This window comes from Acomys minous (assembly GCF_964271855.1).
Source record: "Acomys minous genome assembly, chromosome: 16".
Classification (NCBI taxonomy): domain Eukaryota; kingdom Metazoa; phylum Chordata; class Mammalia; order Rodentia; family Muridae; genus Acomys; species Acomys minous.
The window spans coordinates 8,106,286-8,177,707 of NC_140498.1; the positions used below are offsets into that span (position 1 = coordinate 8,106,286).

General features: G+C 48.3%; 1 protein-coding gene across 1 annotated transcript; it reads left to right on the forward strand.

The window, feature by feature from the left end:
• Positions 1-7,917: 7,917 nt before the first annotated feature.
• LOC311585551 (heparan sulfate glucosamine 3-O-sulfotransferase 3B1) lies at positions 7,918-42,732 on the forward strand. Its single transcript, XM_084760919.1, has 2 exons — positions 7,918-9,718; positions 38,815-42,732. Exons 1-2 carry the CDS (start codon positions 9,165-9,167, stop codon positions 39,431-39,433), a joined length of 1,173 nt encoding a protein of 390 aa, XP_084617045.1. The 5' UTR covers positions 7,918-9,164; the 3' UTR covers positions 39,434-42,732.
• Positions 42,733-71,422: the final 28,690 nt, after the last annotated feature.

Genomic DNA, 71,422 nt, shown 5'->3' on the forward strand with positions numbered 1-71,422 from the left:
AACATTAAAGCCAATTACTGTTTAAACTACAGGTGATTTCATGGGGATGCCAGTCTGACAATCCCAGGTGCCATAGCCTTCAGGCTCAGCACTGCATCCCTCAATTTCACAATAAATAAGGTGAACAGGAGTTGCAAAGTTGCCCTACAAGGAAGTGACCCTCTCCATGTCTCTGGAGAGAGAAGGTAAACAGTGCTCTCTGGGGCTGGTACAAGCTGAATTGGTTATGAGGCTGGAAAGGCAATTACCAGCAAATCACTAGTGCGTGTTGCCTCTGTGTGAGGGAGGATATGTGGGTTTGAGGTACATGTGGAGGGTATGTTGTGTGGGGAGGCTATGGTGCTGGTGGGGTATGGGGTAAGTGTGGGGGGGTATGGTATGTGTTAGGGTATAGTGTGTGCCTGCGTGTGCAACTATGTGCATGTGAAGGCCAGAAGACCTGTTGTTGTTGGTCAGGGACCATCCAGCTTCTCTTGAGACATGGGCTCTCATTGGCTGGGATCTTGGTGATTAGGCTAGGCTAGGCTGCCTAGCCAGCAAGCTCCAGGATCTGCCTGTCTCTGCCTCCTTAGAGCTGAGACTACACGTGTCCCTCCACACTCAGGCGTTTTATTTTATGCTGGCTTTGAGGATCCACCTATGGTCTTCAGGCTTAGATGCAAGCAGTTTACTGATTGTGCCATCTCCTTAGCCCTCAGGGAAAGCATTGTTACTGTTAATATCTTTGTTTTGTTTTGTTTGTTTTTGTTTTTTGAGACAGGGTTTCTCTGTATAGTGTTGGCTGTCCTGAACTCACTTTGTAGAGCAGGCTGGCCTCGAACTCACAGTGATCGGCCTGCCTCTGCCTCCCAAGTGCTGGGATTAAAGGCATGCACCACCACTCCCGGCCTGTTAATATCTTCAAGAAAAAAAAAATTGAGGAAACCAAATAAAGAGGTGGTTCTGAGCTTTGTGAGCTGATCTCGATTCCAGTAGGTTTTTATACATGTCACTTTTTTTTTTTTTTTTTTTTGAGACAAGGTTTCTCTATGGAGCCTTGGCTGTCCTGGACTTGCTTTGTAGACCAGGCTGGCCTCGAACTCACAGAGATCCAACTGTACTTGTCACATTTGTGCTGTCTGATCATGGCCACTGGAAGTTTAGAAGCTAGACCTTGTGAAATGAAGCCATTCAAACAGAGCCACCTTTCATGGCTTCTAAGAGTTGTCATTGATGCCAGGCACCTGTGTGTCTGACAGGTCTCCCTAAAGCCTCAGGTTAAGGGATTGCCAACACAATAAAGAAAGCACTGGGCAGCTGAAGTCTGAGGACAGCCAAGTTGCTACAGTGCGTTTAGTGACGTGGGGGAGATGGCAGCATTTGTAAGGACAGGAACTCATGGGTTTGTTCTTTCAGCTTGGCTGGTGACTGCTGGGAACAGTGAATGAGGGGCAGGTTACAGAGGTGAAGTCCAGCAGGAGAACGAGTGGGGAAATGGAGAAGCAATGAGCCACATTAACAGTGGGGACAAAGGGACAGCAGACCTGTGTGGGAAGCTCTGGGCCCAGCAGCATCTCAGCTATAAAAGGAACAAGAGGAGCTTAGAATCTGCATTTTATTATATTTTTAACCTTTATTAGTCATTTTCTGTGGATGGTGTTGTGTCTGCATGTATGTTTGTACCTGCATCCAGTGTCCATGGAGGGCAGAAGAGGGCTTTGGGTTTCTCCGGGACTAGAGAACCCAACTATGGTTGGCCGTGAGCTGCCATGTGGGTGCTGGGAATCAAAAACTGGGTTCCCTAGAAGATCAATAAGTGCTGTTAACCTCTGAGCATCTTTCTTGCCCCGGAATCTGCATTTACTAAAGTCAAGCTGGATGTAGGGGAAGCTCCAGGGCAGAACCTAGAATGCTCAAGGCCCTGAGTTTGATGCCCAACAATAACAACAACAACAGCAACAACAACAACAACAACAACAACAACAACACACACACACACACACAGTGGCTTCTCAGAAATACCAAACAACAAATTTCTTGCCACAGGGCGATTCTGGAATAAATAGATCTCAAGACTCAGAAAGGACCTCCGGTTTGAGGTCCATTGGATTGTTAGTCTGTGCTAAGAGCCAGCAGGTTAGTACAGTCAATAACTTCCTGCTGCCTTCAGCAACATTAGCTTGGAATGTTGGATTCACAAACACAGACCTTGGGGAGACATGTTCTAAGTACCTCTGTGCCCCAGATACCTCTGAAGATTTTTCTCTTCGATTAAAACACCACGGCTCCTTTGTAGCCAATAAGCAAATAGAATCTGGTTCAAAGACTTGGAGCTGCCACCTGCTACTTCAAAAGCTCCTTCAATTCCCTGAGCAATTTACTGAGGCATCTGGACTCCTGAATATCTCTCTCTCTCTCTCTCTCTCTCTCTCTCTCTCTCTCTCTCTCTCTCTCTCTGTGTGTGTGTGTGTGTGTGTGTGTGTGTGTGTATGTGTGTGTGAGAGAGAGAGAGAGAGAGAGAGAGAGAGAGAGAGAGAGAGAGAGAGAGAAGGATCTGCCACTGAAGGCAGGTTCTTAGTGAGCACCCTCCTAGATAAAAGCCTTTGTGACTATGATGGCGGAAACAGGAAGAGAGCTAATTTTTATGGTTGAAAAATACTGGTTGGCTCAGAATTTTAATGGCATAGAGAAAAAAAATTCTGGGTTTTAGCTTAATGTTTTAAATGCTGGAGTGTCTGAAAAAGCCTTATTGGTGGACGACATTGCCGCTGAGCCTGTAGGCTATATAAAGAAAGCATCCTTGGGTACTAAAATTATTAGGAAACAAAAACCAATACCATATTGAGAAACTCATACCCTTGAGGTCCTCTGGGTCACTATGTAGCTCAGGCTAGCCTTGAACTCATGATCCTTCTGCGTCATCTTCTTGAATGTTGGAATTCAACAGGCTGTTGTGGGATAGTCTTCTGCACTGTGTTTGTTTATTTGTTTGTTTGTTTTGGGGGGAGGTTTGAGACAAGGTCTCTCTGTGTAGCCTTGGCTGTCCTGGACCCACTTTGTAGACCAGGCTGGCCTCAAACTCACAGCAATCTGCTTGCCTCTGCCTCCCGAGTGCTACTAAAGATGTGCACCACCATACCTGGCTTTCTTCTGCACTGTGTATTCAGATGCTGACTTCTCTGCCCCAGATCTGGTTGTATTCTGGTTGTAGGCATGGCCATTTCTGTGAAGACTCTCCTGTGGCATGGGGCTGGCCAGACCTGGAGCTCAGGAGGAAAGCACAGGTTTTGCATGCAGGAAGCTTCGTATTCAAACCCTCCTCCAGAAAAATAAATCAGAATGTGCCACAGACACGCATATAGAATATTATATGGCCTCAGAAAGAAAAGACACAACTTCTCATATATGCTACAGCATGGATGGACCTTGAGGATTATTATTAAGTGAGATCCATGATCCACTAAAGGGCAAAGCTGAATGGGTGCCCTTGTGAGAAGGTAGGCTGCCCAGTCACATGCGGAGACACGACGGTGGCCTACAGCTGGTGATGGAGTGGAAACTCAGTGCACAATGGGACACGGCTTTAGTTTCTTCCAGATGAAAAGAATTCTGAAGGTTGCACACAATATGAATGTACCAAATCCTTAGTTGAGCAGGAAAAAACAGCACCAATGTTGTTGCACTCAGAGCTATAGATGGAGCTTGGTGAAACAGCACTTTCTAGCATGCACAAAATACACTTTGTGTTAGCTACACTCAATACTAAAAGCAAAAGAGTAGCACAGCAAAGCCCAAGGGTTCTAAGTCTAACTTGGGGGTGGAACAACATGCCCAGCCTGGCTATATGTAAGTTTTGATGTGTTGGTGAGACACCCAAGTTGAACTGTTATCACTCAGTTCTGTGGCTCCATCCAGACCTTGAGAATCAGGTCTGGGTTCCAGGTACACGTTGGGGTTCCCCAGAACATGGAAAGCCATTGGGTCAGGCAGAAACATTAAACATTTGGGAGTTGGGGCGGGGGAGGCAGGGTGGACAGTCAGAATACTGGTCTTGTAGAGCAGGAACCTGTTCTGTGGGTTCTTAATAATGATGGATTCTTGTCATTATCCACTTGTCAAACCTCACAGCCCGTTTAACACTATGGCAAAAGCCTAATGCAAACCGCGCGGGTCTTTAGTTAATATCCTATCAATATTGGCCACCAACCATAACAATAGTGTAGCACTGATGTCACCTGTACATGCACACTAATAGGGCATGGTCACTCTTGTCAAGGTAGAGTTGCTGTTTAGTACTCCCAGCTTTTAAAAATGAAGCACAGAGCTGGAAAGCTGCTTTAACTATTAAAACCACCTGTCGCTTTGTGTCTCTCCCCAACATGGTGTTTCATAACTACCTCTAACTACAGGTCCAGGAGATCTCATGCCTTCTTCTTCTGACCTCTGTGGGCACCAAGTGTCCACATGGTGCATGTACATACATGCAGGCAAAAACATTTGAACACATAAAAAGAAATGGAAAATACAGTTAAAAAAAAAAGATGGCAGTGTATACTTAGCAACCATGGCTGTGTTTGGAAAGAGAGATTCAAAGTTTGGTTCTGAAAGAGACATAATCTATATTTCTTATACATTTGACTTTTTAAAGAAGTTATATAACTATCCATAACAAAGAAACACAGCTCAACAAAAGGGAACTAACAGGTGAGAGATCAGAAACTGTATATAGTTGTTGCTATGAAAAACTAATATGAGCCGGGCATGGTGGCACACTCCTTTAATCCCGGCATTCGAAAGGCAGAGGCAGGTGGATCCATGTGAGTTCCAGGCCAGCCCGGTCTACAACGTGAGTCAGGACAGCCAAGGCTACATAGAGAGACCCTGTCTTGAGGGCGGGGGCGGGAAGAAGAAGAGGAGGAGGAGGAGGAGGAGGAGGAGGAGGAGGAGGAGGAGGAGGAGGAGGAGGAGGAATATGAATAGATAGGTTGGGTGGACTTCCTGACAGAAACCGACTTCCAAAGCCGGTAAGTGTCCACCCAAAAGGGCTCCGGGCACCCCTGGGCTTTCCCTTTTCCCATTCCCTGCCAGGTTCTTTAGGGTGCGCAGTGTGCGGTGGTTGCAAGGTGCAGAAAAGCCACCCGCCTGATCTGGGCGTCACACTTCTTTTCCTTATGAAATGAGGACACACTTCTCCCTTGTGAGGCTGGCGGCTGTGTCCCCCAAAGACCCCACCCTTTTTTACTGAGAATCCGGGCTCAGCTCCCCGCTGGGTCTGAGTTTGCTTCACCCACAGGGCCTTGGCAGTCCGAAGCTTTTCTAGCCTGTTGGTGAGCCACCTCCACCACCCCAGCCCCTGCCATCTCCAGGAATTTCCCACCCTGCTCTCCGGGCCTATGCTTCGCCTCTAGGCTGCGGTGCCCTTAGCTTTCTGAGGAAACAAAGAAGACCCCTGAGCCTGTGACATCCAGGAGGTGGAATCTAAGCCAAGGGAGAAGCACCTCTTTAGGGTGCTGCAGAAATCCGATTACCAAAGCCATCAGTCCAGCAGCAGCGCAGCCCGGAGCGCTCCCTGGCGGGCGGGCAGTGTACCCGCGAGCCGCACCCACCACCACTTCCTCCAGCCAGGCAAAGGCTTGCAGCTGCTCAGTTCCAGGGGCGGCAGAGCTGGCAGCAGACAAGGCTGAGGGTTCCGGTAGCAGGAACTGGGGCTCTGGGCCACCGGTTCAGGCAACCCAGGAAATGCCTGCTCTGCAGTCCCTCCCGCGGTGACTGGAGGAGGGGGGGGGGGAGCTCGAAGCCACCAGAAAGGAGGCAGGTCAGGCAGTCCGGAATCTAGGATGCAGGCTCAGAAATGAGTTCTGAGGGAATCTTGGCTCAAGCCAGTCCCTTTTGACAATTTGAGGTCATAACAAGTTGCTAGCAACAGGATCCGGGGAAAGAGGGCAAAGACCACCATTGCCTTGCCGACTAGACCCGCCCTCCTGGCCCTGGGTGCTTGCTCCTACCTACTAGGTAATCATATATGAACCAGCTTGAAACGTAAACCTCACAGGTGTGATGAAGTTGAATTCTCCTCTTAACATATTTTCCAAAGGGCGAACATTGTGGATAAGTTTATCGGGGGAGGACCATCTTTACTTTTGGTTTTGGTGGTGGAACTTGGTGGATAATCAGTAGCGACAGGCAGATAAGGGTTGGGAGTCCTGTTGGGTTTCAGTCGGCTTGGCTGTCAGCTCTGCCAAGCAGCGAATCTCAGGCCTCTCATTTGCTGTGTAAGGCCATGAAGGAGACGGCATCTGCTGAGGTCTGAACAGAGGAGAGCCGGGAGCCAAAGGAATGACTCCCAAACGCTTCGGGACAGCTCCTGAGGAGCCTGGAGACCAAAGATCTGCACGCAACTTTCTCAGAACTCCAGTTCTGACCTCGAGAGCCCACTGACCTTGGACAGCCCAGGTCCTGGCTTGGTGCAGAGAGAATTCCCCATTGTTCTAAGTGGGACCTAGTGGGCCAGGCTGCGACTTGGCCCTGGGGCGCTCAGTCCAGTGCCACACTCTTGGCAATTTCCGACGCCCACGTCTTCGCTTCCACTCACTGCCTTCCCGCCCCCGCCCCCCGGAAAAAAGAGACTCCAAATATATCCGGTGGCCTCGGTTTGTAATCGCTCACTTGCTCACTTAATGGCCTTTGCTAACCCACAGGACAGGGACCATTTTTATTCACACTCAGTCAGGCCTGAAGGAAGCCACGTGGGAACTACAATTCAGCACTCACAAATCAGCAACTTCCTTCCCGTCTAAATAACGAGAACTTGAAAACGCGCCTTTCGGAGACGCTGACGTTTCCCTCTCCATCGACCTGAAAACAAAAAGTCGGGCTAGTGTTCAGAAATGTGTTTGTTTCCTATATTATAAGTTTAAAAGAAAATGAAACTGGCTGATTAACTTTAAAAATGAGGGCGCTTAAATCACTCCGAAGAACGTACATCTCAGCGACGCGGAGATGGGGGCTGGGAATTCTAACTGTTGCAATAAACGAGCAGGGAAAAAAAGTGTCCTCCCACTAAATGATTTCTCTCTTAACAATTTTGTAGAAAATTGGTTTTGGCTCAAGCTAGACGCGTAGGGATGTCCAAAGAACATAGCAGGAGCGCATAGGTACCAGGGTAGCCGCTTTGTCACGTATCCTCCTTGGTCAGTGTTATAGCTAGGATGCACTTTCAAATCTGAGGTGCGCAACTCAAATTCACTTTCTCAGCTTGGTCCCAGCGTCCCGAAGCTGGACCGTGGAGGGGAGGCAAGAGCTCCAGACACTTTGGGGGCGTTTATTCCGGAATGGAAAGTGTGCTCTCTGGTTACTGCACACTGGTCCCAGAGAGCTGAGTAGGGAGAGAAAGGATAAGGTCGGTTCCGCTTCGCCCGCCTGTTCTCATCGGGAAGTGCAGGGCTCCTGTGGCCGCAGAATGAGTCACCTCTTGGGTCTCTTTGGCCCGCGCGGGGGAAGGAAGGAATGAAAATTCCGTCCCGGAACCGCACTCAGTCTGGCGTTGGAAGCCTAAGGGTCTTGTGGAGAATGGGTTCCAGGCACGGAGAGGCTCCCAAGGCACCCGGATGAACCTCAGCATCCCGATCTTCCTAACTCCGAACGCCAGCGCAGAAATTTGGCCCCGCGCAGCACTAGCGCCCGCGCTTCCTGCAGCACCAACGCTTACAGTTTCTGAGAATACCCTCTTCCAGGCCACCCCCTGGACAGATATGCGAAGCAAGGAAACGCCTCGAGAGGATTTTTTACTATTGAATAAGTGCTATTCACTTACTATCCCTAGATTTGCCCCATATCGACAATCAACTTAAAAAAAAAAGTTACTGGAGAAAACCACCTAAGAATTAGTGTCGTAGGTCAGAAAACCAAACAATCTACTAAGCAGTGGCAGATGCTGACTTTATTGTTTATTCTAGAGAAAGGGAAATTGGAACATTTATCAAATTAATGTTGCCAAGGAACAGATACCCATATAAAACCTCCTACGTGTGACTGAAAGTTTCAGCTAGCGTCTTAAAATCAAACAACCTCCCTTCCCTCTGCTCACTTTCCCAGCCTTTTCAAGACAGTTTGGAAAGCGCAAGAGAGAATTTACGTCCGCCTAAGTTAACAGGCAGTTAAAGGGAGATAGAGACACCCAGGGAAAGGTAGGTAGTGACATCCACCGAGATTTCCCTCCGCTTAAACTTCTTAAACCAGGGTCTGCTGTGCCCCTTCCCTGAGCCCCGAGTGTGGAACTGGGAACGCGGTGGGGCCTGGAAACAAGTTCCGGTTGGCTTTCTCTCTTCCATCCAAACCTCGGCTCCGCAACTCTTACACTCAGGAGCCGGATGGCGGAACACTTGGATGGGCACTCTCGTCTTGGCACACAATCGGCTACAGCCAAGGCTGGCTCTAAGAGCGAGTGCGGAAAAGCGCGCGTGTATAGGAGAGCGCCACTCAACCGGGTGGGACTTCTTCCAGCGTCGGGTCACTCCAGCATCTTCACCATCTGCTCCTGTCACCAGCCGGTGGACCCGCCTCCCTGAACCCGCCCCTTAAGTTCTGAAGCCAATAGTAACTCCAGACTGCTCTACCCCCCTTCCCGAGCTTTTTCCACACCCCCACGTTCCGAGAGACGATTGGCTATTTCGACTTGGGCGAAGCTCCGGCATTTGCATGCTGCTCGCGGTTCCTGGTAGGTAGCACAGCCCGTCACTCGGAAGGCCGGAACCGCCCACTCTACCTCAGTGCTGGGCTCTCTTCCTGCGCAGTTCTCCTCCGCAGCCTCTGCGGGCAAGCGCCGGGGCTGCTCTCAATCTCCTGGCTGCGAGGAGGCAGCCCCGGCGAGCTGCCGTGCGCCCCGTCCAGAATAGCCTGGGTGTGGGGTACAGCGTCCTCCGTAGGGCGTCTGCTCACAGTTCCCGCCGCCCGGACTTTGCGTTCCAGTACCGGCTTCTCGTGGGCATCATGTCAAGAGCCGTCGCCGCTGCAGCTGCCGCCGTCACCCGGGGAAGCGCCGCAGCCTCGGCAGCCGCGAGCACACGGGGGCAATAAACCGAATCCCTCGGGCACAGAGTGGCAGGGGACCCTCCTGGTGCTCTCTGCTTTGGCAGCACTCGCGCCATGTGCTGAGCCATGCCCCTGGCCGCGCCCGCGGGCCGCGCATGGGGCAGTGCCTGAGCGGCGGCCGGTCCTGCCTCAATGTCCCGGGCCGGCTCCTGCCGCAGCCCCCGCCGCCCCCGCCGCCGGTGAGGAGGAAGCTCGCGCTGCTCTTCGCCATGCTCTGCATCTGGCTCTACATGTTCCTGTACTCGTGCGCTGGTTCTTGTACCGCCGCTCCCGGCCTCCTGCTCCTGGGCTCGGGGTCGCGCGCCGCTCATACTCAGCCAGCCCTGGTCACAGCTCCGAATGAAACATCCCCTAAGATGCCTTTCCGAGGATCTCCGGCCAATTCACTGGCTGCAAGCAAGGATAAGACGGTAGGCGCCGGGAGCCAGGAGGAGCAGAGTCCAGAGGCTCCGGACTCCCCTAGTCCCATCTCTAGCTTCTTCAGCGGCTCCGGGAGCAAGCAGCTGCCACAGGCCATCATCATCGGCGTGAAGAAGGGCGGCACGCGGGCGCTGCTGGAGTTCCTGCGCGTGCACCCCGACGTGCGCGCCGTGGGCGCCGAGCCCCACTTCTTCGACCGCAGCTACCACAAGGGCCTCGCCTGGTACCGGTGAGTTTCCTCTCTAAGGGCCGCTGCGCTGGCCGCGATCCCGACCGTGAGCCCCTACGGGGCGTTGCGCGTCAGGTGGGGAGGATAAAAGGGGTACAAATTCGGGCAACCTAGGGCGAGCGGGGACCAAAGGCTGACCACACATTGCGGGTGGAGAGTTGCGGAGAATTCGGGTGCGTCCGGCTAGGCTGAGACAGCAACCTACTGAAACTTGTAGCAAGGCGCCGGTGGCACCGTGGTCCGCTGCGCCCTAGAATCATTTAGGGCGACCTCGCCACAAAGACACCCCGCAGCTACTGGGAAAGGGCCGGAGTGGCGGGCAACCTTTGGGCCGTGCCGGGATCCTACTGAAATAACTCGGCGTGGTTAGGATTTTGTTGTCTCCCTCGCAGTCCGGGACGCGGGGAAGAGTGCTGTGGGAGTGCAGTGCGCCTCGGGTAGCAGCCTCCTTCATGCACCAACTGCTGGAGTCGCTTCTGCTGCCCACAAGAGGAGAGGGGCGCGGGCTAAGGCGCTGCGCCAAGGCCGCCTAGAGTCTGTTAACTTTTTGTTACAATTCTTCTTGTTACCCGAACCCGAAAGGGGTCTGACCCGCTTGGCTGGCGAGCCGCTGGAGCTTGGGAGGGTGACCCGGTAGCTGAGCGGCTTTGCAGGCTGCAGCGCGCCGGGCGTGGAGTTGTGCTGGTCCCTGTCGGGCAAAGGCACGTACTGCAGCCCGCAGCCGCCTTCGAAGGCTTCTGGGCGCCTTGGGCTCTGTGGGCTCATTGCTACCGCCCAGGCCGCTGTGTGGGGAGGGCCACGGCAAGGACGTGTGTTTCCGCAGATTCGGTACATGTCCGGCCTCAGAGAATAGCCCTAGACCATTGACTGAGAAATGAGGGTTGCTTCGAGGTCGTGGCTTCCGGCTGTGAGTCCAGTTCCAAAGGGACCGAGGCTCCCGGGTCACATTCGCGACCTCTGCCCATTGCGTCCCGGGCTGCTGGTCCGGAAACCCGGGTCCATAGCCCCTTAGGTCACCACCCAGCCTTCGCGACTCCCTTGAGTTTTTTTCCCCCCAGACTAAATTACTTTCAAAGAGGGTCAACGACTTCTAAAAACAAGGAGAGACACCGAATCCCGCTTTCTGCCTCCACCATACTTTCCAGGAGACAGATGGCGTGGCAAATACAACGATCAGGCCCTGAGGATTAAAAGCAGCTCCTTTTTCAGCCCCGCTCACCCCTTCCCCTTTGTTATTTATTTATTTGTTTATCTATTGTGTGGAGTTGTCCAAGTCTGGAGGTTTAAGCCAGCAGTGATGGCTGTCCTTCTCAAGGTTCCCGGGACTCCGAGGCTTAAGGATGGGGACTTGCGGGGGCAACGCTCGGATTCATGTTCGATGGTCTCCGTGCTCTCCTCTGGGCGCTGGAAATAACGTGGATTCTGGGTGGGCCCGGAAGGGCGAATACTTCGGTGCATCCAGGTGCAGTTTACCATGGGGGCCTCGCTAACTGTAGGCTACTGCCATTGGTGCGTTGATGCTGTTGCCTCAACCCCACTACCCTCCCCATTACCTACCGGCTCCAGGACGGGGTGGCAGGCTAATAATCATTAGTACTAAATCTAGAGGAGCGAAGCCCAGGGCAGCCGGGGTCTTTTCGGTCAGACACATCTGAGGCCAGGTTGGTAGGAACTGGCAGACGAGTCACTGAGCCCTTGAGGGTTTTAGAGGCACCTGGGACAGGCGGTGGAAATCCCCACTGGAAGATTCACGCGGAGGCGGAGGCGGAGGCAGAGGTGGCTGCCTCCACCTGCCACCTCCCTTGGGGCTCTGGAGGCCCTCACTGCACTCAGCTCGGAGGCGGAGAGCGCAGCCCAAGAGCGTGGCGGGGACCCGGGGACCCGGCGACCCGAAGCCAAGCCGCCTAGACGCGCAGGCCACCCGGGCTCCACTAGGCCGCGGGAAAGCAGGGTCTTTCTGACGCCACACGGAGGCACAGGCCCCGAGGCGGTGACCTGGTGATTTAACTGCGGTGGCGCAAGTGCCCCGACCGCTTCTGCCTTTCGGGACTGTCCAACTAGCGACCGGAGTGCCAGCGAGTTACTGGATATTTTCTTAAAGAAAGAATAAATTAAAATGATGTTTACTTAAAACTTGTAAATTATTTTAGATTGTTGTGGGTTTCTGGACCAATGCAAGGACTTCACGATTAAATTGAAAGCATCCCTGAAACTCTAAACCCAGCAAGCACAGAAGACGCTGACCCAGACAGAGTGCTACCCCTAGTCCATAAAGCTCAGGGGGCTGAGCTCCAAACCGGACCTGCAAGGTCCCTCCTGCTCCGTCCCGAGATAGGCCCAGCCACTGGAGACCAGCATAAATAATGATTAACCAGGGAGTTGCAAGGCAGAATCATGTTTAAAGCAGGTCCTCAAAGCCGGAGTGTGAGCTAGGGAGACAAAATGGGAGGGGTGTGGAACGGGTGGTTGAGTCTGGGGTCAGTAGGCATTGGGTCGTAGAGTGAGGGTCTTGGCTGTGTCTGAGCAAGTCGTTAATGAGTTTAATGGGTTAACACACAGCCTTGCTAGGGGGCCTAAACCGGTGGCCCAGGGCCTGGTAGATTGTCCCCAGATGCCAGGGAATTTGTAGTCCTTACAGCTCCCTACCAAGACACCATCAGCCAATGGGTGGCCCAGACTCCTGGGAGGCCAGAGCCTGCCTTGGTGGCAACTTGGAGCTGACACTGCCGCTGCTGCTGCTGCCACCACCACCGCAGGCATCACTAGTCTTTTATAGTTTCTAAAATCAAAGCCAATGCATGCTCCTTCAGTTTACTTGAGTCCCACTTTGTACAGAGTTCTATTTCATACCCTAGTTTTTTTCCGTCACCTTCCAAACATGGTGAGTCAAGTCCAAGGGGCTCATGGGGCTGGCCATCTGCTGGCCTTCACCCTCTGGTAGGGGCATAGTATCCGAGAGAGGTTTGTTCCTAGGGGAGTAGGAACTTAGGTGGAGCAAGCCTCCAACCGGTTTGGTACCTGGATTTAAAACGGGTGGTGAAGCATTAATGATGCCGTTTTTAAAAAGCATTCCTTCTTGATCCAGCTTAATTTAAAACATATATATACATATACATGTACATATTTCCAAGAATGTGATGACCCGAGTTTGGGAATTAAGTTAGTCAGACATTGGTATGACTATCATTTGCTGCACCGTGTTTACAGTGGTGGGAAGTTCTTTCACAGGATGACTTCCTCTTTCAATTTCGGTTATACAAAATTAGCAGGCACTTCAGGGAGGCAGCACCCCCGCCCCCACCTTGTGCTGTGCTGTGTGTGTGTGTGGGGGGGGGTTGTGATGTAACAGTGTTGTAGTTTGACTGTACTAAATGGTTGTGCTAGGCGCTGTTTCAAACGTTCCTGATTCGCTGTTTAATCCTCATCACCATTCTGTGAAGTGGATACTTTGGCAGATGAGGAAACAGGGCCTGCCTGCCGGCACAGAGAGGTTAATCAACTTGCTCAAAGTCTCGCAGCTAGAGAGTGACAGAGGTCTCCTTCCAGTGGGACGACGTCATTCTGTGCCAGGCTCTCCCTGACTTGTGGGACCAAGACATGCTGTTAGGCCTGTACGATCATTCAAAGTGATGCCTGCTAATAGAGTTTGAAGGGCTCCACCCCCACCCCCCACCCCCCACCCCCCACCCCCATACAGAGTACCCACATTATCATTCATCTTAAAACCTGATGGTGCCTGGACAGCTGACTAGGAGCCACCACGCACTGGTTTCTAACTAGATAAGGATAACCACACCGTTCAGGAACTCTCATTTCTCTGCACGGGACAGCTCGAATCAAAGGAGTCATTAAAATGACAAAACTGTCCCCCACGCATAGCACAGCAGCTGATAAACAGCTAGGGTCTCCTTGGAGGAAGTGGTTTATTCAACGCCATTTGCCCCTTTCAGGCTGGGAGGCCCAGGTTAAGTGACACGTTCTCAAGCTCCTTGGAATTAATTTGTTCATTTAAAACAATAGGATGATCCCAGGGAGGACACAGGGTTTACTCTGTGCTCATTAATCAGAAGGCAGATGTAGCCAGAACTCTGAGATTTTTTTCCTAGAGATCCCAAAATCCAGTAATAAATGCCTCTCGAGCCAAGCTGAAAACAGTAATTTCCTTTATATTTTTAGCTGGTCGTCCACCTCCATATGGCTAGTCTGTTTCTAAAAACTTGGTGGCCAGCCCTGTTTCTGACTTCACTGGAGGCCCAGATCTCATGGGGAACAATCTGTTTCTAAGTAATTGTGCTTCCTAGGTTCTGGGGTCGAAGCCTAGTACAAGGCTCACTTCCAGGCTGCTGGGAGAGGGTCAGGCATCCACATGGAAATGCAACAATTTGAAATTCAAACCATTATGCTAGAACGCTGTCAGGATTTACCAGCAGGACTGTGTAGCATGTGTTGAGCTCTGTTTTTAATTAGGCCCCTAAATTACACCATAAAATGGTTGATTAATCTTTTACAAGTTGGGGGGCAAATATAACATAAATTAACCTAATCATAAGTGTTTTCCCAGATGTTGAGTTAATAAAATTGTCAATATTTAATAGCGGCCTATTAGTTTTAGATAAATAAAATGCTGAAATGTATGAATTAGATTATACTTATTATCTTCCAAATGTTATATTATTATCCAGCAGGTCTGCGGAAATTAGTTTGCAGCCCTTATCTTAGGAGAAAAATTTAAAAGACAGGCTACTACAGTAAATAGAAAGTAAATGCCGGCTATGTAGATCTTAAAAAAAATCTGCTTATTTAAAAGGCAGTAGTTTAGTGTACACTAATAATGACTGGGTGTATCTTCCCAGTCCACAGTGTCCCGTTTGCTACTGCAGAGTGATTTTACACAGCTCCTGAATTTTTTTTTCTTTTTAATGTTTTGAAAAATCAGTATGTCACGAATTCTCATTCTAAATATGCGTGCTTCAGTTTGAGTCCTTCAGTTTAAAACAGATTTGGGACATCAGGTTTTCTCCTCATACAAAAAATAACTATTTGGCTCACTAAAAATTATTTACAACTGAAAGTTCACTAGGAATAAAAACATTTAAAGCAAAACAAAAACCGCTGGCAGCTCTCTCAGATCAGAGAGGGGTGAGCTTATTAACTGAAGCCCAGGACCGAGCCTGCTTACCCACTGCTCAGGGTCCGCTGGGGTGTTCTGTGTCCCCCACCCCCTTTCTGAACGTGGACTGATTGACAGAAGCATAGAGTGCCCACCCTACAGGCACAGCACAGCAGCAGCTTCTACCGCTGTGCAGAGAGTTTCAATAGGCTCTACCTCTCATGCAACAAGACTATTCAGAGAGTAAGAGAAACTTCAGGGCCGGGCTGGTAGGAGAGATGTGACACCCCTAAGTATATGGCACAGTGTCAAGGGTAGTGAGAGCATAACCTGCCCTCCTCAAGTGACAAGGAGGAAGAAATGGGACGCCACTAGTATCATGGAAGACTAATAGGCCAGGAAACTTTTTTATATTTAAGTTGTTACCTTGTTAGGTCTGTCTTATTCCTTGCTTGCAGACAATCCAACCTCAAATAAAACTGCTGTTTGTGCATGTCAGACTAGTTCTGAGAGAGGGGGGATTAGCTTCGAGGAACAATAATTATTGTTAGTAATGTGATAGTAAATTCTGTTCTAGCCAAGAGGCTAAATGTTACAACATCTCTGGTGCTCAAGAAACCCCACAGCAGGGTTTTGAGCCAGGAGAGTGACTCTCGAATATATCTCTCTGTTTAAAAAAATTTTTATGTGTGCACTTCACACACTTTGCTGTCACTTGACAAATATTAAGAAAATAGCTCAGCAGGGCGTGGTGCTGCATGCCTTTAATCCCAGCACTCAGGAGGCAAAGGCAGGCGGATCTCTGTGAGTTTGAGGTCAGTCTGGTTTACAAAGAGAGTTCCAGGACAGCCAGGACTATTACACAGAGAAACCCTTTCTCAAAAAAAGAAAAGAAAAAAAAGAAAAACCTTGCTTCTTGCTTCATTGTGACATGTAAGAAACATGCACAAATGACATCGTACTGGTCGGTCTTTGCCCCACAAAGTTATGAAGTTCTGTGGGAACATCAGGGAGAGTCCAATGTGTGTATATATATATATATATATCATTGTATAACAGAATAGGAGAAACCTGTATGTACCCATCTGGAAGAAACAGTAAAAGCTTAAGGTGATGCATATGCTAATGACCCTACCATTATACAGGAATCTAGGTATCACATTCAACCTCATGACTACATACAAATAATGTCAGTCAAAAAAAGTTGATGTGTAGCTATGGCAATACACGCGATTAAAGGCCTTTAAGAAAGAGGAGTTCACATTTCTCAGTATCTAAAGGACACGCAGTATGTTGTCAGAATGAGATATTTTCTTTGTAAGCAAGGCAGATGTGAACCATGAGCGTCCCTGTTAGTGTCAGGCCTCTGGCACTTCAGCCCAACCAGACTGCTTTGAATCACCTCGGAGGAGACCGTGACCATTCCATGAGTGCTCACCCATGACCTGGTGAGGCGTAGGGTACAGAATTTCTGGGTTCCGGAATTTGCCGTACACCACCCTGCAACCTTATATTAACCCAGCGGGGGGAAAAACTTATAAGGCGGTTCTGGGCGTTGAGACTGGGGGTAGCAGATGAAGAGTGAAAACTTTTCTGGGAGGAGCCGAGGGAAGCCGTTTCTCACGCCCTCCCTTTATATAAGGGAGGAGCCTTCCCTCCTCACCAGGCCTGGTGACTTTAGTGTGCAATAGGGCCCACGCCTGCTGGCCGCTGGCCGCTGCCACGCGTGCGCTTCTGGCGGGTCCTCACCTGTGGGGCTGAGCCGGGCGGAGCTGCCTCAGCCCGCGCTGATTGGTCGGAGGGACAGCCCGGAGACCAATGGCGTCAGACCTGCACGGAGCTCCGCCCACGGGCTTTCCCTGGGCGATTCTCTAGTTGTGGGTCCCATTTCAGCCGCTTTGTAACCTTTCTTATAGCTGGACAGCATTAGACTCACCTGCCCTGCAGGGCCAGCCTTGAGGACGTTGGTCTGCAAGCGTTCAATGGAAAGTAACTTCATTTTGGCCTGGGGAGAAGTGCTTATTGCTGCAAGTGTCGCTGAAAAAAAATATGCAAGATTTATTCCGTTCTTGCACTAAATTGCAGTCTCTCAGGAGGGCTGACACAATTAGAGACGCTGATTCCACTCCAGAGCCCTCCCAGGGCCTTCTGGAAACTGGTCCTTATTCAGTCCAGCTCTTACTCTTGCCTTGCTGTTGGGCTAGTCCCTGGAGCCCTCCCGTATGATTGTTGAGGGGCTCCAGGCGTTTAACATATGCCAGCTCAGCCAGTTAACACAGAGAGACAAAGAAGAAACATCCTGTTTCCGCCCCGGAGCTTCTCAGAAGCCCCAAGTGGGTGGATGGGAGCAGAGCAAAGCTCAATTTCAAGGCCTGTTCCAAGCACGTCACCCAGGCTTACCTTTATCTCGTGGACTTTCTGGCTACTAAGTGAGTACGATTAGAAGTGTGTGCCACCAGGCTGAATGAATAATACACTTTATAAATTATATTTACATCCCCCCTCCCCCACTGATCTAACGAAGGCGTATTTATTGAGCACTTGCCTTAAAAAGACAGACTTGATTTGCTGGAGCAGTTTTAGGCTCACAATAGAAGTAAGTGCGAAGCACAGAGATTTCCCATGTACCCTCACTCCTGCGCGTCATTCTCCCAAGATCCATTCTCCAGCAAGGGATGATTTCTTACAGCAGATGAGCCTCCACCCATCCACTGACAGATCTCCACTCAGACCCTGGTTCGAATCACACTCCTGGAATAAGGGCTCATGCTGCCACCCTGGCTCTATAAAGGGGTTTGACAGCCTGTGCGCACGCGCGTTGAGGATCGGGGACTGCCTACTGCAATCCAGATCCGGTGCTGCTTTGGCGAATAGTCCAGCTGGGTCACCCGACTCAGCCGCACGGAGCACAGTGTTATTCATCTCGGCCCCATCCCTTGTCATCGCACATAGAGCCTATTTCCCTCATGTGCAACCCGGTATAGCATGGAGCTACACGCCCTGTTCCATGTCAAGAACGCAGGTTTCATTGTCAGATGGCTACAGCCCAGTTCCTCACAGGCATTTTGAATGAGGGAGGTTTGGCATATATTCTCACCCATTTTGCTTCCTTTGCATTTTTGAGCCTTTGTAGCCATCCTGGGACAGGTGCGTTTAGTCAGTTGTCCTACCTACGTCAACGTCATCGAGAAATGCTTGGTTTTAACTTTGTAGTCCCCTAATTAAAAAAAAAAAAAAAGAAATCCCCACCTGTTGGCAACTCTTAAGGTCAGCCCTTTGCTACCGACACTTTTGTATCTGAGAAAGTCACCTGTCTTCGATGCCAGCATCCCTCTCAAATACCTGAGGCTGGACCCAACAGTGTGACTGAACCAATAATCAATAATACACCGTGGGGTGTAGCCCTGTGCCTCCCACCCTGCCACACAGAGTGATCACAAAGCACATTGGCCCATTCATTGTCCAGTGAGCTCTCTGGCTAAACTTATTAAGAGTTATAAGAATAGCCAATGTGTGTGTGCGTGTGTGATCATATATATGACATATATAATACATATGCTTAATTTCATTTAACTTAGCATTTTCTCTTGAGCCAGAATCCTGTGTGTATCCTCTCTTTATTCATATCAATTATCACCTTGTGAAGTGTTTGTCCGGATGCCAACTGGGAGCGCGTTGGCGGAGGAAGCCTCTGCCTTTTCTTGTGGTTATTTGACCTCCTGATCTTGTTCTTTGCCTCTGCTTTTGCCCCCCCCCCCATGCCTGTCTCTCCCTCCCTCCATCTTTACCCTAGGAACAGGCATTTGTTTGAATCAAATCCCAGCCATAAGCTTACCTCTTGGGGTATCTGTTCAGACCTAATGTGGCTGCACCCTCCAAGGTGTCTGATACAAAATGAGCATGGAAGAAGAAGAAGGAGGAGGAGGAGGAGGAGGAGGAGGAGAAGAAGAAGAAGAAGAAGAAGAAGAAGAAGAAGAAGAAATGGGCAGTAAAATAAAGACAGGGTCAGGAAGTGGCGTAGGCTGAGGAGTGGGAAGCAGGCTTGCTAGCGAGGGTTTCAAGTCAGGTCTTGCCAGCAGCTTCTTTAGCTGGTCTTCCTTGGCTGTTGTTCCCCTGAGCAGGCTAATTGCAGGTTTGGCTTTCCGTAGAGCAGCTTAGGGCTGCTTTCAAAGGCGAATGTTGTGAGTTGGTGGTGTTTACAGAGCTGGGTGCCCGTGTTGGAGAAGAGGAGGCTAGTCTCCACCCTGCTCAGCACAGTTCTCCTGAGGTCTGTGGGTCTGTGTGTGTTTTGTCCTGGCCCCAAAATCATTCTTCTTCCTGGATACAATGCCGAGGTCTTCACTAAATAATGTGAACAGTACTTACAAACAGCAGCAGCAGCCTGGGGCTGCAAACAAAGCCAGTAACTTAAAAAAAAAAAAGGCACATGTTCTGTTTTGGTGTCTGCAGCCACAGAGTGCTGAAAGGCGCCTGAGTCCCACAGCACCGGAAACAGAGGAGCTCTCCGGATTAGGTGTCATTAGGACAGGAGGCAGGTGGGACTTTTGAGCTGAAGACCTTGGGCTTGATTACTGCTGATGCACACTTAGGTTTCAGGGGTGTCTGCATTTCAGCCTGCCAGGATCACCTTCTTCTTATCTCCTGGCTCACCGGCTTGACTAGGCTCCTCCCACTTGATGGCATTCTAACACCTGCCAGGGTGCCCCTCCCCCACCCCAGAGGCAGGCATTTGGCGGAGGCGCGGTCCACCGGGGAGGCAGGGAGTGAGCAGCCTGCTACGCAGTGGGATCCTGTTCCCTGGTCCTTGACTAGTTTTTCATGCTTATCTCGTTTCTGGCCCTTCTAAAGTTCCATGTCTGTTTCGGGGACATTTAAGGCCCCTTTTCTTTTTTCCTTGGGGCCTTGTGGGAGCCTGGCAGTTAGTTACAGGGCAGGCTTACAGCCAGTCCTGCCTAGTGGTACTTAGGCGAGTCATTCATTTGTGATCCCCACCCCCCCACAAAGTTTTGAACATCTAGACTGGATTGAGCAGCTAGTAGGCACTGAGTAAGTAAGTAAGCAAGCTGTTTCCTGTCTGGATCCTCAGAGAGCTCACTGTATCGACTCTCTGCAGGGCAGAGAAAAGGGCCTGAGGATCATGGTAGGACATGGCAGGTTGGCTGGAGCATACAGGAAGTCAAGAGTGTGGTCCTCAGAGGGATCTAGAGGCAGGAGAGTCCTTCATTTTACCAGTCACAGGGACCACTCAGGCTAGCAGGTTCTCCTCTGTCAAGGATTGTCACCAGCTTTGCTTGAGCTGTATGTCTGAATTCTTCATATGTATTTCTGAGGGAAATGAAATAATTTGCTATGTCAAGGCAGGGTAGACAGGGAGATTAGTAAGGGTCTCCCTGTGGTAGCTAGCGCTAACTAAGCCTGCTGCTGGAGCAGGCTCGCTCAGGCATCTTGCGCCGATACTGTGTTCTTTTCACAACTTTTGGGTGCCCAGGTGCCCCAGGTCCATGACTGTCCCCTTCCTCCTGGGCAGAGAAAGGCCATGCCTTATTGTCCATCCGCTCTAGAGGGCAAGGTGTGTGCAGAAGCACATGGGCCATAGGCCGCAGTCGGCCTGGCTGCCAGCTTCTGCCGGGCCCTTCACCCCGGCATGCCCTGGGCCGGGATTCTCTGCCAACAGCTGAGCCAGGAGGCCGGTGAGGGAACGCCACATGGGCAGGGCTGACCTCCGTTCTCAGGGCTCAGCCTTCTGAGCCCTGGACAAGCCACCCTGGCTCCCAACTGCCGTCATTCCCACACGACTTAGGCCTGTCCCTGCCCCAACTACAGAGCAACTCAGTTCTTTTTAGTACCTCCCTCCCACGAAGGGCATATAAAAATGATCACAATTGTTGACCAGTTCTGCCTCAGAACTGCACCCCATAGCCAGTGTGCCGAGGTTATAGGAGACCCCAGGAGAGGTGTAGCTCCTCGGTACGGCTGCCCTACCCCTGCCTCCCTTCCCATCATCTCCTCCTCCCCTGGGCATGGCCACTCGCTCATTTTTAGTTATTTTTAGGATTATGTTTTCTTCCAGTTGCAGTAGGAAACCCCCAAAAAGACTCGAGAAGATTTTGTATTCTGAATAAAGGACGTGTCGGGGTGGCTGGGCAGCCTACAGTACATGGGCACTCCTCCTTATATAAGAGGATGAGGATGAACTGAATGCAGGTGATAGGCATTGGGGTTGTCAAAGAGGATATAAAGCTAATTAGTTTTTTCTGCTTCTAACTCTGTCATGGGGTTTTTGGTTTGGGGCGGTGGGTAAGTGCATAGAACATACATACTCAATACTGAAAGTGTAAAGTTTAAGGTGAAACTTCATAGCTTCCGTTTTGAATGCTGGTTCTAACATTTATGTTCATTATAACATCATATCCACTGTGGGTCTGGTTAATTATAGTGTGTGATTCGTTTTATTTATTCTCAAGTTTTTCTCGATAATAAGTTTATGGGGGGGGGGAAAGAATCTTTCACTTTTTGCTTGCGTTTCAACTGGGTTCTGATTTGGACTTATCAGGATTTTTGCCCCGATTTTTGGTTGTGAGCCTAGACTTTAACGGCTGAGCCATCTCGCCAGCCCTGCCCCGATTTTTAAAACCAGGTCTTCTTCTCATTCATCGATAGAATAACTTGTAGGATTCTTCCTTGCCACGGGGACCAGCAATGGGCCCAGGAAGTAGGGAGGGAGTTTGTTTCGTTATTTGGTTGCTGCAGTGTTTGGACGTGCGCGCGCGCGGTGCCCTCCACAAGCTCACAGATTTGAAATTGGTCCAGAGCAGCTGAGGCTGCTTGGGGAGATCATGAACCTTGGGGAGAGGCGGGGCCTGGCTGACGGAAGCATTCCGGAAGCATTCTTCAGCAGGCTCCACTTCCTGTCCACACTGTACTTCCTGTGGGCGCACTGTGTCTACCTCTCTCACCAGATGATGGATTGTGTCTCTCTGAACCTGGAAGCCGCACGAGCACTTTCTCTCTTGAGTCACTTCTGTTCAGAGCATTTTTATCACAGCAACAGAACTAACCAAGACAGCTGCAGTTTGGTATTTTGGGCAATTTATGGAGCACTTGCGTTTTGTTCATCTCAAGAACATCATGGGGCCGGGTATGGTGGCGCGTGCCTTTAATCCAAGCACTCGGGAGGCAGAGGCAGGTGGATGGATGTGAGTTCGAGGCCAGCCTAGTCTATAAAGCGAGTCTAGGACAGCCAAGGTTACACAGAGAAACCCTGTCTCGAAAAACCAAAACCAAACCAAACCAAACCAAAACAAACCCAACAACAACCAAAACAACAACAAAAAGATCACGGAATACCATTTGACTAGCTTTTGCTGAGATGTGAGGTGAGGGTTCCTGCCCATCACAACGGCGCTCCCGTGCCTTTTCCCCTCAGTAGAACTGTGTCGACTCATAAGTCCTTGCTCTCTGAAGTTGCTTCTGATCAGGTATTTGGTCACAACGACGGACCAATAAAACGGGGTGACTAATGAAAGCTGTCCTGCACTCCCATCCTCATGCCCCGCGGATTTCATCTGGGAAGCCCAAATCTCCAATCCTGTTGAACAGTGCTCAGCATGAGCAGAAAAGATGGGCGCTCAGAATAAAAAGCATTGCTGGAGAGCTTTCACGTGACGGAGAGGGCGCCCATCCTTGAAGCTGCGGCTGGTTGCTGCTGCTTGTTGGAGTGGAGCCTGTCATTAAAGGAAAGCCATGTAATTAGACATTCGACTTCCAAGAGGGACCTGCAACCAGAGCAGCTGCAGGCTCTCCCCACAGCATCCCTGGATGCTGAGGAGGGGGATGCTGGTGCCAGGAAATCAGGAAGCCGTCTATCTGTACTGAGGGTGTGGTCAACCCCTCTCCTTCCTTCGTATGGCCCAGGGGGTGGGTGGCTATACAGCTGCTGGCCTCTTCATTGGCTCCTCACTTCAGACCCGACCTTCTTGGTTCCTTCTTCCCTCCTGATCTCAACATCCCTTCATGTTCCCCCTCCACGAATTGAACCCAGCCCTCCCCCGACCCCCACCCCCCGGACATGCTAGCCAAGTGTTTCGTAGACATGAGCCATCGTCCTCAGGCCTCAGTGGCACGTGCCGTTAAGATGTCAGTTCCAGCCAAGGCTGTACTCCCAGCACTTGGTAGGCAGTCAGGAAGACTCCAGTTCAAGGCTGCTTAGCGCAAACTCCACCTCAAAAAGACAACACAAAAAGCTCTGGCTTCATACTTGGAACAACTTGTTTTACTGTGGCCTTTTTATCTGACCACCAAATAAGAGGCTGGGTCAGAGGACAAGACAATATAGAGGCCCAGTCAGTGGCCGGGTTTTCCCCCAGGATCTCTGGCTCAACAGACGCATGCAGTGTCTGGTTTATAGCTAGGGCTAATTTAATTTTCAGCTCAGAGGCCACCCCCGTTTGGTGGTAATCTCAGATAGTTAATGAGCTAGAAGGAGAGCCAGCCTATGGGATGGCGTCTCATCCCTTCGCCTCAGTGGCTTAGCAGGACTGATTTATTAGCCGTTTGTTCCTGGTGTGAGTGGGCCCAGGCCGTCTGGCACAGCTTCCCCGATTCTCCCCTCTTCTAAAGACCAACTGAGCTCTGGCTTCTGGCCTTAGCTTTTGGCCCTCTCGCTTCCTTTCACAGCTGGGGTGGAGTGGAAGGGAGGAGGTGAGCCCAGAGCCTAGAGAGCCTCAGGCCAGCTCATCTGCCTAGCCAGCCCGCAGTCCCTGTGAGCTCCTCTTTTCAGAAGCGTTTGTCCCCAGCCAAGCCAGCATTGAGCAATTCTGGCCCGAAACTCTGCCTCAACATTCGGGCAAGCGTTTTCCTTCTGTAGGACTGTGACGCGCTCTTGAGAAAAGGGTGGGGGCATGCACTGCAGAGTGGCAATGCTGGGCCTGGGGTAGGAAAAGCAACGAGCGTTTAGCTTTGTGGCTACTGGCTTTTGGGGGAGGCCGTTTCACTTCTGCTTCCTAATCAAATCACCCTTTCTTATCCACACATTCACAGCCACAGTCCACTTAAATGATGTTCGGAGAAATGGCTCCTTATGCCACCACACCCTGTGTGTATCACCTGAGTACACTTATACCTGAGTGGTACAGCCTGGGACCCGATGAGACCATGTGGGACTCCTGTTCTGTATGTTGATAACCAACCACCACCTCTGCATGCGCATACTATCTCCTATATGGGTGGCATCTCACGGGTATGAATGTATAACTCCACATATACACACACATATATGCTGTTTTATTATAAAATGTGGTCCTTATCATTCAAGCAACATTAATTTTATACCAGACCTTTTCAGGTTTGGTTGGCAGGCAGGGAGCACGGACACAACTTCTTTAGAAAGGAGGGTAGTGACAGTGATGATATTTGCTAATTTGATCCCGTAAGCTGGCTCCCCGGCTAGCTCCTTAACTATCTGAAAGTACCACCGCGCAGAGGGTGGCCCATAGCCTCGGGATGGGCATGACTCTAGGACCTCAGCAGTCTAGAGTCTGAGTTCCTGCCCCCCTCATTGCCCTGTTTTGGGACCCAGGGGCTTGCCCTCCCTAAGCTGTACTGCTCCCCCACTTTTAAATATAAATAACCCCCCCTTGTATCCATTCTTTCCTTGCCTCGGCTGCAGGGCTCTGTGGGAACATAGCTGACGTAGGGTAAGCCTGCTTCTCCATACCAGAGTCAGGCTACTGTGTTTGTATAGATCAGGGACTTTGAGCATCACGCAGCGTCTTTGAGGTTTGGTGGAACCAGGCAGACCTCATCTTTTAAAGCTTAGTGAAACACTGGGGCCTCAGCCTCACACAGGACGTCTGATAATGAGCTGAGCCCACAGGCCTTATGTGATGGGATCAGAAAATCCAGGCTAACCCATCTGCCTCCACTCTGGCCTGGTAGATCCTTGAGCAAGCTATTGGCCAGTGGCCAGCTGGTGGACCAGCATCAAAAGTTCAGACCCTGTGCACCCCTAAAGCTGAGGACCAACTTCCATTTATTTGCTGCAAAGAGGCTCCTCTGCTTTCTCAAACTCTGTAACTCCTAAAAGCTGAGGAACTCTGGCCCAAGGCATGGGATTCCATCGCTAACATTACTTTCGTTTTATATTTTGGCCCCGGCCCCCCAGCCTTATGATCTCCCCCCCCCCTTTTTTTTCCAGCAAGAGTCTTACTGTGTAGCACAGCTCAGGATGTTCCAGGCACATGTCACTCTGCCTGGCTGCATACTCTCCTTGCCTGCTGGAATATTTAATGAGAGCCCCATTTCTGTTCTTAACAGACAGGGGCTCCAGTGGCTGTGACTTCCCTTCTGCGATGGATGGCACCCTCAGATCATGAACAAAACCAGGCCTTTTCTTCCTCCTTAACCTGCTCTTGTCAAGTGTTCTTGTCACAGCAAGAATAGAGGCACAAGTAACCCTTGTGGCGATAGGGCCACACTGGGTACAGAGGCTGGAGCAGGGTCTCTTCTAGGTCCCAGGCTGTTTGCCACCTGGGAGTCTCAACATGACACCTCAGAATGACAAGTTGCTCTACATTTAGCAAGCCCAGGAGAGCTTTCAGTTTGATTTGTTTCCCAAACGTGCTAATGGGGCTGAGGAAAGCAGGCCCTCTGATCCTAGCTTTAGGTGGTGTTTACTTATGGGCTTAGTGTGTGTTCTCAGCCCAGGGACTTGGGAGTGGATTCCCAGAGGAGAGCTGTGAGAGCTCAGAGAATCCCGAGGTTCAGTGGCGCCTCTCTGAGGGAGGCGATCACTGGTCACACCAGGCACCCCACCCTGCCCTGCCTCACAATGCCCAAATGGTTTTGTAGCAGCTTGATAGCCTAGAATCTGGAACAGCGACAGTCTTCCATCCATTTTTGGGGGGAGGGGCTCCCCCACTGCCCACCCCACTTTATATCCACATTATTTCAATTTTACTTATTTTAATATACCTTCCTGGAAAGGTCCATAAAGTATTTGGTGTGTGTGTGTGTGTGTGTGTGTGTGTGTGTGTGTGTGTGTGTGTGTGTTATAAAATACATAAAACATGGCACTAAAAGAAGTCCAGAAGTTAAGAGTATAAAGTGAAGTCAGGAATCAGTCCGGTTTGGTGCCTCTGGTGTGACCTTTCAGCGTTCATGAGGGGGTAAGCTGCAGTTATGCAAACTCAGAGCCTTGCTGTGCAGAACAGCTCAGGATCATCTCCAACTCGAAATCCTCCTGCCTCGGGTTCCAAGCACATGGCACCTTGCCTGGCTGCTGACCATTCTTACTTGCTGTAATATTTAATGGGCCCCATTCCTGTTCTTCACAGACTGGAACTCCAGTGGCCGTGATGTCCCCTGTGTGTTGGATGCCTGTCTGGACAAAAGAAAAGATGTCTCCCCCCCCCCTTTTCTCTCTCTCTCTCTCTCTCTCTCTCTCTCTCTCTCTCTCTCTCTCTCTCTCACACACACACACACACACACACAGCTAAACCTCAAAGTTCAGCCAGCTTTTTTGTTACAGAGGGAAGAGAGGGATGAGAAGAGAGAAGGATGGAGGGGAAGAAAGACCAGGGTCACATTAAGGGTTTTGCGCCACCCATTTTTAGTGATATAATTTAAAGAGAAAGTCAAAAGAACTTCTAAGTTTCTTGGTTGTGAGGGAACGTTGCCACAGATTTACAAATGAACGATGGACTTTGTCATAGAGAGGTGGGAAGGAAGATCCACAGAACTTGTGCCACAAAGGCTTGACCCACGTCTCCATGTTCCCGAGTTCCACCCACCATGACACTGTCTGCACCTCCTGGAGCTCCCAAGTCACTGAGGCCGGAATCTTGGCAATGTGCAGCATCTCTTCATGTTTTCTTATTATTCCAGACAGCTTTCTGTACTTTTGTATTGATTTATACATTTCATGCTAGTCTTTGGCAAGCCCACGGAATTGATAATCAGCTAAAACCTCAAATCTTTATTTTGAAGATACCTCCTGGTGTCTACTCCTGAGATGGCATCTCATGCGGCTCATCTCCTGCACTGTGTGACTTCTCGTTGCCTCTGAGGCCGAAGGCAGGTTCTACCTGCCATTTGTTTGTTTGTTTACTCTTCATTTCTCTAGCAATCATCCATTTTTGTCAGAGTGCAAACAAGACACAGCCCAGGACAGTGTAGGAGGCTGATAAAGGTATGGTAAGGCTCGTATGTTTCCTGGGAGGGCAGGGACCAGCTACTATAGGCAGCAAGGGTCGCATCCAAACTGAAGGTCCCTCAGGAACAAGGAACATTACCATGCCTTGAAGAAATAGCTCTTAGCTAGGCTGAATGGTTGGACAGGAAACTACCAGAGAACTCTAACTCACTTGGAGAAGGGCCATGTTGCCAGCGAGCATTTGAAAATCATTCCTCACTGATTGTCACTGTTTTCTTTTTCTTTCTTTTTTTGTGAGTTTGAACCAGAGGGCGTGAGCCAATGCTTGATGGCTGTGTGCTCATGCCTTTCAAGTGGCATAGATTCTCCGACCTCAGAGCACACTTGTCTTTGCTTTTGATTGACATTCAAGCCCAGGACCTTTTTTAATGTCTACGGCCTCTTAATGTAATTGTGTCACTTAATGTAATGGGAGTGGTGATACATAAATGTGTCATCTTTGAGAGTTGGGGGCTGAGACCCTGTGATAATTTATCCTTCCAGGTTGCCCCCAATTCTCTTTACATGTCTGCCCCGTGACCTTCCATTCTGAGCTGTAAGCATAGCTCCTTGCTCCCTTTTTTGATACCTTGACAGATTTCAAGTGCCCGCTGATAGTTTCCTGTCTTTCCGATTCTTATTTCGAAGATAGGCATCTTTATCACAGTGCGATTAAGTACAAAGCAAAATATGGAAGACAGGAAGATGTAGTAAAATATTTTTGCTTTCAGACATATAGGCTTGGGGCTCTGGAGAGGTGGCTCAGTGGTTCAGAGCACCGAGTGTTCTTCCAGAGGACTGGGTTCAACTCTCACCACCCACAGAATGGCTCATATCTGTTGTAATTCTTTTTTCTGGGAGGATCCAAAACACCTTTTGACCTCCAAGGATGGCTAGGCAGGAAAGTGGTGCACAGACATATATGCAGGCAAAACACCCAGATTAATAAGGAAAAAAAATTAAGAACAAGATATATAGGTTTAAAAAATGTCACCAGGCTAGTTTTTAGTGAGACTTGTGCAAGGTAAGCAGCTAATCCCTTGCCATTCTTAGCCTCCATGGTAATTGTGTGGCCATACTAGATTTCCTTGTTGTGTCTACTTTTGTTCCCTTGGAGTGGGTGTGGAGGCAGGGTACGGATGCTTTCTCAGAACACAGGAGAGATGCTGGAGATTTTTATCTGAGGATTCACCAGTCAGGCAACACCACCTACAAAGCCTCTATAAGCTGCCAAGTGAAGTCGGATATAGTCAGACCTGACCCTGTACAATATTTACCAATTGCTTCAGCCACCGAAGCCTTTCCCATTTCCTGTCTTCCAGTGTGAACTAAACCAGGCAGATAGGAGTCTGTGGTGATCCCTTGCATATCCACCGAGCTTCTAGAAAGTGTCGCTGACTACAACAATGAAAAAATGAGCCCAGACAGGCTGGGAAGCCTTTTTTTCTCCTGCTGGAGGCTGCCTCTGGGAGGCTTCCGGGCACTAGTGAGCTGAAAGTGGTCTCTCATCCAGAGGAGCAGGGCTGAGGTTTTTCTCTGGTCAGCTTCACGTGTACAGATGAGCCAGGCAGGAAGAGGTGTGCAGCAGCTGGCCCAGCTTGGTCCTCAGTCAGCGGTGCTTCCGGGCCTCACACCTCCTGCATCGCTGCGTTAGAAAGTTCTTCTTTTGCCTTCTAAAAGGTTATTGGACCCTTTTAAGTCTGCGATAAGAGGAATGGACTTGCATTTACTTCCTTGACTAGCTAGCTGATAACCAGAGCAGGGGAGGGGGAGAGACTGAGGGAGGGGGAGGGGGTGGGGGAGGGTTGCTTGCTGAGCAGAGGAAGGTGGGGCCAGGTGCTGGATTAGCCATTATCTCCTCCTTAACTCCCCAGGCGTGAGAAGAGAGTTTGCTGATGGCCTGGATTCTGACTTTTCACCAGCCTCTCATGAACCCCTCTCTGTCTACTTAAAAGCTGCCTCATGCCCACACCCTGCCTCCGTTATCTTTGTGTCCAGCATCCTTGGTGGGCCTGAGAAGGAGAGACCATGAAGGACAGGGGATACAGGGAACTTTGTATCTTTGAACTTAAGAACGGAACCTGCGCAGTGTCTACACTTTGCCCTGGTGCTAGGAGCTGTCAGAGAGAGTGAGGGCAGACCACAGGAATCACCTTGAGGGAATGCTGTTGTTTGCAGAGCTCCTTCACCTACAAACTATGTAAGATTAAGGAATAGGAAAAGGAAGAGAAGAAGAGGAGGAGAAAAAAGGAAGGAGTGAGGGGTGGGGTAAATGGAGGGACAAATGTTTCTATTTCACAGAAGAGGAAAACCACACAACCAGATCTGGACCACTTTTCTTTCTACTACAGCCAGATAGCTAACAAGTAGGTGTTTAGACGTAAGTCACTGACTTCTGCAGTGGGTCAGGTGGCGGGTGGGGGTCTTACTCAGCAATTTCCATTGGCTTCCTGTTGACCAGGGCTGCCCAGGGGGTCCGAAGCAAGTCTGTACACACACACACACACACACACACACACACACACACACACACACACACACACACGCAAGCACGCACTCCATAGTAAACTGCCTAAGCTTGGCTCCTAGAAGGAAGGTGAAGGTACAGAGAGATGCATATACACCCGCCCTGGGCATTCCTGACTCTTGGGACCAATCACTGTGTGGTAAGACTCTGCAAGGAGGATGCTGAGCCATACAATTCTCCTTTCTGGGTCTCCAGCTGCCCTCCCCATTGTCTGGGCTTTTTTTTTTTTTCCTTTTGCTTCTTCTAAGTCTGCCAGCCAGAAAAACTTCTTTGTAATGATTTTAAGTCTTTTTTTTTTTAAACCAAGAAACGGGACATGGAGCCTTCAGATTTTGCAAGATTTGTCCCTCTCAGGCCTCAGTGAGATGCAGTAAACAGAAGCGGGATCTTGGAGCTGGAACACAAAAGCCCATTAGCTTTTCACTCCTGCTCCAAGGCCTGGCCCGTTCCCGGAACAGGAGCCACCCCCTTTGTAAGCTGGGCCTAAGACCCAGGCAAAGGCCTGAAGGAAAGGGGGCTCCAGCTGCCTCTGGCTAGTGAGATGCTCCCCACCCCACCCCACCCCCACCCCCCAGCACTGAAAAGCTTTTATTTCGGTGCAGCATTGAAACCCCAGAACAATGGAGGGCAAATCCTTGGGCAGCGGTTGGGGCCAGGACTGCAGAGCCATCCTTTGTTATTTCTCTTCTTTCCAACCCATTACCTTAAAAAGAAGAGGAGAAAAAAAAAAGTGAAAGGACCCAGTGAACTTTTTAAGAATCATGACATCACTTCCGCAAGACCTGAAACCTAGACTATTTACACTTTCGTTTGAAATGATTTTAAAACGCTCCCAAAGGAGTGCTTTGATATGCAAACATCTCCCCAAAGGGAGACAGTTACTTATGGAGACTTGGCCTTTTGAAGGGGTTCAGCGCTGGTGGGCTCCAGGCCTCTGCCGGAAGTGCAAAGGCCTACACTGACAACTGATAGCCCGGTCCTCCTCCACCAAATGGAGCCTCCTCCTGGGAAGACAGAGGAGAGCCATTAGGAAGAAATGATCCCGGTCCAGCCCACACTTCTCACTCTCTGTCCTGGCGCACGCAGGCTAACTTTCCCCGCAGAGCTTCTTCCGCAGCCCCGGCTGTGGGCTGTGGGCACTGTCTTCCTGCAGAAGAGGACAAGGTCGGAACTATTGTCCACTCGCCCCTGCCCCTGAGGCTCCCCGTGACTTACAATGTCATCAGGAGCGAACACAGCCCAGAATCTGGGGTAAGCAGGCCGGGCTTTCGGAGAAGGGTTTTAGCTTATGCCTGCCACTGCAGCAGGTCTGTGCGGAGCACTCTAATGGCCTTGGCGCAGTCCGTCTTCCTTAGAATTTCTTTTGAAAAGCACTCGCGCATGGCTGCCTGGAACGCCAGTTGCCCTCTGCCCAACCCCTTTTGCTCTATAGGCGACTGCTAGAGCTTTTAGGAGGTTACCCCAGTAGAAGAAGGGGGTGGGGGCGGGGAGTCACTTACTGTCCTTCTCCACTGTCTCGCTATGCGCTTAAACGCAACAGGGGCCCAGGGACCCTGAGACTAAGCCTCTGAAACAATAAGCCAAACAAACCTTTCTTCCCGGAAGCGATTTCTCTCAGGTAACTAACTCATCACAGCAGGGGAAAGCTGGCTAAGACTTTCCATACCCACTGTTTCAGTGTCCTAGGAGGCTTTCCTGCCCTGAAACACCTCCCACCTAGTCAACCCCCACCCCATCCCAGGACGTTTTCAGTTCAGCTGCTAGTGTTTATGAGTTTGCCAAATACTCAATGAATGGGCACTTGCTTTACTTTACCACTTTGGAAGGCAACTTCCTCATTTCCGGGAGACTGTGCTGATGCTGGGGAGCCGGTTTTTTTCTTTGGAAAGGGGTGTGGGACACAATCTTCTTAGAAATCTTGGTTCTTCTGCTCCGTGTCTGATTTGTCAGAGGCCAGACACAGGCTTCTTGGAAATGCTAAAGCTAGTGAGTGGATCATCACCATTTCCTGGCCTGGGCCTTGAGGTTTTTTTTGGTGAGCACCGTGGAACCCAATGGGCAGAACCATTCTGGCCTCTTCTGCAGGGTAATTTACCAGATGTGGAATCCAAGGCCTGAGAATTTGGGAATACGGCCAAGGGGTCATGCCGATTAGAAGCAGAGAAGCCTAACAAAATAACTCTATGTCAGTGCTTCAGAATCTATGCCTATTTTATCAACATCTCTGAGTGCTTAGTGAATATTTTCTCGTTTTAATTGTCTTTTCCCTGGAATGGTATCAAAACAGGGCCTTTGGCGCCCCTCCCCCCCATTAGGGGAATTGCTGAGCCTTGGTCGAAGGCAACACAGGGAGCATGGGTGTCATGGGCCGCTCTTCCGTGATGGCGGCTTATGGTGGCTGCTTCATCTCTGTGTGTGTCATTGTTCCTAGCACTGGACACGGATGGCTTTTATTATTCTGTAAGTTTAAGATGTAAAACTTGTAAACCAAGAAAAAGTCTCCATCGGCGTTCAGAAATAGTGGGATATTTCTCGCAACTCAGCAAGGAAGTGATTGTCTACGAAGAAGGAAGAGGGATTCCCAGGCCCTGCCTGCTCAGCTCTCCTCTGCGGCCTCGCAGACCTCTCCCACACCAGCCTCGCCTCTGAAGACCATTAACTCACATCAGCTGTTTTGTGGGAATGGCCAGCATCTGTCGGGCTACAGCGGAGGGGGTTACGCCCATTTTAATAATCTTCCCTCTTGCCGCATCATTTTCCCATTCATACAGTAAATTCAGTTGCTGGTTGGTCAGACTGGGGGGGGGCCGTGAGGGAGGAGGGGGGGTTGTTGCTGGAGGGGAAAAAAAAAGAACAAAGGAAGAAAAGAAGAAAAGGAGGGCAGTGTTCAGTTCTGGGAAGCATCAAAACCAGAGGCTTTGTAGAGCTCCTCGGACCCATCCTCACTTCTTACCCCCCAGGCTTTGCTTTTAACAACTCACTGACTCTCTGCTCCTCACAGAAGCCCCATTAGGGCTTGGGATGTTGCTATTGAACTAGGAATTTCTTCTGGGGGAAACTGACCAGCAGCAATGGACTCTGCTCCTGTGCTGAGTTCTCCAGTCTGCAGACAGAGGCACAGAGTACTTGATACCCTGACCCTAGGCTGGAGATGCTAGTCATCCGCCTTTTCCTCCCTGCCTGAGTATTACAAAGGAAGACCAACCCTGTCCAAGCAGGCCAGTGGATCTGGGAGCTGAGCCGGGAGAGTCACAAGTTCAAGACTGATCTGAGCTCCTCGTATCTGTATCAAAATAAAAAGAGGGTTTAGAATATAGTTCAGTGATGGGGAAGTTAGCTAGCACATGCAAGGCCCTGTCTTCAGCGTCTGACATCACCACCAAAAGGAAGGCAGTGACAACAGCTCTACAAGCAGCCTTTTCTCCCCCCGCCCCCACCTCCTCTTCCTTTTTTTGATGGGCAGCTATACTGGCCTCCACCTGGAAACAGTTTTCCTGCCTCAGCTTCCCAAGTACTGGGATTCTAGGCCATGTGCCACCATGCCCAGCTCTGGTAGCCAATTTTTACATTCACTTGAATTCTATGAGACTTTTTAAAGACAGAGAGGTTAAGGCACCAGTTCTGAGCAAAGCACTAACGGGGTGACGGGGAAGTTTGCTCTTTGATTTGGCACTGTGCGATCTCACTTTTGGCAATGAAAAGACAAGACGCACCTCTTGGTTTTCCTTCGTCCCATGAGTAAGGGGACTGGCTGCAGTTTCAGTTTGCCTTATTATATTTTACTCAGAGCCAGATTTGTATGTGGAGAGGGAGGGAGGGAGAGAGAGAGAGACAGACAGACAGAGACACAGACGGACAGACACAGAGAGAGAGAGACAGAGAGAGACAGAGACAGAGACAGAGAGAGAGAGAGAGAGAGAGAGAGACAGAGAGAGAGAGAGAGAGAGAGAGAGAGAGAGAGAGAGAGCACGTTGCTAAAGACTGGAAACATTCTTTACTTCTGCATGTGGTAGGCCTCACTGTATTTGTATGCTCTTTTTTTTTTTACATTCTTCTCTAGATGTCTCCTTTTTTATTTTTTTATTTTTAAAATATATTTTATTAATTTATTCATGTTACATCTCAATTGTTATGTATCTGTATGTTCTTGTCTGAAATTTGTAGCCCACCAGGAGTACCACCTCATTGCCAAATAGCATAATGACAGCTGAGAGGGTGTGACCCTGCTCCCACCTGACCTCTAGGATTTGGACCCAAATAGCTTTAGATTCACCAAATAATTTGTATTTCTGCTCATGATATTGGACCCCATGCACATTAAAAAAAAAAGTGTGTGTGTGTACACTAGTGTCCACAGAGGCTGGAAGAATGATTGCACCCCCCACCCTCACCCCTGGAATTACTGGCAGTTGTAGCTGCCTCCAGATGTGGGTGCTGGGACTCAAAGTCAGGCCCTCTCCAAGGCATGACACACTCTTCTTGACTGTTGAGAGGTGTCTGTCTCCTCTCCTCACTTTTTTTTTGGAAACAGGATCAGATGACATAAACCCAGGCTGGCCTGGAATTCACTATATAGCCAAAGCTGGCCTTCAGCTCTCAGTCCTGAGCGTGTGCCTCTCCCTTTTCTTCATAGTAGCCTTCCTTAAGAAGCCACACGGCATCTCTACTTAGGTGCATACAAATACCAATGGAAAAAATAAATAACCCAAAGTGCACGGTAGAGTCCAAGGCTGCAGACTCCCCATCCTGTCTGCATAGGAGAGTCATTAGAATCCTGTGCTGGAGCTGGGCCCAGCCAGGGCATGGTTCATTCGGTGTGTCTGGGCAGAGCCCAGAGACATTTAGTCCTTGTTAAAGTGTCTTCAGTGTGGTTTTACTGTGCATCCAGAGGTGAACCTGGCCAGCAATGAGATACACACGGCTTTCTTGTAAATATTCCTACAAGGTCTAAGGCCTCCATGCCCCTCAGAGCCCACCTAGCCTGCCGAGCTCTTTTAGGCTACAGGTGTTCCTGGAAGTTCATGGGCATCTCCAGGCTTTAAGAGAGGGTGACAAGCCCTGCCTCACTCTGCAGCTTTCCCTGGAGGAGCCAATCCTTTCTGCTCCCTGTCACTCTGTTTCTGTGGTAGGCACACATGCCAAGACAGTGTCTCTCTCCCAGGCCATCCTAAGGAACGTTTTCACGCATGAGCTATGAGTAGTGTCTCTTTCTCAGCTGATGTTCTCAGCTTCAGCATGGATTCATGATGGGTACCAGATTTCTGTGCTTTCAGAAAGATGTGCTTTCCCACCTACTTGGCAAAGAGGAGAGGAGGGGCTGGGCCAGGGGTAGCACAGGGCAGGACCTGCTGGGACCATTGGTGACTTTCCAAGCACCATAAATTGCAGGTAACAATGGGAAAATGTGAACCAAGGAGCCTTATTATTTCGAAATCTGACTCCTGTTTGAACAATTATGATCAGCAGTGATTTGATTGGGACTTAAGTGTCTGCTATTAAGATTCTAATCTGTGAAGCAGAGGTATTTAACCTATGAACACATAGCTATCTAAAGAGAGACATGCAAAGCTCTGTGCACTCTTAGTCTTGTTCAGACAGAGAGGTTGCTGAAAGGGAGACATCCTGATGGGTGGACGAGGTGCACCAAACGTCCCAGCTCGGTGACCCACACATCACCCTCTGTGCTTTAGACTCGGCTTCTTCATTAGTAAATTGGGGATTACAATACCTACCTCAAAGGCCTGTGGTGAGGGATTAAATCAGATAATGCCTGTGAAAGTTCCTTTGTGAACCTCCAAAGCACAGTATAATTATTAGCTGTGACTATCCATTTGAGAAACTGGCTTTCGTAATGAGCAGTTCAATTACCCCATGGGATGCGCTTCTTCGGTGGGGGCCAGCCTGGGGCTGCAGTAGCCTCTGGGATGCCTGGGATAGGCAGGCAGCCTGCTCAGGAGGGAGGGTCCTGCCCTTGGCTGGCTGCTGATCCTTTCTCCTCTGACCCACTGTTGACTCAGAGAAGTTATGAAAGTGTGTGTGTGTGTGTGTGTGTGTGTGTGTGTGTGTGTGTAGTGCATGGAAAGAACTGGACTTTGGAACTTGCTGGTGGGATTGGGGTGTGGAGCAAAGGACAGCTCCAAGTAGAAGGAAGGGACTTACCTAAGAGCACCTGGAAAGTTCCATGCAAGGAGTTCTTCATACTCTTGCATGCTCCGTTCTCTGCTTGGTGCAACAAAGGTTCAGTGCTTGACTAAATTTGAGTCAGGCCTCTGAGCCTCCACTTAGGCCCACCTGTAGCTGGGTGTATTGGAAATCGATGCCAGGTCTGTCAGAGCTCAGAGCCTGACCTAGGTCTGAAACCTGGAGTCTTCAGCCGGGGCGGGGGCAGGGTGGTGGTTCTGGAAGCATTTAGTGGTGGAGAAGCCAGATACATAGTCCTGACTACCCACTGTGCATCAAGCTCACTGGGGAGAGCGGCCTCAGTTTCCATCAAACCAGAGGTTGAGTGTCAAAGTCACAGAAGTAGGTCTCCCAGTTCCGTTATTTTAACTCCTGTGGCTTCAGGAGTGTCTGATGAGGCATGTCTGCAGACAGGGGCTTCCCCAGTCAAAGCCCATAATGCTCTAGGAGACTAGCCAGTGTTCGTGCACAGGAGGGGCCCATAACTTAGGGACATCACAGTGCATCCGCTGCTCCTTTTTTACTAATCTTGTTCTGTGACTTTCTCTTTACAAGTGACAATTGGGATATTTTTTTTATTCAGTTATCACCAGACCCTTGTTAGGGATGCTGAGGTTCAAAGATGGCTGGAGCCAGGCCGACTGAGAGCCTATTCTTGTATCTATTGCCCTCTGTGGATAGAGCTTGCTGAGTGACCAGTGCTCTGTGTGCAGATACACGGCTCTGTTTTGCCGCGATCCTGGCAGAAAGTGATGGGTACCAACCATTTTCCTAGTGCCAACGAGGTACCGGTCTAAGTACCAAAGTCATCTTTCCAGTTTCTTAAAGCGTTGTAAGAGCAGGACACCATCCTTGCTGTCAGTGTTCAGCTGAGGTAACTGTCGCATGGATGGGAAGGTCACCCATCCACGGTTACTCACACTTTAATACTACGCCCGACAACCAGACTTTTAAAGTATGTCATCAGGTCAAAGTGAATCTCTGAAGACAGACATCATCTTCCCTGCGCCTGTCCCTCAGTGGCTCTGGCTACCCAGGGTAGGGCTGGGGCTCAGGGTGGGGGACCAGAATGCCTCTCAGCGTGGCCATATTGCTTTCATTTTGAGTCTGGATTTCTTATAAGCTGCCCAGTTGCAGACAGCTCAGCACGGAGAGGAAGCCTGGCCTGTGTCAGAGCTGACCCGATTTTTTGAGCCGCGCTAAGTAAGTTGAGAGGTGGGACTCCTTAATCCTTGATTACCTTAGCCTGGTGGCACCGCCGCCGACCTATATATATAGGAAGTGGGCAAAGTGGGTTAATCTGGCTTTAGCACCCAGTGGGGCTGTGAGGAGCGTCCTCTCGGCCAGGCGAGGTGTGGCTTGTGTGGAACTCCCAATGGCCTTGTCCTGGAAGGAGCTGCGCTCTCCAGCAAACCAAACCTTTCCTGTCTTAGGTAAAAAAGTTTATGCTGTCAGTTTTTAAAGTGTGCTCTGATGACTACCTCAGGCAACATGATGGCTTGAAATTAGACATATAGAATGTTCTACCGAGGAAATATTTACAAAAAAAAAAAAAAGTGAAAATTGTTGTTTCTCCTTATTTCATCTTCGTGCCCAGGCAAAAATCAGTCAGAATCTCTACCCCAATAGCTAGTGGGTGACTTTAGATATGTGATTAAATCTAGTGCCTACTTAATGTTTAATTTTAATATTTGATCCTTTTATATAGAGAAACTAGCAGGAATCATACAAGGGGATAATAATGGGGCTAAAGTGATAGTATCAGGCAGGCAGCAGACACGGGTGAGCATGTCGAGCATGCTCTAAGTCTGTGGATTAATGACTGCTTTTATTCTCATTAAACCCCCATCAGGTAGCTACTGCTCTCTCAAAAACAATCAAGGTAATAAGCCACAGAGCCAGGAGGGGCTGAACCTAGGCCCGACCTCCAGGCGCATGCCCTTCTGGTGTTAAGCTCAGCCATTGTGACTCTGAAACCCTCCTTTAGTTCTCTCAACAGCTCAGCAGGTAGATGGAATTATTCCAGTTTTGCACGTTCGGGTGCCAAAGCTCAGCGCTGGTTCACGGTTCATGGCTCCTGTCTCCCGGCCACACAGCTGCGAAGCAATGGAGAGGGAGAGGGAGAGAGATTCCCAGGCCAGCCCCCTCGTACTGGAAGTAAACCTCATCCTGTTTGCCTCTAAGATTTCCATCTGGGCCTTACCTGTCAGCAAGTCCACTTATCCATCACTGTTTATATTTACTTAGCAGACGCCTGCTGTGATTCTGTGCACCGTGTTAAGCACCAGGGACTAAACAGTGTGTATATGTGTGTGTCTGTGTGTCTGTGTGTATGTTCGGGGGGGGGGGCGCGGGGAAGGGGGTGAACATGGCCTCTGCCTTCATGGAGCCTTTTTAGAATTAATTGTCCATGGGAGGATGAACCACACAGGCCTTCTCACTCTCCGTCCTTCAGTTTGCCACCTGCAGGGATGCTGCAGGACCTTAACTTAGCACAGGCATTGTCTGTATGCCGTAGTCTCATTCCTGTCTGCCACCCCTCACCCCACCAGGGGAGTGGGGGGTTCCTGCTTCTTTCTCTCCCGCATTTCCCTTTGCTTGCCTTTGACCGGTACTGTTTTTATTCCCTAGAGCTTCTTCATCCGGTTTACTGAAAATGTCCTCAAGCCGACTGGCAGGATCCAGACTCCTCAGTTCTAGAGCCAGGGCTTGGCCCCTCCACCCCCACCCCCAGCTCTATAGCAGTCATTGCGTAGTCACATAACAGAGTCTATGAAGTAGCACAAACTACTACAAATGGTTTCTAGCTCATCTGCCTTTTGTGTCCACATCTTGTAATCCAGGTGCCACACCCCTGATTTATGTAGTCAACATGACCATCCTTTACCAAAGCAAGAATCCAGTCCAGATATCATGGCTTGTATTGCCTGGGTCAACAGTGTTGTCCGGTGCTTTTGGCGAGTTAATGCTCTGGCAGCTATCCTATAATGGAATCTAAGATATTTTAGGAGTCAGAGTTAGATGTGATATTGAGCCCAGAGGCAGAAGCTCCACGTTCTGACCCCAGATTGTTTCTTTGCCTCCCGCAGGGACCTGATGCCCAGAACCCTGGAGGGACAGATCACCATGGAGAAGACGCCCAGCTACTTCGTGACCAGGGAGGCACCCGCACGCATCTCAGCCATGTCCAAGGACACCAAGCTCATCGTGGTGGTGCGTGACCCCGTGACCAGGGCCATCTCGGACTACACTCAGACGTTGTCCAAGCGGCCGGATATCCCGAGCTTCGAGAGCCTGACGTTCCGCAACCGCAGCGCGGGCCTCATAGACACGTCCTGGAGCGCCATACAGATTGGCCTGTATGCCAAGCACCTGGAGCCCTGGCTGCGCCATTTCCCGCTCAGCCAGATGCTCTTTGTGAGCGGGGAGCGCCTGGTCAGCGACCCAGCCGGCGAGCTGCGCCGCGTGCAGGATTTCCTGGGCCTCAAGCGCATCATCACTGACAAGCACTTCTACTTCAATCAGACCAAGGGCTTCCCGTGCCTCAAGAAGGCGGAGGGCAGCGGCAAGCCGCACTGCCTGGGCAAGACCAAGGGGCGCGCGCACCCCGCCATTGCGCGTGAGGTGCTGCGGCAGCTGCGTGACTTTTACAGGCCCTTCAACCGCAAGTTTTACCAGATGACTGGCCGCGACTTCGGCTGGGACTGAGTCTCCCCTCGCGGCTTATCTATTAAGAGAGAGTATATGTATGTAAAATGTACAGAAATCTATTTTATAATAATTTATTTTTAATTCACGAGCAATTAATTCACTAAGCTGCCTAGCCACGCTCTGCAGAGACTTCGAGTCACGGTCTGTTAACATTCCAAAGTGTTTAACTCTGATATTTTGTCCTGTCCTTCACAATCGATGGTGCTTCCACGTTCTCCTCCCGTCCTCATTGTATTTAAGAAGAAGAAAAGCACAACTTGAGATTTTTGTTACGGGTATTCAGCCTTTCAGTCACCTTGGGTCTTCCACCTGCTATCTCCTTGGGTCTTGGCTGCCTCGGTTGGTTGTAGTTTTTTGTTGGTTTGTTTTATTTTGGCCCGGATACCTCCTGGAAGCACTGAGCTGCCTCAGCTTGCTGTAGTCTGAAGGTGGAATTCACATAAGCAGTTCATCATCCTCACTGATATGACACCAAGGTGGGTTTCTCCTGCCTCCCTTTCAGGGAGCCATGTCCTTATGACCCCAAGTCCTCCTCTGCTCTACCCCATGTCCATTAGCCAGCCGGAAGTATATGCAAACAATCCATCCCTTTCCCAGGTTCCGAGTGAGACACTTGAGTTTGAAGGAAAAAAAAAAGATGATGTCTTTATTTGCAGAAAAGCCCTGCCACACCCTTTCTTTAGTCAGACTATTGTGCTATGACACACCAAAAAGTCTCCCAGGCTTCCATACAGAGCCACTGGCACAAACCTAGGGTGCTGGATGTTGAGACCCACAGGGTCCCTTGACATCAGCATTTATGGAGGTGATGCAATGTGTAGACCCACCTAGTGTTGGCCAGTAGGTTCATGGCCTCAGTAGAGAGAAAAGACAAAACACTCAGACATATGCAAGCAGCATGGCCGAGGAAGGGGATGCCCAGAATTGCAGGCAAATGCCTCTGAAATTCTTAGCCCATCTCAGAGATGCACATGGTCTGTAGGCAATGACCACGGCAGGGCTTGAAGGACGGTCCTAGTGAGGGCAGGGTGGAAAAGCTGGCTGCATGCTGCCTGTAGGTATTCAAGCCTGGCACTTGAGCAGCTTCCCCTGAGGTAGTGGGGTTTTAGCAGAGAAGTGGCTAGCTTTGCTGCTGAACCTTGTACCTCTGTGTTGGGGGGCATGTGAGGAGAGTCCTCTGGCTAGGTAGTAGCCGTTGTATAACTGTAGTTACATCGTGATACAGTCGGTTAATCCTCAGTTTCCTAAGCCAGGGTGCTTCTATCCCCCAAAGGACTGTTATCTGAGTTAGACTGGTTGAAAGGACGGCATTGTGATCTTGACAAAGGGTTCTTTTGGACACGTCGTAGGATGACATTGACCAGATGAGCAAAGTTACATGGAAAGAGATGCATTGTCCTTGGGAAGCAGCGAGGTATCAGTGGTCTATAGGGATAATTTGATAACCAGATGTGTGGTTTTCTACAAGTTATAGCCCAGCTTGAATCAGCTTATTCGGGGCAACAAATTCGTTCCTGGGCGGATATAGAGTGGGAAGAAGGTGGTCATTGTCTATGGTCATGGATGTTATATCCATTTCTTCTCTTTACTTTTTCTCCATCTGCAGAGCTGGGGGTAGAGTCCTGGGCCCGTTGCACACTGGGAAAACACTGAGCCACACCCCCAGCCAATTTCACGGTCATCTGCTCATTTTCTTCTGTCTATACACAGTAGTGTATTGACTGCATTTAGGCCAACACCACAATCCTAGCATAGTCTTGTGGCTGGCTGCTTGGGTTTGAAAACGCCTGCATAAAAGGTGCTCACCAGCCTGTACTTCTCGGTGTGAAAGACTGTTTGAGATCAGGGCTAGGACACCTCCTCACGCGTACATCAGCATCTTGCTCACAGGCAGAGGCAGTTGTCAAAGGCCTTCCTTCACCGAGGCTTTCTGGCTGCTCACAGAGTAGAAGTGCAGAGAGTTCAGAGAACAGTACACAGCCAAGTGGGAGGAAAAAACGTGTGAGCCTTTCTGCCCTCTTCCCAAGCAAGATACTTTTTTTTTTTTTTTTTTTTACTAAGTTGCTTTAGAATATAACCAAAACAGGACATGTTGAGATAGAAGGAGGGCATCTAGTCATGAACACTGAAGTGAGTCAAGAGTCTGTTCTGGGTCACATCCTTGGATCTAAGCAGATGGCGATAATTAGTGCTGATGGAGCAGGGTGAGGTCTTCAGTGTTAGTCAAATAAATCAAACAACACGTGTGCCTCTTCATCAGGCCCCGATTGCTTATAGTGCTCGACTGACCGGATACCGCATCTGCCCAAGACGCCGCTTAGTCACGTGATAGCTATTACCGACCCACATGGCCTCTTCTCGGAAGAGTTAGGCAACATGGAAAATTCAGCCTTAGTTAGCTCTGTCCCTTCCTGTCCTGGCCATCTGCAAGGCCACTGAGCTTCACTTCTGAGCTGCTAGGAGACAGACACCAGTTCATGTCTTGGCAGTGTGTCCTACCACATGATTGAGGTTTCTTCCAGTTTATAGGAAAGCTCTGGCATATTCCTGGTGTAGTTTATTTCTCAAAAGTTTAATTTCTTTTTTGTTTGTTTGTTTGTTTGAAAACCAGCAAAAAAAAAAAGTCTACAAAAACTTAGAGGTTTTGTTTTGTTTTTTTAATGTTTTCTTCCTGCTCATGGAAAGCCTTCTTTGGGGACATTTGTGTGCAGGTGTGTTTACTTACTCTGTAGCACCTACAAAAGTGTTTCAGACAGGGACTGTGGAATATAGTCTTCATTGGCTGGTGGAGGAGAGATATTCTGGAGGGAGGGGATGCTTTGTGAGTCATTCTGAGTGATGGACACACTTCAGTCTTTGGGAGAAACCCAGTTGCAGATCTTGCCTGGCTGCTCCCTAAAAAAGGGAAATGGAAGGCTTGGGGGGGGGGGAAAGTCAGTGAGGATCAAAGGTGTCGCTGCAGACATTGGTGTCATTTCTTTTCTTCAGTTTTCTAGAAAGAATGGCTAATGAATTTTAAAGGTGTGGTTAGTTTTTTTTTTCATTTTTATAACATTAATTTATGACTGAGTTTCATTCAACCCAATAATCAAAAATGCTGTGCAAATTCTAGCAGTGTGTCTTCTATAACATGGATGTTAGAATAGCCAATATGTACAAAAAAAATTAAATCAAGTATTTTGTCCTATGTATAACACAAATTAATTTTACACAGAGAAAGATGTTTCTAGGAAAATGAAATTCTGGCAATTCATACTTTTTCTTTGTATGAACAAATAAAATATATTTTACCAACACGTGAGTATGTCCCTGTTTTGCTGTGTGTGGCAGTTGGAGAAAGCAGTGATATTTTTCAGTAACTTGTGGTAACGTGTGGACATGTTTGCACACTCAGGCAGATGGATGGATATTTTTTCAGGCTTCTTTGTTGTTGCTTGTGGTTTTGAGACAATCACACTGTAGCCTAGGCTGGCTTTGAACTCATGGCAGTCCTGCCTAAGCCTCCTGAGCGCTGGAATCAAAGGCTCTGCAAAATTTGTTATTACATTTTTTAAAAATTCTATTTAGGGTGTGTGTGTGAGAGAGAGAGATGGGGGGGTGCAGGAAGAGAGAGAGAGAGAGAGAGAGAGAGAGAGAGAGAGAGAGAGAGAGAGAGAGAGCATAAAAGACCTGGGTCTCTCCTATCATGTAGTCTTGGGGATTGAACTCAGGTCATCAGAATTGGTAGCAAGCACCTTTACTCACTGAGCCGTCTTGCAAGGGCCGATTTTTCAGATTTTTAAGGGTGAAATAGCAAAAGCCAATTAACCCATAACTACTGTGGATCGATTTTCTGGCAAATGGCTATGAAAGCAAGACAGAGTGTGGGAGCCCTGTGCTCTGGGGGAAGCTTCCACCACCCCACCTCAAGTATTGGCCACTCCTCAGGATTCTAAGAGCTATGAAGCCGCTGCGTACAAGGGCTTGCAGAGCCAAAGTGGGTAGTAGTGGGCAGCCACACGGCCTATAAAGACCTGGTGTCAGTATGCAGCCAAGGCACCCATCACATCTGCCGTGTGTGTTCATGCTAAGTATGATCCTTATCTGTGAGGTAAAGGGAGAGACTGGAAAACAATGTAGGTCTTGCTTGGTGTTTCCCAAACCACCTTATATTTCTTTCTGACATAGCATAATATCTGTATGATAATGAGTTTTTACATTAAAAAAAAAAAGACTGATTCTTATTGTACTTAAGTTTTAAATCAAGAACCTGTTTTATTTTCCCAGATACAGAAGTTTACATGTTGCACTCATATTGTTTCATGGTAAAATGTATGCACAGAGCCTTCTGTCCAATAGCATGCAAACACAAACATGTATACCGGATGCTATGTCAGCTCAGCAAGGATCCACCTTGCATGCACTCTGCCACTTAAGCACAATGATAGATCAGAACTCTTTGTCAAGGTGATTTTATGTAGGTGTATCTTTCTTCTCAACAGAAAAACAAAAACAAACAAACAAAAATATCAAAACAAAACAAAACCCCCTTAGGCAGTGCACATCTTTCTATGTGGTATTAGTATTGTTTGCAAAGAACAGATTCAGGTGTTCCAACTTAGGGGCTAATTCACTTTGACCCAGGAATTGAGAGAGGGGACCGCCAACATGGCTTTAGGGTAGGGGAGAACTGTGGGCCTTAAAACATGGGAAGTCACCCTTGCTTCCCAAAGAATAAAAGTCTCAGTGAAACCAGTTGACTTCCTTCTCAAAACCTAATAAACACAGTAATGACCACTTGCTAAAAGTAGGATTGTTTAGTCTCTGCTTCTGTCTTTGAACAAGACATAAAACTAACTGCCTTCAAAGTTACAGCTTCCCTGTGTGTGATACACTATGCTCAAGTGTAGTTTCATAAAAGACAAGCCTTAATTAAAAAAAAACTTTACTGTGTGTGTGTGTGTGTGTGTGTGTGTGTGTGTGTGTGTGTGTGTGCATGCACGTGCACGCGCTCACACTCGCACAGCTCAAAGGGAAACTTGAAAAAGTTCTCTCCTACCGCATCGGTCCTAGAGAGAGCACTTGCGTCATCTGACATAGTTTCAAAAGGAATATTGCAATTGTGAGTGGAAGTCTGTCAGCACTAGCCGTATAAAAAGGAGGGAGTCCTCCAAGTGTGGTGGAGTAATCCCACAATCCCGCTACTTGGGGTGCTGAGGCGAAACTGTGCGTTTGAAGTATGGACAGTACCGGACGCATGCCTACTTCCCAAGGGTGGAATAAAGCCTGTGAAAAACAAGTAGTGCTAACGTCTGCACGGACAGTGTAACGAAGCCCCATGAGCGAGTCTTGGTTGTGCTCACTACTCCTGTCAGGGGCCCTGCTGGCGAGATGGACACTAGATGGAAGTCAGGATCTTGCTTGAGGAGTGGAAGATGATTGACGGGACCACCTGCTGCCCAGTGTTCGTTAGCGTTGAGTGGAGCCATCACTGGGCAGGAAACCCTTCCCCTCAAATCCTCCGTATATTCAGCTTTCCCATATTGGAAAACACAGACTATCACACACAGGACCTCATGAGCTGAGACGCAGAGACGGAAATTAGAGAGCTGTTTGGGGGAAGATGGGGCAAAAAGAAGAGACAAGTTGTTCAGCCACCATTCCTGTCTGTTGAGAATAGTCCCTTCTCACTAGGACTACACCCTGAGGTGGCCTGGGTTACAATGTTGTGACTCAGTGTCCCATCCCATCAGTTTCTAACACAATGAGGCGGGTGCACAGTCCCTCTACTCACTAACCCGACAGTGCTTGTTAGAGCAAAAGTTTTCGAGCTTGGGCAATAGACAACCTGGCTTTGATGCTAAACCTCAAGCAGACCCCAGCTGTTTTACATTTAGACTATCTTACGAGCAGAGACCCTAAACAGGTGGCCTGGGTGATATATCTCTAATCTAAAAGTCCACAGTCCAGAATGCTTCAGGAAACAAAACCCTCTCAGCACCAACATAGTGTCCCAAGTTGATGAAGGCACTGTGCCCTCCTGACTAGTTTCCATCAAGACACAAGGACAGTGGGAGAGAGTGCTATGTGTTGGATACAGTTCTCTTCAGGCCATGCATATGAGGCATACATGGAGCATAAGCGTGTGTGCTGTTTAGATCTGTGCTTTATTCCCAACATACTCTGCCACGCAGGCACAAATGCTCCCAAATCTGAAACGACCCAAAATCTGATGTGTGATTTTAACTCTGAATATTTCAGATAAAGATTCTCGGTTTGTGTTTAAAAAGCAGATGCTAGCTGGGCATGATGGGGCACACACACCTTTAATCCCAGCACTTAGGAGGAAGGGGTGGATCTCTGTGAGTTCAAGGCCAGCCGGTTTAAGAAGTGAGTCCAGGCACAGCCAAGGCTATGCAAAACAAAACAAAACAAAACAAAAAATCAGTTGCCAACCTATGGCGCCTGTGCCACCGGGGTACCGAGTCGAGGGTGAGGGACTACGGATTTAACTCATGCACACACACATGTACACACACACACAATAACACAGCAGGTCCTTTGTGCTAAGAGAGCAGCAGCCGCAGCAGCAGCCATGGCAGCAGTTTATTATTCTCATTGTTCAGAGTTCCAAAGAGCCTTCTTATGGGCAGCAAAACAGGAATCCTCCTCCCAGGTGAAATCCCTCAAGAGGTGATCGCACACAGGAGGACAAGTCTCAAGGAAGGGAGGGGCGCGTTCTCAGAGCAGTAAACATGGCTAGCTAACCAAGATAAACCCAGACATGGAAGCTGCTAGAAACAGGACATGAAACAGCAAGATAGGCAGGCAGCCCAGTCGGGCCTGGTTCCTACACCAACCTAGAGTGCTCTACCCACCAAAACTCCCTGTAGGCTCCAATCTTTTCCAAACCTACTTTATTTGGGGTTCCTTAATTCTTACACCTCCCTTCCCATGCTCCTACCCTAGATAGGAGAGAAAAAGAGGTTAATGGGAACAGGAGAAGTAGAGTTTTTTGAACTCAGTTCCTGGGAGAGATGCCCTTGGCATAGTCAGCAGGATTTCAGCAGACCAACAATTCAACCAAAGTTGCTGCTTGAACCTGGAACAGCAGCTGGAACCCAAGGCCCGGAAGTGTTCTCAGGAGTGGTCCTCTCTAGGAGCGTCTCGAAGTGGAGCAATGAACAGCCAAACAATACCAAGATCCAAAAAGCCCAGACTCCTGTTTTGGGCATATATATCTCCTCTCAGAGTCTGTACTGAGATGTGTTTCAGCTGGCAAAAGCCAAGCCCCTGCACAAAGCGGTTCATCTTCTAACAGATAAATATCACCTGTTCCCTGTCCCATACTTGGGATAAAAACAAAACCATGTTTACATCCATCACAACTCTCTATCTCACCGTCTTCCAGGGTAATAGGCACATCCCACCTGACGTTTCCAGCCCTGGCATTTTAGCTCTATCTCATCATCTTTTTGTGCAAACGATGACAACACACTTGCACAGCTGCACAACATCAACTGTAGATATATCTACAGCTCCATAGCCAGCCTTCCCCAGCTGAGGACTCGGGATGCCTTCATTCCCATCCCATAATCTACATGTTGTGATGTAAAAGTGGCTGAAGGGTTGAAGGGAGCTGTGAGAAAAGTGACTGCAAGGAATTAAGAACTATTCCCTCCGATTTGGTTTTATCCCTTTAAAAATATTCCCTTTCCCCACCCCCGTCCCTGCTGGCTTCTTGCTTAGTGTCTCTCTCGCTGCATGGAAACCACTCATAATTCATCCAAAGACCCTCATATCAGAGCATCTGAGTCTTGCCTGATTCTCTTGTGATATAGTCGCTAAGAGAAGAGAGGGCTGCAGCTTTCTTTGCAGCAAGAAACATTGAGAAGCTTCTACATAATCTCATAAAGGGAGGTCCCAGGTGAGAGGGATTCTGGGAGAAGCACATGGAGGAGATGGTGTCTCCATCAACTGGAGCAAGAGTAGGTCGGAGTTCATTCATGGCGTAGATTTTGCCTGCTACACTAGGGATGGGTGTCTTGTCCCAGGGAACTCATTCTGCATGGTGAAGTAGAAGGGACCTATAACCAGTGTCACTGAAATGTCTAGGGCGGCAACGAGATGTTGCCAAGCATTGATAATATTCTCCAGGTAAAAGTATTGAATAAATTTATTTCTTAGGTTGGCTCAGAAGATCACAGGAACTGAGACGTTTTACAACAGGCCGCTGAAGAGAACAGTGTAACTCAGTCTATAAAGCCACAAGCTTTGGAAACAGGGTAGGTCATGGCCAACTCTGTCTTCTCTGGTCCAAGACTAAAAGCCTGGGAGGCCCTGGAGGGACACTGATACAAGTTCCAGAGGCCAAAGGACCTGGCATCTGATGTCCAAAGGCAGGGCTAGGAGAAACTCATCTGGAAGGACCAGTCAGAGAGTTGTTCTCTCTTCACTTTTCTCTGCCATCTGGACTCCGGAAGAGTGGATGGTGGAGTTTGCGTTCATGGCAGCCTAGGTCTTCCACATTCAGTTTGTTGATGCGCATGGCGATCTTCTCTGGAGACAACCTCACAGGGTCATCCACCAGCCTGAGTAGTCTCTGCTAGGCATCTGTCTGGCTAGGTAGAGCTAACTACAGGGCACTCAACAGGGAAGCGGCATGGAGCAGTCAGACCCAGAAGAGGAAAGGGAAAGGTTAGAAAAGCCTGAAGGCCCACTGCAGCCCAGCTGCTTTGAGCTCCCAGCATCTCTCTGCTCGTGTGCCTGACATAACTTATAGTGCTCTCTAAGATCTGTTAGGATAACTTCCGTACAAGCTCCCAAATTCATTCCCTCCGTCCTGCCTTCTCTGAAACTCTTCTGTTCTATTTGCTGAGCTCTTGTGGGCGAGAGCCAGCTCCCTTGTCTCCCACGCAAGTCCCCTCTGCCCTCCAATCGATTCTGTACACAGTAGATTAGGGCTCTTTAAATCACTAGTCGGACTACGTGCTTCCCTGTGGAAACCCCTTCTCTAACCTCCTGTTTCATCTCAGACACATGTATAGTCTCAGCTACTCAGGATCCTGAGGCAGGAGGATCACCTGAGCACGGGAGTACAGGCCAATGGGGGCGACAGAGCCAGAGACGCAATTCTTTCAGTACAATTAATAACTAAATCTTGGTTCCTTTGTGCATCTTGGATGTCTATATCCCGGCTTATATTACCTCCTCTCTCCCTTGGTTCTCAAGCTCCAAGCACAGTGGGCTTTCATCTCCTGCAAGGGGCCATTTTCCAAAGGAAGATTAATTTCTCCCACCACCCCTTCCCCCACTGGCTAGTTTACACTCTGCCAAACTTCAGCTCCCTCTCCACCCCGAGGACTTCCTCAGTCTCCAAAATAGTTTTACTTGCTAGCGCTCTCTCTCTCTCTCTCTCTCTCTCTCTCTCTCTCTCTCTCTCTCATACATTTAAGCCAGGGCTGGTTGTACTAGCCTAGTAACCTCCGTACTAAGGAGGCTGTGGCAGGAGGATTCCAGGTTTGAGGCCTGCCTGGCCTACATAGTGAGCTCAAAGCCAGCCTGTGCCGTATAAGGAAGAGCTGTCTCACAAGTGAGCAAGAAGGTGCTCATGGTACTAGACTAGGTCAGGGACTCGATGTGTAAGGAAGCTACCAGAGTGGGCATGTTGGCCATTCCACTTTATTGCAGGCCGATGTGGAAGGTTGATGCTAGATTAGATGAAAAGGAAAGGGAGAGGTCTTACGGGGAGATTTTATCTTAATGTAGTCACATCTGCAAAGGCTCAGTGCCCAAACAAGGTCACCAGCACAGGGACTGGGGTTGGCACCTCAGTGTATCTTTGGAGAGGTACACCATCCTACATATAGGAGCCTCCAGTTCAGCATGTTTATTTCAGGGGGGTCTCCAATTTCTTTACAGTGTGCACCCCGGAGCCTGGCTGAGCCATGATAGCTTTGTGACCCTTTACAGCGGAATACCAGAGATTTTAGGGAAAGAAAGGGGCTGCTTGGGGAACCATGTTGGAAGGAGACGATGTACATACAGCAGGACCCTCAGGAGACGCGAGGCTCAAATGTGAAAGATAAGCACGGCCTTCCTGCAGATCTAGTCTGGCTATTTTATTTGGCTGTGAAATGAAAGCAAGGGCTTGGGAGGCGGTGGGACTTGCGGGGAGCTCGTGTTGCAACCAGATTAGCACTTTAGAAAGATGGTGCTGGCTGGCTGCACTAGAGAATAGACTGAAGAATTAGGAGCCGAGGCAGAGAGTCCCTTAGGGACTTTTGAGGACTCAGAGGAGGAGGGGTGTGGTGACCGGGATATGGAAATGAGTGGGAAGTGGAGGGAAGCCAATAGTTTTGGGAACCGCAGAAAGCAAACTGGCAGATTTAGGGGTAAAAAGTCCCCGAGAGGACAAACGGGTTGGGTTTATGACTCAAACAGTTGGGTGGAGAGCAGAGCGCCAATGGGAAACGGTGGAGGAGCATGTTGTTGCAGTAATGGAGACATTAAGAGCAGGAATGGGAGCTGGCTGGGCAGGGCTCTGACCTGTTGCTTAATCCTTGATTTTTCCAGCTGGCTTGCTGCTCAGATGTGCCAGCATGGGCATCGTGTCATATCCCAGGAGCTCATAGGTGCTTAGGGAGCTGAAAGTCAGGTGATACCATCAGAAGTCCGGATGTTGACATCAGCCTGCCCACGACTGTGGAAACATACACAGATAAAGATTGCTTTTGATTTTTTTTGAAGGAACTCCAGCCAACCATGCCCCAGGAAGCCAAGCCGCCCCAGCTGAGGATTTATTGGCATAGATACACCCATATAAAAACATAAGTGATGAAAAGCAGTCACTATGTACCCCCAGTCCCTAAAGACCAAGTTTCTGAGCCCCCTTCCGTGGGAGGTCCAGGAGAGGGCCAAAGCTGCCATAGCTCCAGGCCCCACAGGGTCATCTGAGTGCCATGTCAGCACATCCAGGTGGACGGGGAAGGCCAGGTCATGATTGTTCTTGGTGTTGGGTCACACACCAGCAGGTACTCTTTCCTGTACATTGCTTCTAGGACATGTGTGAGGACTTGAGACTAGTGAAAACGCTGGTCCACCATGCTCACCCGGGCCTGGGAATGCCAAAGCCATACACATGTAGGGTGGCCTTGTCTGGGAAGACGAAGTGTTGTCCACCAGCTACTTGTCACAGGTGTGCAGCGTAGCATTGAACATGAAGATATCTATCTTCTCCACCTTGCCCTTGATGATGGACACCACACCCCATCTATGTTGCTGGCTTTGAAGATCTCACTCAGTATAATCGGAGATAATGGAACACTCATTTCCAGAAATCTTGTGGGCGTGGTCTTGGTGGTGAATATGCAAACGATGCCAGTACCTGAGCATATTGCCCAACACCACTTTGTCTTAGGAGAGATGCTGCTTGGGAAACAAGAAGTTGTGGTCCCATGAGGGTGAGCATCTCCTTGAGGATGCCAAATGGGGATAGAGTCAAAGCAGCAGTCTTTGGATGTCACGTCAGCAGCACTGGGCTTCTTGCTGCTTTTGGTTTGGCCAGAGGAAACCTTCATGATACAGTCTTTGGTCTTGGCTGAAGCTAGATTCACCCCAGTCTTCCCTCCTCTCAGTTCCCAGGGCCCTTCCTGTTGAGTTCTAAAGGTTTTCACCTTTTCTCTGGAATTAGAGAAGATTCTGGACTTTGATCTGACTGCACTCCACATGGGTCAACTTTCTGAGGCTAGCAAAAACACTTGGGGTCACCAACATATAGACAGAAAAGATTGACTTAAGTTCATACTTTTGAGCCTTCAACAAAGACCAATTAGCACAAGGGTGGTGGCAGCACTTGACGGAGAAGATCCTGTCCACCTCCTGTCTGGAAGGTGTAAGACAAAGAGACAGACCAGCACCCCACAACCTTCATCAAGTGTGAACTCCCACTGACCTGATGGCCTTCCACCTCAGAATCCAACCTCTCTAAAGTCTATGCTACCACCCAATCAAAACAAGCAGAAGACCAAGCCTATGGCATGTGGTCTTCATGGAGTGTCCCATATCCATATGACATCAGTTGCCTAAGACTTTAGCCAACTCTGACTTCCAATTCTGACCTCCAATTCTGCTGCTCTCTAACCACAAGCTTAAAATCTCAGAGAGGTGAAGTAAATCACGAGGTTAAATAGCCAGATGTGGTAACTCACTACTCTAATCCCATGACTCTGAAGGCTGAGGTGGGAGGATTGCCACGGGGCTTATGTTAACTTGAGCTACAGGTCAAGGCTCTATCTATGCTGTTGTGGTGGTGCAGGTCTTTTATCCCAGCACTCAGGAAGCGGAGGCAGACGGATCTCTGTGAGTTTGAGTTTGAAGCCAGCCTGATCTACATAGCAAATTCCAGGATAGACAGGGTAACATAGTGAGACCCTGTCTCAAAAAATAAAATAAAATAAAATAAAATAGCCTATAAAAAATGGGGCTGGAGAGACAGTTCAGCAGTTAAGCGCATGAGACACTACTCTGTAGAGGATCTGACTTATCTTCTCGGCATCCACAATAAGTGTTTCACAATTGCCTGTAACTCCAGCTCCAAAGAATCCAATGCCTTTCTCTAGCTTTCCAGCATTCATGTGAAACACACACACACACACACACACACACACACACACACACACACACACACACACACACAAATAAATAAATAAATAAATAAATAAATAAATAATTTTTTTAAAATAGGCAAAATAAAGTTAATCAGTTCTTCTGGGCTGAACCAGGGAACCTCTGAAGTTTATTTCCTTGTCCTAACTCATAAAAAACATAAACAAAACAAAGCAAAACAAAACCCAAAGAGTTCCAGGAATGCTCGTTGATGCATTTATTCCCAGCACATGGGAAGCAGAGGCAGGTGGACCTCTGAGTTCAAGGTCAGCCTGGTCTGTGTTCAAGTTGCAGGACAGCTAGGACTACCCAAAGAGACCTCATCTCAAAAAGAAGAACTAATAAAAGAAGGACAACAACAAAAAATAGAGTCATTTATTCCATCATTGAACTATCAGAAATTAGCCTTATAACCTGGGGACTCTTGGCTCTTGCTCCCCCCACCCCCACCCCCACCCCCGTCTGCTGAACAGTTCCTTTCGCAGAGACACAGCTATCACCCACAACTCATCAGGCATGCTTGTTTTTCATTCCTGTGGTTTCCTGGATTAGGGCAGATGAATTCGACACAAGGTCAGGGCCATTTCCTCAAAAGAGGAGCTCATCTTCTGAGGCTTGAGTTACTGACTGAATAACTCCCTTCTCATCTGGCCCCTGAGGATGAGTCTGCACTCTAGAAACTGTGGGTTTCAACAAGAGACCCATTCTCTGGAGGGTTACTGAAGTGATCACACAGTTATCCTCACCGGAAGGGTTGTGTCACCCACTTCCTCACTCTGCACCTGACGGGAGGTAGTAAGGACAGCATCCAGTTCCACCTCTCCAGTGTTTGTCAACCCAGAGCATCCTTTCTTCCCAAGGAGCCAAGTCCCATTCAATGTTGATGTGACCTTGTGGGTTCCCAGAGGCCCCTCACAGTGACGGCATCCTTGCAGAGTTATGTACTATTTTCTGGGGTGTCCAAGGTCTGAATGCTGAGCTCCTGGGGGATACAGTAGGAAGGATTCAGTGATAACTTCCAAAGGGCAGTCCCACCATAGGCCAGCAGTCTGGTCCTCTAGACACTCTATCCCATATGGATGGTCCCTCCTATCCTCTTCTCTGCCTCTTTCCTCACTCCTATGGCCTTGTAGCCTGGCTTGCTATATTGGAGTCACATTACAGATGCTTAAACACACTCATTTTCTCTACTGGTCATCATCGTCTTTTCTTGCATCTGGTACCCTGTGAATGGACTGGATTGCATTACCTAGAAGTAGAAGCAAGACTCTGAAAAAGTAAAATTTTAACCTGACGAGTTGACCTGGATATGAGGATTGAGTCACGTGCCTGCTGGATCTGTGCTTGTCTTGAGATTATGAAGCTGAAGATTAAAACTAAACCCAAGGAAGTTTTCTTTGAAGTACTACCACTCCTACCCAATGAAGGATAGCCACACAGCTATGATGTACTGACAGACACACAGCCATGATGTACTGACGGACACACAGCCATGATGTACTGACAGACACATAGCCATGATGTACTGACGGACACACAGCTATGATGTGCTGACAGACACACAGCTATGATGTACTGACAGACACACAGCCATGATATACTGATAGCCACACAGCTATGGTGTACTAACGGACACACAGCCATGATGTACTGACAGACACACAGCTATGACGTACTGACAGACACACAGCTATGATGTACTGACAGACACACAGCTATGATGTGCTGACAGACACACAGCTATGATGTACTGACAGACACACAGCCATGATATACTGATAGACACACAGCTATGGTGTACTGCTAGCTCTGCTTCATGAAGAGAATTCAATGCTCTGAAAGCCTAAATGTTCTTTGTGCATTAACTCAAATAGAGACATTCTGAAAGTCAAGTATTTCCTTCAAGACTAAACAAAAAAATTGTCTGCTTACATGCATATAGAATTTACAGAAAGAGGGGCTGGAGAGATGGCTCAGCAGTTAAGAGCACTGGCTACTCTTGCAGAGTTCTTGAGTTCAATTCCCAGCAACCACATGGTGGCTCACAACCATCTATAATGGAATCTGATTGCCTCTTCTGGTGTGCATGAAAACAGGGCACTCATATACATAAAATAAATCAATAAATCTTAAAAAAAGAAATTACAGAAAGAAAATACTGGGAGCATGAAAGTCATTAGACTGTAACTGGTTGTAATCATAGTGAACATCTTAAGGCCAACATTTTTTAAAAATATAATAATAATGAATTTATATATGTGGGTTTGGATTTTGCCTTACTCATCTGACATCATATTATAAATTATTAGTCAATTAGTGTTCTTGGAAACAATTTTTATGGCTTCCAGGACATATATTTGGCTTCCATCTTATACATTTGTTTATCATTTGTTGTGTTATCAGAAATTCTAATTGCTCCCAGTTTTCTATTTTTAGCATTATAAGCAGTATTTTAATGAGTTGTTCATCTTACCAGTTTGGATTGTTTTCTTAGTCTGGCTACGAGTGATTTTCCAGGATGAATATCCAATCAAATTGTTTTTACAGAGAGTTTGTGGGGCAGCTGTTTCTGCTGTTTGCCATGGCTGCCTTTACCTGGGATAACAGGTGTGTGGCCCTTGCACACAGCAAATTTTTTCTTCTACAACAATAGTTACTTGAGGAAACAGAATGTTTTTATGGTGTCTTCTGAAAGAAGCAGGACGTGGAGTTGAAGGGAGTAGGATGTTGAGTTGCATCTTCTTTGTTAATTACTTAAAATACAAAGAAAATATTGGGGGAAATGTCCCCACGCGACTGTCAGAATGTCCCGGGTCCTTTTTTTTTGTTCATCAGACCTCCAGGTAGCGGAGATTTCACTGCTTGGTGGATCTGAACTTGTCCTCAAGTGCCACTTCGCTGTTACTTTTGTTGTTTTTTAGTGTCCACGCACACAGAGGCAGGGTTGCATGTAGCCCTATTGGTCTCTACCTCATTGTGTAGCACAGGATGACTTTGGCCTCCTGACTCTTTGCCTCTGAGTCTCAAGCCTTGAGATTACAGGTATGCAGCACCACGCACAGGCCATGCAATTTCGTTTTTAAAGACTTATTCTACTCTGAGTTTTGTTTACATGTGTGCCCCTGTGTGATGTGTGCACGCGACTGCAGCGTTCATGGAAGCCAGAGCAGGGCGGTAGATGTCCTGGATCTCAGGTAGTATAGGCAGTTGCAATCTGCCAGACATGGATGCTGGGAATTGAACTGGAGTCCTCTGGAAGGCCAGTATGCACCCTTGCAGCTGAGCCACCTTCCAGCCTCCTATTTTATACATATATATGTAATACATTCGTTAGCATATTTTCTTCTGCAAAACAACAGCAATCATTACAACACATTTGTCTATGTGTATAACGTATCACCCAAAGTTACACCCCTCCCTCATGACACTCCTTTGTCCTCCTGCCTTGATCTCTTCCCTCTTTCCACACAGCCCTTCTAATTTATGTCTTTAAATATATGATTTTTGCATCTCAAACAAAATGCCTGAATGGCACTTTTTGCACCATCATTATACACCGCTGATGTCTGATCTCGATTCCTATTATTTTTAACTTTTAATTCACTCTTTTCTTCTTCTTCTTCTTCTTCTTCTTCTTCTTCTTCTTCTTCTTCTTCTTCTTCTTCTTCTTCTTCTTCTTCTCCTTCTTTTCACTTATTTTTGCTGTTTTGTTTTCAGGTGTTTCTTTCCGATGTCTGACGCAAACCGCACTGCTCTGTGGTGCTTCTCTCCAATCCCCACAGACACCCGCTCAACACACTGAGGCTGACTTCACATCTCATCCCCTCTTAAATCTTCCTGGTGCCGAATCACCTTCAGATCCCTGTTATTAGAGTGAACACAAACGAGAGCTGAAAGCTCAAAGGATTTTTGATATTAATCATGTCAAAAAAAAAAAAAAAAAGGATTCAAGGTGAGTTGGGGTGAGCTCTCCCCAGGCTGAGGAGATGGCAGGATTGGGCCAAAGTCTGAGGAAGAACCATTAGACTCACAGAGAGAAGAATTAAATTGTATACCACTCCACCAAAGAATTCGCTGCATGCCGCCTCTAAAAGGTTTGAACTAGTACATCTATTTAGAAAAACTTTTTTTTTTTTTAAAAAGAGATCAACCACATTCCCAGGAGTTGTCTGCAATGAAGTGGAAGTGGCTGTGTGTGGAAGAGATTGTCTAATGAGAGAAAGCAGGGGAGCCCCGGGGGCAGGTTGACTCTTCTCATGGTTTTAAATATTTGCCTTTTTTTCTTGATTATTTTGTATATCTAACAATGAGATAAGATCTTATCCACCCACATTTCCCTCCTTCTACTCTTTCATAACCCTCAGATCCCCACATTCCATAACTTCTTAGTTCTTTTCATGAGCACCTGGGTGTGGTGCATCCGTGAGGCTCATCCAAGAGGCTCACTCTTTTTACACTAGCGCACTTTCCTGCGAGCTAACTGGGATTCCCTGAGGACTACATTCGTTCCCTCTGAACATGGCCCTGCCTCCAAGGACCTAATTATTCCCGACAGTTTTCATCCTATGGGTTTACCAGCTCAGCATAGTCATACTGGGTACCAAGCTCCCAATATAGCAACCTTCGGGAGACATGCCCAGATCACATCCAAGCAGCTGCAGCATCCAAAGGAATGCTGTTCAGCCTCCTGAAGAAGAAAACCCAACCTCACACTGCAGCACCGTGAATCCAAAGGCACCATGGGAAGTGAAACGAGCAGACCACAAAGTAATCATACTGAGCCAAGCACAATGCACAATGGTTCACACCTTTAATCCCAGCACTCGGGAGGCAGAGGCAGGCGGATCGCTGTGAGTCTGAGGCCAGCCTGGTCTACACAGCTGAGTTCCAGGAGAGTCAGGGTTACACAGAAAGACTCAATCTGCAAAACAAACAAGCAAACAAAACCAAAAATAATTCCACTTCCTTGAGGTGGCTGGAGAAGTCAGAGTCCTGGGGACAACAAGGAAATGGGTGGTGGTAATGTCTGCAGAACAGTGTGAACGTACTCCCAAACTGTAAACGTAAAAATGGTCAACAGAAGGCGTTGTAGAAATACGTTATCAAAACAAAACAAACATTAAGGGGAAAGAAAGGAAGAGAAAGAAAGAAAGAAAGAAGGAAGGAAGAAAAGAAGACAGAGAAAGTTGTTTAGACATGTGCCTCTGTGTCAGTCCTTAAGCTCAGTACGTGCAGGGGCCATGTGGGCATCCCAAGTAATGAAAGCCTCTAGAGGCTACTGTCCCCACCGGACAGCAAACGCGCTTGGCCTGATGCAACTCGTCGCTTTTGAGGCCAGCACACTGACACAGACCCCAGAGTGGCTCACTCCCACCACCCAGTATGAGAAGTGGGTGACTCAGCAGACATAGAGCACCAAACAAGGAGGGGTGTAACCATCTAACAAAGGCAACCAGAAGGATGGACCAGAAGGGTGGGCAGGCACAGCTTCCAAGACGGAAGTGTGAACATGTAGTACTGTATTAACCGGAGAGAGACAAGGGTCTATTGTGGCTGGGAGGCGTGGCAACAGGCAGGCATGGTGGCTGGAGCTGTAGGCTGAGCACTCACATCTTCAAGGGCAAGCAGGAAAGAGTGGGAGCAAGAATGAGAGTGAGCGACACACACACACACACACACACACACACACACACACACACAGAGAGAGAGGGAGAGAGAGAGAGAGAGAGAGAGAGAGAGAGAGAGAGAGAGAGAGAGAGAGAGAGAGAGCGCATTGGGCATCTCCTAAGTCTGAATTCTGCCTCTCTGCCATTGAGGTACATCCCCTCAGCAAGGGCACACCTTCCAAACATCAACTGAGGACCAAGTGTTCAGTGACTGAAACTATGGGGCAAATTTCCTTTAAGCCACGGCAGTCTATATGTCCAGCACTTGGAGGCTGAGGTAGGAGGATCGAGAATTTGAAGCTGGTCTGACTTACCTATTGAGAAAAAAATAAAAAAATGTGGCCCGAGATCCGCCATTGAGAGAAAGCAGTGCGTAAGCCAAGTTCAGTGTTGACTCTAAGCACAATGGGACATGGTAGGGAAAGTTTTTAATAATAATAATAAAAGAGTTATTTAGTTTTATGTGCACGAATGTTTTGCCTGATGCCTGCAGAGGTCGGAAAAGGACGGTTGTGAGCTCCCATGTGGGCACTGGGAATCAAGCCGAGTTGGTCTGTAAGAGTGACACACACTCTGAACTGTTGAGCCACCTCGCCAGCCCCAGCTGTTAGAAAGTTTTAATCCAAGGGTGCCACGTTCCTGTTTCTGCAGCTTAAGCATCACCATGGCTTCGCTGTAGAAGCTCTGAAAAGCGTTATGTACCTCTGAGAAGTTTGGCAGTTCACCCGCTTTGTGGAGTGCCTTGAGGCTTCAGGGTGATGATTAGGTGGGGACCCTGTCGGGTACAGGCAGGTCATTTTTCCACGAGTCTGATGTTAAAACCGTTTCGGGCATCCAAATTGAAACCTTGCATTTTCTTTAAGGAGGTTTTAATAAAAAGAGAAACAACGCTGTCTGACATGGAATACAGACACTGCCTAGCAAAGGGCGATGTTAATCATGTTTATTTTCCAGCTAAGTGAAAGGGCATTTTAGACCTGGATCAGCTCCTCCCCCTCCCGCCCCCCCCCCGCCTTTGCCCCCATTCACAGTAGCTCTGTAGTTGCCATGTTGTAACCCCAGTGAGTTTTACTATACGGGATACAGGGATACGGGGTCTCCCTGTGCTCTCCTCTCCACAGATTCGTGTGGGATTCACGGAGAGTAATTACCTCTTCCTACCACACAACCTTTACTTTTATCTCTAATAAGGCCGAGAGGGCTTTTTTGGTGAGCTCACACGAGGTCAGTGCATCCTTCCTAGCTCATTAATGCTCTTAAAAGCAGGTTATAAAAACAGTGGGCCTGGCCCTCAAGTCCACCGGCATCTTGTTTCTTTGGATCTTTCTCTCTGGCTCACCGGAAGTTCATCTCCCTTACCGTGTTCTAACACAGCTGAGAAGCCTTTCAGAAGCCAAACACGTTATGTTGTCTGAGCTTGAGCTTTATAAAAGTGAGCTTAACGGATCTCTTTTCCTCTAACATATCAGCCTCGGGCATTTTGTGACAATGGGCTTATGCATATGCCAAATTTTACTTAGTCATGCCTTGGCTGGCAGACAGTGGGGTGAGTTGTGCTATTAGGGATGCGGAGTATAGATAGTATCAGAGCCCTTGCTTTTAATGCTTTTGCCTGTTGACCCTGAAATGTTCCTTACGGATATAGTCCTGCGATGAAACACCATAGGACCACAAGCAGATTGTCAAACTGGCGATGGAAGGGGTTAATTTTAGGGTGGAGCCTCACTCAGATTTGCAGGGGGCTGGGATTTTCAGTGCAGGCAGGGGGGAGATCTGAGAATGACTCTCAGGCAGGAGAACTGTTGCCATCAGCAAGGTAGTAATGGGGACTACTTCAGTGTCATGGCCGACTTCTTTTGCCTCCCCTTAAATGGCCGTCCAGATGGGGGAGTCTGTGGGTAAAGGATCATTGTTACCTTCATCATTTTCAATTCTTGAGAAATTAACCAGTGTCCCCTGGTGGCTGTTTACATTAGGCCTTGAAGAACTGATCCCAGCCCCAGCCATGCCTCCAGCTGTTCACAGATGTTGAAAGGACCATGCAGAGCATCTGGGAGGCTTGTGAAGGGTGAAGCCCCAGATATTTTCCTAATGACGTATCAAACATGGGCTACTTGGTTCTATCTCACTTTTAGTTCTTAATTGTACCCTTTATGTGGTCAGCAAGAGGGGGTCTGAAGAAGCATTTTGGGGGCTCTTTTTTATAATTTTTTTTTTGAAAAAAAAATCATAATTTCAGCATTTCTCTCCCTCTGTCCTCTCTTCAAACCCTCCCATAGGCTTCTTCTTATGCTCTTTCAACTTCATGGCCTCTTACTCCATTAATCATTGTTTTGTTTGTGTGTGTGTGTGTGTGTGTGTGTGTGTGTGTGTGTGTGTGTGTGTATAAACCAGTGGTTCTCAACCTTCCTAATGCTGTGACACTTTACCTCCTGTGGTAACTCCCAATCACCAAATTATTTCACTGCTATTCGTAACTGTAACTTTGCTACTGTTCTGAATCATACTGTAACTATCTGATACGCAGACTATCTGCTATGTGACTTCTCCCCCTCCCCCCCAGGGGTCATGACCCACAGGTTGAGAACAATTAGTATGATCCCTATCGAACATAGCTTCTTCCTGGGTGAAATGAATATGTCCAATGCAGTGAGGGTCTGGGCTTGCAGAGGCCTGCTTTGTTCAGCTGCGCATATAACTTGGAAACAGCATTGCATTGTTCTATGAGAATCAAGGGATGCAAGCTCACCCCTGAATTTCCTTTTTACTGACGCCTCCCATGGGCTTGCTTATACCAATAATGTCACTATTATATGCCAGAAAGGGCTTCACTACGCATTGCTCCCAGATCAGCCATGGTGAGAGTGGATTCAGTCGTTCTTCCTCTCAACAAATCCCTTCCTCAGCCCCACAGTCAGCCTAATGGCTTGGGTTGGCATACCTTGAGGCAGGGCTGGAGACAAGAAATGAGAGTGCAGGACGGGTCGGGGGGCAGGGGCAGTTATTTAGTATATTGCTCATCCAGCAAGGTTAAGGTAGGTAGGGGATGTAAGACGACCAGGTGGGAGCCCATGAGGATCACACTGACGAGGGGCTCAGTCTTGCTATGGTCACTGAGAAAACTCACCGAGCATGGGCCACACAGAGGATGGGAAAAGCAGGCCGGGTGGGATACCAACTCCTGGCCCTTAGCAGTTAGAACATAATCCAGGAGGCGTTGGTTTCCCTGTGTCTTTATGGCACCACGCTAGATATCAACGGCTACTTGAGGCAGAATGCTGTCAAGTATCATGTCAACTCAACAGTGCCCAAGGTGTTATGGGGCTAGACATTGTGTGCATCTATTACTCAGTATTGTGATAGCACCAGTGATATGGTGGCACACGAAACTGATAATTATTATATCGAAGATACACCTGCATTGGTAAGCATTAAACAAATACCGTGAGGTCAAAGAGATACCTGCGCTCCCAAGCTCATTGCTCCATGCGCGCTGAGCACGCCAAGATATAGAATGAGCCAAGCCACCCATTGGCAAGGAAAATGTGTTATGTATATACTATGGAGTACTAGCCACAAAGAAGACAGAATCCTGTCCTTTGCAGCATGTTGGGGGCACTGCCATATATAGAGCCAAATGAAGGAAACCTGGATGGATTCTGAAAGCTGGACGCCATCACTCTCACTTAGTTGTCAAAACCAAAATGCAAAGCGTGCAGCACCCACGGTCAGGAGAAGGAACAGGGATGTAGATACTGACTGGGTGATGGGAGTCAAAATTAAATTAGCGGGAGGAATTAGTTCCACTTTTGCAGGACAGTGAAGTCACTGTCTGTGGTCTACAACAGTTCAGGGTATATTCTAGAAGAACTAGAAAAGTCCGAAGGGTCCAGAGAAAGAAATGACTAATATTGTTTTTAAATTATCGGTATTATCAGTACTTCAGTATGCCTGGCTAGCAATCAATTAAGACACTGACACTTGTTATATTTTAAAATAACCTTAGTTAACCTGGGGGAGGGCAGACATTAATCCTCTAAACTACCTCCCATAGTGGGGCAGGCATGGGATCCCTGCCTCAATCCCATGCCAACTGCTTCCAATAACTTCTGTCAAGCAACCTCCCATCCATAATCCCAAATATTTGCTAATGTTCTTCATCTGGGCCAAATCTCCATCCACGCCTGCCATGTGCGTCTCCTCCATCTAATCCATGGTGGCCTTCCTCTCTCCTCGGGTCTTTCTCCTTTTTCCTTCTTCCCAGGATTCCTCTCTCTCTCTCTCTCTCTCTCTCTCTCTCTCTCTCTCTCTCTCTCTCTCTCTCTGGAACCTTAGCCACACTTCTATCTTCTCTGCCTTGCCCAGGTGGGATGGCTTTTTCTTAATCAAAAGGTGGATCACAGAGACAGCAAGCAGTAATTAGCATCAAAATACATTTAGACCATCCCTCAACAGACTAATGCTCATTACTCTACCTCATAGATAGGTTCAAACACGATGTGTGGACTAAAAGTAGAAACAGCATTAGCAACCCTGTCTTGTCTATTAGTGGAGGGAGGCTATGAGCAAACACACACATGCTATGTGTGTGGGCATGCCTGTGATCCCAGCACTGAGGAAGGCTGAGGCACAGCCTAAGCTAGTGTGTAAGACTCTGTCTTGAGAGAGAGAGAGAGAGAGGGAAGAAATGCAGAGAGTAATTGTGATGGAGAAGTGTAGGAGATGCCCAAGGTAGGCAGGTACAAGGAGTGAAGAGCTCGGCTTTTTCTGGGGATTAAATTTCTTTTGAATTCCAAACTCCAAGAGTCCTGATTAACGTGACTTGTTGAGTGAATGTTGAAAGTGAGTTTTCTGTTTGTTTTGTTTTGATTTTGTTTTTTGAGACAGGGTTTCTCTGTGTAACAGCCCTGGCTGTCCTGGACTCATTTTGTAGATCAGGCTGGCCTCGAACTCGCATTGATCCTCTTGCCTCTGCCTCCTGAGTGCTGCGAATAAAGGCATGCACCACCATGCCTGGCTGAAAGTGAGTTTTTTAAATGGGCAGCATGACAAGTTCTTGAAAGTTTTGAGTTCATCCTAATCTTTCTAAGAGTCATGGAAGTCTCAACCAACAGACCGTGCAACAAGCTATTTCTGGAAGTCCTGGCAGCTTGAACTCATGCCAACATTGTCCTGCTTGTAAACTCTAGACTTTTCCAAGAAAATAGTTTATGCAGGAATGAATTTTAAGAATCGCTTTATGTTTGAACACAAAAATACAAGTTTTATAGTTGGATATGACTTTCTAATTGTAAGCAGCAATAATAGGCTTGCTGGATAGTATAAGAGGTAAATGCACGAAATATTTGTTAACTGATTTACATACATACATGTGCTGGCGCATATTTATATAATAAAATCATCCCAGAGAAAACATAACTGCTGGCGTGGAGCCTCGCCCTGTAATGTATTTTGAGTCCCAGGTTTGGTACGCCTTTGACAGCCATCAGTGCACTGTCTGTTTTCTGTTCCCGACAGGTCTTCAGACCCACTGTGTTCAGTAAGCAGCAAAAATGCAAAGGTGTGAGTGTTAGCAATCAGCTGCCAGGGCAAGATGCCCTCAGCCAGCCAATGAGCATGCTCCAGGGACAACAGGATCGTCTGTTCTTTGGTACTAATTGTCAATTTGGGAATATGTCCAAGTCCCCAGGCTTCCTGTTCCTTCCATGTGAATACTCATAGATACATCACACATAGCTATATTAACATCATATATGAGCATAAAGGTACACATGAGTGTATATTTTTCCCAATTGAAATCATAATACTGTGTTTTTATTTATTTTTTGTTAAAATCGCTTTCTGTGCATTACGATTTTCGTGTTAATTTTGAAATCTGAATAGCATTCGGTGACAGTATGTGCTATAGTATGTGTTCAAGCCTAATTCTACTAACAGAAGGCAAGTCACAGATGTTAGGTTTCAAACGCGGGACAACCGGCTGAGGTGCTTACTTAACAGATCAAAGCAGACACTGGTAGTCAGCTTTTCCCTGCGTCCCTCAGTCCATACCTGTTACAAGGTCCTTCTGTCCCTGCCCTAAACTTCTCCAGCCCAGGGCGCTAGGCTGCTCTTCCCTAGATGGCCCAGACATTTTGGTTACCCACTGTCTTTGTATCTTTGGGGCTCCTGGATGCTGCACCTGGTTCCCTGCTCCCCACATGGCTCAGGGTCATGCCCACCCACGTGACCCAGATGTCCCTGCCCCTGGCTATGCCCTCCCACACATCTACAGTGACCTTTCTCCTCCACCACACCACGGACCAAGCGTGCTTCCTTTCCTTTCTTTCTTTCTTTTCATTCAGCCTTCAGGGTTGTGTAACTGATCAGCACTGGGAATTTTGAGGGTTAAATAAGTCAAAGTGTGAAATAGTTTTTTGATTATAGACTTATAAAATCATAATTTTCTGGGCCAAGGAAACAAACACTTTTAAGGCTTTTCATTAATGTCATCAAGTTACTTGTCAGGAAATGGAAAGTATGAATATGAACTTAAAAACATAAAGCCTGGTGTGGAATTGCAGGTATACGGTGCTGAAGTGGGAGGCCTTAGAAGACTCAAGGGCAGCCTGGGCTATGGAGTACAGATCTGGTCACAAAATACCCAACCAACCCCCAAATACTCATGTTTTTGTATTATATTTATTTCTTTGTTTTGTCAAGAAAATTAATCTTGAGGCCCGTGACATGGCCGAGCAGATAAAGGAACCTGTTGCTAAGCCTGGAGATCCTGAGTTTAATTCCTGGATCCCCACATGATAGGGGGAGAAAAGTGACCCTCTGCCGGGTGTCGCTGATTTCACATTAATAAATTTTTTAAAAAATTATAAGAAAGAATCTGTGTAAACTCAGAGCTGTTAGATGTTTTCATTTTCATTACTGAGAAGAGAAAATTCTTATTGAGAGAGAAAGAGAGAGAGAGAGAGAGAGAGAGAGAAAGTAAGTTGCAGTTTTCCAGACTAAACACAGAGATTTCTAACACGTTCATTTTAAACTAAAAGATACTGCACTTTCCAACTGTTTCCGTCTGTTTGTTTTCGTGCCAAGTCCACACTTCTTTCTGTGCCCTGGTCACTGGCCTTGATCCCTGTCTGTGACTCATGTAGAGGACCCTGGACCTTTGTATACACATGAGCGGCCGATGTTACCCAGGGCTCATCCTCCAATGTTTGCAATCTTCCTTTGGTATAGGCAGGTTTTTTTTCTTTGATCATTTGTTTTTAAGCCAGAAACCCAAGGAGGTGGCACACGGAGAGCACCCACAGACCTCTTCTTACCCTGAGGAGGTGAATCTTGAAGGTGTAGTGCAATACCCAAGGCCAGGATGGAGACCTTACAGGAGGATTTGCTGTTTTGTAAGCAAAATGTTAGGACTGTGTTTTCAAAACAGAACGTATGAAAAATTAAAAAAAAAAGCCTCTGGAGAAGGGAGATAAGGCAGCTTCGGTTTCTCTTTCTTTGTGGCAGATCTGAAGGAAGATGAAGAAAGAAGGCCTTGAACCCCTCATCTCCCCATCTGTTTGCTGACTCTATCAGCTTGCCCTGGGGCCTCTGGGAGCCCAGGTCAAATGGCCAATCAATCCAAGTTAAACAAGCTATTTGCTTCCAGAAAAAAAAAAAAAAAAGGAAAGCAGCCTTTCTTTCTAACCACTCAGCTGAGCTGATGAAACTGCTGCCGCCTCTCCCCCCCATCCCCCCCTCCCACTCCCCTCCCTACTCCTCCCCTTCTTTTCCCTTGTTTTCTGTGGTGTTGACAGCTAGTTCAGTCCAGTAGGACAGGAACAGAGTGGTGACTGCAACAGAAAAAAAAAACGGGATAATGTTTGAAACCAGTAGACAGTGGGGTCAAAGGCCAAAGGACCAGACCAAGATCAAGGGACATAGATAACTAGGGTTAGAGCCTACACCAAGCCCTGGTCACCAGGAGGGGGGCGGGGCTAGGGAGCTGCACAGTACACTGGGCCACAGCCACCCACTCGGGGCTTCTGGGACTTCTATGGCAGTAGCTCGCCCAGCAGAAGGTCCTCCACGGATTCTGTCTGGAGACCCTGGAGGTTCAGGAACTGGATATAGCTAGCCAGTACCAGCTGGAGAGCTGACGGAGGGGGTGCCCTGCTACTGCTCTGGGCATGAAGAGTGCTTTACTGCATCTTGGCCAGGCTAGGCTCTCTTAGGGACAGTTGGATTCTCCTGAAAAGAAGGCACGGGCTGCGAAAGCAAGCTCTTCATTTCAGAGAGCTGGTCAGCCATGATGCCTGCTCAGCCATGTCTAACAGGAATCAGAGGAAGAAACCAAGATCAGGGAAGAGGCAGCTTTCGGTGGGGCCTTCTTGAGGTCCTCACCTTAGCGTGTGGAAACAGGAACTGAGAGTAAGCTCTCGTGCAGGTAGTCAGTTTGGGAGGTGATCTTAAGAAAAGGAAGAGGGAAACTGACTGAGCATGCTTTAGTGCACAGAACTGCACAGTGGGCAACGTGAATTCCGAGGGACCCTGAAGAGCAGTTTATCTCTCCCGGGAGAAAGGGAAGTGCAGTTTTGTCAGCTCTTGGAAGTCATCCTCTGGGGATTTTCCAGAGGTTGAGACCTTCTGGGCTTTTCGTGGCCACATGGGTTCTAGTAACCCGAAAAAGCCCCCAAAGGGGCCAGAGGGGAAGTGGTGGGAGCCATTCTACTCAGTGTGCATGGCAGAGGTGGGTGGCAGAGTACTGGTCAGTAAGTAAACTTGACATTCCATTCAGAGACACTCAGAAAAATCCTCAGTTAACCTGGTCAAAAGCACACTTCTCCGGTGGCATCCAGGCCCTCAGCCCCTCCATTTGCTTGAATGGATTTTACTCTCTGCTCAGGAATACACCTCATGAGTTCTTGTACAAATCCAGGCTTACAGCACAATGAAGTATAAATTAAAGCAACCTCTAAAGGCAGCCAAATGTTTAGCTAAAGTGATGGAGGACGACGTGAACTCAGTGGGCAGCCGTGGGGCCGCATAGACCCACGTGCCAACTTTCTGAGATTGTGGTCTTCTGACAGTTTTGACTCGTGTTTTACATAATCATGTATCATCTTAATTTGTAGCATTTCTTTGAAGCTCACCCGAGGGCATGTTCTTTCAGAAGCTCAATTACATGCAAGTTGGTTGTCTGACAACCTCTTGGCAAACAGAATTTTCGAGGATAGAATTTGCGTTTTGACAGGCAGGAGGACACAGCCGACTCTCAACAGGTGCCTCTGGGAGGGCACTCTAGGTGAGAAGGAAAAAGCATTCTGGAAAGTTCTCAGGAAATACAATGTAGCAATTAGGATAGATACAGCAGTGCCCAGGCTTCTTTTCTTTTTTAAGGATTCCCCTCCAAAAAAATATTTATTTAGTTACTTTTATGTATATGGGAGTTTTGCTGGCATGTATGTCTACCCTGTAAGGGTAGCGCCAGAAAAGAGCAAAGAGGGTGTCAGATCACTTGGGACCAGAGTTACAGATGGTTGTGAGGTACCATGTGGGTTCTGGAAATAGAAGCCAGATTCTCCACAAGCAGCGAGTTCTCTTAACCACTAAGATCTCTCCAGTCCCTTAAAGATTTGTGTTTTTTTATTTCTATGTATTTGTGTGACTGTATCAGTGTATGCCACATGTGTGTAGGTAACCTGAAAAAGCTAAGATTACAGGGTTACAGGCAGCTGGGAGTCACTCAACATGAACCTATCTCGTGTGTCCTGGAAGAGCAGCAAGCGCTCTAGACACTCCAACACCTCTCCAGCCTCCAGGCCTCTTTTTTTTTTTCTTTCTCTTTTTCGAGACAGGGTTTCTCTGCGTAGCCTTAGCTGTCTGTCCTGGACTCTCTTTGAAAACCAGCCTGGCCTTGAACTCACAGAGACCCACCTGCCTCTGCCTCCTGGGTGGTGGGACTAAAGGTGTGCGCCACCAAGCCCTGCTACCAGGCCTCCCTTTTTTTTTTTTTTAAAAAAAACTATGCTTTTATTTTTTAGTGGACACACAGTAATTTTACTATCATGGTTTTGGTGCAAGATGCCCTCCAGAAGCTCTTATGTTTGAAGTCTTGACCCCCCAGCTGGTGCTGCTGTTTTGGAAGGTGTTCCATAGCACTGCCATATAACCACCACCATCATCTGTGTAGGGCCCTTTCTCGTCTGATTTATGAAACACCGAATCCCTGCTTCACGCTGGCAGCTCCTATGCTGCTTTCCCATGTCTGTGGACTTGACAGCTCTAAGCCCCTTGTGTGAGTGGCCTCCTGAAATGTTTGCTGTTTTGAAACTAGCTTATTTCACTCCCCACAGTAGCCCAACCGTTCATCTATGCTGTGGAATGTGTCTGCAGTTCCTTCCTTTGCTCAGCTGTCTAGTATTCCAGAGGCTTGCCCTAGCTCAACACAGCCCCGGAGTCTTGCTGCAGAGCAGCCCCTGGGCCCAGGATAAGGAAACCCAGCCTGCTCAGCAGTGTCAAACCCGGCAAGCTTCAGGTAGCACATGTCTTTGTGCTCCAACCCTGTAGAGAGAGGGACTGAGGGACCCATTGTGGCTCTTTGCTATGTTTTGTTTTCAATTCTAAACTGAGTGTCTCCTGATTTGGGAATGAATGGAAAACAGAAAATTTTCTGAATGGTGACAGGATGCCACTCGTGCAAAGTTCCTTAACTGAGATTTCTCTGAGCATGAAATTGTTACAACGTAAGCGTTTGCCTTTGATTTATGTTGAAAAAAGGGCATATGGGGCCAGAAATGAATTTTGTATTTTGGCCTGAGTCCCATGCCTCGACTACCATCATGTTTATGCAAATACCCCAAACCTGAAAATAAAACATCTGAAACTCCAAACACTTTGAATGGGGGTTATCCAACCTGCGCTATTGTTTTTGACTGTGGTATAGCACATGTTACATGAAGTTTACTAACTCACCACGTTCGGTTGAGTAGCTGAGCACACTGACTGCTTGGGCCAGAACCGACATCACGGGGGGCACACTTGCCTCTGGCAAACCTGAATCTCCTCATGAGCAAGCAGCCCCTCCCTACCGATGTTCTCTGAGCCGAGTGGCTCTAGCTGGCTTTGCCTGCCCTGATTCCTACACAGCAAAATCACCTGGAACCACTGCTGTTGTCTACCTGTAGTCCTGTCAGTTCACAATTAGCTTGCTGCCTGACGGCTGGCTCTCCAGAACCTGTCAGGACAGCATCTGAATGTTTGCCCAAGGATGTTGTCAAGATTTCCCTGCTCCCGAATGAGTGTGGCTATGAGTGGGGTGTGTCGATAGTGCTCTTCTGCTGAGAGGGATCACCAATGGGGTGTGTCGACAGTGCTCTTCTGCCCAGTGGGATCGTTGTCCAGATGACGTTTCTCAAGAAGTCACGCAGAATTGTCAACAGTGGGAACCCCAGAGAGCATCTAGCAACAGGCCGGCACTTCAGGCATGTGCTTTCTGGTCCTTTTACCTCACACTCTCTAGCCCAGGGGCTGGGATGCCTTCCCCATCCCCACCCCCAGGCTTTTCCCTATATAATACAGCCATTTCTGTTACCAGTCCATGTTTTACCTTTTGCTCTCTTGACTGCTGCTCCTGGTTCCCCTCTCTCCCTTCTCCGTTCCCATTTCCTGTCTCCTCATAAGTCAAGGTCATGTCCACTCCGGACTCTCTTAGGTGCCCCTGCCTCTGCGTGTGCCTTCCCTTTTGTCTACAATAAATGTTCTCCTCCACCACACCTAGGAACAGTCATATCCCTTCTTTTTTATTTGTTTCTCTCTCTCTCTCTCTCTTTTTTTTTTTCATTCGAATCAAATACTCAAATGATCACAGGGTGTGCTGTGTAAAAGCTGAAAATTGTCAGTGTGGAGAGATCGCTTTAACAGCGACGGTGGCCTCTCTGGGCACCGGCTTGAGCTAGGCAGCTTTATTGAGTATTAACTCACTTCATTTCCACAACAGCTCTGGGCTGGCTTACTAAACTGTCCTGCTTCCCAGGGAAGAAATAGGACCAAGTATTCAGTAGCATCCCAGTTGCAAGCCAGGGCTCAGGATTTGAATTCAGAGTATCTGGTTCTAGACTCAGGGACCAGAAAACCATCCCTTACCATTGCTGACCCCTCAACAGGTTGCTGAGTATGAGATTCACTGTTCTAGAGAGGAAACATTTTAAGGGTGCTGTCGGTCAAATCAAACGTTCTTCACAGGCGTGTGCTTTGAAATCTTGGTCCTTGGGTTGTGACACCGTTTGAAGGCTGTGGGGGCCTTTTGAAGGTAGGCCTTGGCTGGCAAAGTAGGTCACTAGGCAAGAGCATCTAGGATTGTGGCAGCCCCTGGTTCCTGTTCCTGTGGCTTCTGTTACTGAAGCCGCCATATACTCCTCCACCAAGGGCTGAGTCAGTGCAGCACGGCTCCCCAGTGTGGTGGACGGGAGCTGCGGAATCCTGACCCAAAATAAACCCTTCTTCCCTCAGGCTGTTTATGTCAGATACTTAGCCAGCGCATCACAAAAGCAACCAATGAAAGAGTGTTAATACAGCTTTATTTTAAGATCTCTGTATTCCTGGTACTTATGTAAACCCATAAAGAACTTGCTGCCAGAACTGCCTTTTAAAGTAAGGGATGGGAATCAAAAGCATAGAGCAATCTAGTCCTTGTTACGGACGATTTGGCGAGAAAATGAGTCAAATAATTGAATCTGATTATGAATGAGAGATAATAAAAGTATTTAGGTCTAGTAGGCAGGAAGTAGCACAGTCACGATCACTTTGACGGCTTGGACCATATCAAGGCAGGGTAATGAGACAAGGAACAACTTCTCTTCTCAACAGAACATGTGAGACATCCTCTCTTTACAAAACGTGGGTTCGAGATGACTCTGCTATAAGGAAATGCCACTAAACAGAGGACCTAGCACACTTGAGTGACAATATGAATGAGTAAAAGCATTAATGGTCTTCCCTTGTTGATAATGGTACCCAACTACCTACTACTTTTGTTTGTTTTTGAGACAGGGACTCTCTACTCACTATGTTCAGCGTGACTTGGAACCCACAGAGATCCTCCTGCCTCTGCCTCCTGAGTGCTGGGATTAGAGGCCTACACTACCGTGCCCAGTTGACCCACTGCTTTTTACAATAAGCAAATTGAGCAGAATAAGCCTCTACTTTGCACCCAGTATCTGAAGGTGGATTAGGCTAGCCCCACAGAGAGAGGACAGCTGCTTGCCTGGCCCCAATCACCTACCAAACATTTAAAGGCATTTTCTGTGTTTAGATCTGTATTACATTCCCCACTTCACTGCAAAAAGCAGATTATTCCAATCAGTGTGGCCTCTAGACAAAGAGGCCATTTAGTTCAATTACAAGCATATTGGACAATTGTTCACAAAAAGGTCAGAGCTCTAGTGTGTGAAGATGCGGCAGGTTCAGAAGTGATGGCAGTGGTGGTTGGCTTAGGGAAAGGGGGCAACGGAACATGGTGTCAAAAGAGGAAACAGACAGAGGCAGGAGGAGAAGGAGATGAAGAAAGAAGAGGAAGGAAAAGAGGGAAAGAGGGAGGGAAGAGGAGGGAGGGAAGGAGAAGGGAAAAGAGGGTGTTGGGAGGTCTGAGACAGGGGAGTTGTGTAGATGTAATTAATTCTGTTTTTGTCCCCAAAGG

What these genes read in the sequence shown, in the direction of transcription:
- LOC311585551 (XM_084760919.1), top strand. Translation starts at nt 9,165, where the DNA reads ATGGGGCAGTGCCTGAGCGGCGGCCGGTCCTGCCTCAATGTCCCGGGC. An exon ending in AAGGGCCTCGCCTGGTACCG is followed by an intron (nt 9,719 to 38,814) that starts GTGAGTTTCCTC and finishes TGCCTCCCGCAG; the next exon opens with GGACCTGATGCCCAGAACCC.